At 37.7% G+C, this 71,849-nt stretch overlaps 3 protein-coding genes across 16 annotated transcripts; 2 read left to right on the forward strand and 1 right to left on the reverse strand.

Annotated features, from left to right (window-relative positions):
• The first annotated feature begins 25,236 nt into the window (after nt 1–25,236).
• LOC110625813 (coatomer subunit beta'-2) lies at nt 25,237–37,173 on the forward strand. 12 transcript variants are annotated; one of them, XR_002489616.2, is made up of 26 exons: nt 25,246–25,404; nt 25,982–26,002; nt 26,113–26,174; nt 26,315–26,369; nt 27,220–27,256; nt 27,369–27,694; nt 27,790–27,921; nt 28,027–28,175; nt 28,810–28,878; nt 29,892–30,042; nt 30,160–30,225; nt 30,788–30,976; nt 31,085–31,225; nt 31,323–31,397; nt 31,510–31,686; nt 31,794–31,885; nt 31,961–32,077; nt 32,689–32,803; nt 32,954–33,025; nt 33,451–33,647; nt 33,729–33,822; nt 34,282–34,388; nt 34,644–34,767; nt 34,933–35,169; nt 35,280–35,334; nt 35,974–36,246. XR_002489616.2 is itself a non-coding variant. In XM_021771467.2 (25 exons), exons 1-25 carry the CDS (start codon nt 25,402–25,404, stop codon nt 36,973–36,975), a joined length of 2,730 nt encoding a protein of 909 aa, XP_021627159.1. In that variant the 5' UTR covers nt 25,244–25,401; the 3' UTR covers nt 36,976–37,173. The 12 variants fall into 12 exon arrangements, 6 of the variants coding, with proteins under 6 accessions (XP_043817688.1, XP_021627159.1, XP_021627158.1 ...); XR_002489617.2 differs by having other exon boundaries at nt 35,286–35,334; XR_002489615.2 differs by having other exon boundaries at nt 34,933–35,150.
• A 2,726-nt stretch (nt 37,174–39,899) lies between these two features.
• Nucleotides 39,900–43,707, forward strand: LOC110626740 (nuclear pore complex protein NUP50A). Its single transcript, XM_043961539.1, has 2 exons — nt 39,900–40,187; nt 41,999–43,707. Exon 2 carries the CDS (start codon nt 42,065–42,067, stop codon nt 43,406–43,408), a length of 1,344 nt encoding a protein of 447 aa, XP_043817474.1. The 5' UTR covers nt 39,900–40,187; nt 41,999–42,064; the 3' UTR covers nt 43,409–43,707.
• A 2,671-nt stretch (nt 43,708–46,378) lies between these two features.
• Nucleotides 46,379–56,222, reverse strand: LOC110626759. 3 transcript variants are annotated; one of them, XM_021772831.2, is made up of 17 exons: nt 56,072–56,222; nt 54,933–55,147; nt 54,218–54,354; nt 54,024–54,134; nt 53,814–53,915; nt 53,584–53,695; nt 53,276–53,473; nt 52,498–52,666; nt 52,245–52,326; nt 52,062–52,155; nt 51,498–51,594; nt 51,275–51,368; nt 49,553–49,625; nt 47,752–47,925; nt 47,542–47,664; nt 46,906–47,077; nt 46,379–46,778 (listed from the first exon to the last, which is right to left on the reverse strand). In XM_021772831.2, exons 1-16 carry the CDS (start codon nt 56,082–56,084, stop codon nt 46,907–46,909), a joined length of 1,965 nt encoding a protein of 654 aa, XP_021628523.1. In that variant the 5' UTR covers nt 56,085–56,222; the 3' UTR covers nt 46,379–46,778; nt 46,906. The 3 variants fall into 3 exon arrangements, with proteins under 3 accessions (XP_021628523.1, XP_021628524.1, XP_021628522.1); XM_021772832.2 differs by having other exon boundaries at nt 46,379–47,077; nt 53,584–53,692; XM_021772830.2 differs by having other exon boundaries at nt 46,379–47,077.
• Nucleotides 56,223–71,849: the final 15,627 nt, after the last annotated feature.

Here is a 71,849-nt window from a genome sequence, read left to right on the forward strand (position 1 = left end):
AACACTTTGTATTTTATTAATTAATTTTTATTTGATTTTAAATATTTTTATTAATTAATTTTTTAAATACTCAAAATACTAAAAAAATATAAAAATATATTTTTTTAAAACAATATTTTTCATAAAATAAATGTAACCTTAAAATTTAATAATCCCTCCTTTCTTGATGAAAGATGTGCCAGCGCAGGATGTATAATTGCTTTAGGATGATAAACAAGTTACAATATTTATAAAAATACATAAATTTTTTTCCCCAACCCAAAATCTATTAACTTTGTTTTAATTAATAAAAAAAAGGTAATTATAATAATAATTATTATTAAAAATGCGAATTTGAGTGGAATATCTCATATTCCAATTGAGCTCCCTTCTCGAAAGAAATAGGCATTCAATCGTGGCCGTCCAATTGAAGTTTGCTGGACAACAATTTGATACCTGCACCTTTCTTTTTTTACTTCTCTTTTTCTCCATCTCGACTTTTGTACATACTTATTCCAATTTCCATATGATAAAGTTTCTCTTCTAATTCAAGTTGTCAACTGGTGAATGGTTCTGCAGAGCAGAGGTACCCATTCGGTACTTCCCTATTCTGCTAATTCAACTTCTTTTTTTCTTTTTTTATAACCTCGATTTGGACATAACAATCTCATGAATAATTACCAAGTTTAATCTGCATTGACTAATAATTATAACCTAAATATTCATGCAAAAGAAAAACTTATTGCTATTTTTATATAAATTACTTTAAAAACATAGTATTGAAAGTTTTACGAGTGAAATATAAGTTACCTTTCAAGAGTTGATATTACGTCAAAAGTAACTTCAAGAACTCTATCATAATGAAAATGCAACCTCAAAAAATTAGAAAATAGGAAATAAATTGTGAGAAAAAAGGTTGAAATAAATGCAATAAATAGCAAATATTTATGATTGTGATGTCAGATTTGACTATGGGAAAAAAGTAAACACAAAACTCCATTAAGTTTCATTTCGCAAATAAATATATATACATCATGAAGTTGACACCACATAAGAGTGAAACATAAAGAGTTCCACGTTGCCGGAACTAATGCAGAAATGGGCAGAGGGTGAGAGATATGGGAAAACATTGCCTAGCCATAACAATGGAAGCTCATGCTATTCCTCAAAATATTTATAGCAAAGGCAAAGAAAGTCGATTCTTCAAACTTTAAACTGTACAGTTAAGCCTCATCTTGTAATTGTGATCTTTTTTAAAAAGAATTAACAAAATATTTATAGCTATAATATAGATCAATATCTTTTCTTTATTTTCTCGTTTTAGTATATATAAAATTTAAATTTTTATAGTTTTTCTGTTGAATTTACATTAATGGTGAAAATGGATAATGTGCCGTTTATATGAATTATAAACAATTCTCTCCTTGAATTAGTTTTTGAGTGAATTAGTTTAGAACTACCACTAAAATTCTGTGTGTTGAGAAATTCTGAGCGTAAAGGGTGTGTTAAATCTCATATCGATTATAGAATCAGTTGTGAAAAGAATTAAACTAGTTTTTAGATAAATTAAATTTAGTTTAAATTTAATACTTTTCTCATTTATTTATCGATAATACTATCTAATAATTTTGCACATATAATATGAAAATGTGGTCGGAAAAAGACCCACGAAATGCAATAGTAGTATATTAAAGCACATTTTCTTTTGACTCTTCACTTTTTTTTTTTTTTTTTTTTTGAACTTTAGTTTCCTCCGTCTCTATTTATTCCCTTGCATTCACTTTTACTTTCAATATACTCAGATTCACTTCTCATTTTATTAATTTAAAAAAAAATCAAATTCAGACTGAAAAAAAATTTAAATATAGTAATCTTTTTAATTATAGATCTGATTATTGTTTTCGATTGACCAGAAGTTGTGATCTTATTCTCATGCATGCTCGAAAGCTAATATGCGACAGTGACACTAATTAAAAGAAAGAAAGGTCATCTTCCACAGTTGGTGGCTCTTGAGCTATTGTTAGGTTATTTTAAGATCATATAATGGTTTATAAATAACACCTCTCTCTCTGTTACAGTGTCATTTTTTTCTATCGTTGAGATCCATAAATACGAATGTGTCAGAGTCTCTCTCTATGCCATGTATCCATTTAATTTTCCCGGAGCAAATGCGGACAGGGGTGCGAAGCGACCGAGTTTACCCTCCTTTTTCTAGTCACATCACCAGGCTGGGCTTCCTTTGAAAGAACCCGCATGTGAGGTCTGTCCGGCCTGGTTCCTCGACTGGACTAACTGGACTGGGACACACAATCTGAGCTGGTTTACTTCAATAAGGGTTTTGTGGATTTTGGTCCTACCTTCATCGTTAAAATCCAGCCTTATTGTAGAAAGCTCGACCATAAAAAATTAATTAGATTAAAGTTGAAATATCTTGGCAATGATTAGATTAAACTGAAGGATTCAAGCAATGCAATAATTCTAATAAAAAAACCGGACTGAATTCAATGTTTATAGATTCTCTTAGCCAGCAAAGAATCACAGAGAAGTCAAAAGTTTTCAGCTGTGTGATTTGCCCAATGGCAAGAATCAAGATTATCACGTCATTAACACCAAACACAGACTCTTCATGGAAAGATTTTTCTTTCCCTCAAGCAACTCTTGTAGGTCATGGAACGGCAGAGATATTCTCCCCATATGCGGTGAAAGACCAGCGATCAAAGTTGGCTAATTATGCTCAAATTATCATCATTGGACATTGTCCCTGTATGCGGCGAGAGGTAGCAGTTCTTTTGGCCTTTTCTTCCTAAAATTGGATTCTACTCAGAAATTAAATTAATTCTAAATTAAAACGCTATTATTAAGGCCTTATGGAAAATATTTTTTATTTATTGAAATTAAAGCTATGGAAATTAAACTTTGATTAAAATTTTAAATTAAAAATATTTTGACCTGAAAATGAGACTGATCAGTAGACTTAATTAATTGTACCTAAAAATGGATGGTAAAAAGCAGAATGATCAACTGTTTGCGTAGGGCAATTTTTTTTAGATATATAATTTTAATAAAAATTAATTTGTAAGGAATGAAAGCCACAATTGATGAACCAGATTTAAACTTGTTGGAATAATTTGTCTGATATTAGATTGATGAGAATATATAATGTTTTAGCGGTGTTGGAGAGATCAGTGGATAGGCGTGGCATATCGGTTGGAATATATATAGTGGGTGGGGTGTAGTGCAGTTTTTTATTCTTTCAATAACAAGCAGTTTCTACGGTTCCGATCTTAACACCTCATTTACTCGTAAGATTTTTTTTTTAAGAAAAAAATTTACACTTACACTTGGAATTAAGGCCTTTAGTTTTTGTTTTTTTTCAAAATACTCAAGCGAGCTTATGCCACATATAGCCGTTAATTTTATGGGATTTTTTTTTTTATAATTATTTATGTTTAGACGGTGTAAAGATATTGTTTTATTTTATATATCACAAAAATATGTTTTAGAAAAAAAAAGGAATGATATATGTGGAATTCGAAAATGATAATTTTAACTTTTGAAATTCTTTTTTTCTAAGGAATTTTGTATTTTCACCGACATTCATAAAATCATAAAAAAAAAATTAATAAATTTTTCAAAAACGTATGAATTAACTATTTAATTTTTTTAAATTATAAAGATTAAATAATAATTTTTACATTTATATGACAATAGCGGCAGAGCTGGAAACCAAATTAAGAATTGGATTATGGCATTATCGTGACAAGTTTGATTATGTCACCATATAATTCTCATTAAGCTAGGGTTTGAAAGCGGGTGGTTCAGCCACCGGTCCCTAGTGCAAGCCCATGCAATGGGCATTTGAAAGAGTAAACGAACCTCACACCTACATTTAATTTCTGAAACCGACCAGTCATGACACAGCAGCATTTGACAAAGGTCAATGGCTAGGGCTCGAACCTATAATACGAGCCGATTATCAAGAGATCAAGTAAGTGGAGAAGTTTATTCTTGGAATATACCAGTTCCTTCAAGCTTTATGCAGCACATTTACATTATAAAATTTTCACGTCTTTGATCATAATAAACTTGACTTTTTCTTCTTCTTCTTGAAAGGAGTTCTCTCTATATATATAGGCACTACATGGTCCTCCACCAAAAGTCAACTTTCTGGGGACCTTGAAGTCTTGAACTGCTAAATATCCAATGCTTCTGCACATTTCTACCATTAAATTCATGTAGTGGTGAAGGCACTGATAAGAACTTAAATTTTTTTTTATTCTTAGAACCTATGGGGTCTCATTGATTTCACAGATAAAGCAAATGAAACCTGCAGCATAATAGAACCATGGTGGTGGTAATTATGAAACTTTAGGCAAAATGTATTTTCTGGGTTTTGATAGAATAGTGTAATGTGATGAGTGGATTGCATAAAGCACTTCTTTGAACAGTTTGAATTGTCCAGTGATATGACATTTGTTAATTGGTATAGGTCAAACATGTGCTGTGTGAAATTAAGCAAGTGGATTCACAAGTTTAATTCTTAAAATTGGATTGTTAGGGTTTCAGTATTGAGGAGTGAGAGAGAAATGAGGAGAGAAGTAAAAAAAAAAAAAAGGAAACCGAAAAGAAAGTCAAGAGTGATTGAGAGTTTTTTCTTTTTTTTTTTTTTGTCAAAAGATGAAATTAACACTATGTTTGGATGAGGTGAGAGGAGGATAGTAAAGAGAAAAGTAAAGAAAGATAAAGAGATGACACGATAAGAAGAGTTACAATAAAAAAAATATATATATTCAGAAAGAGGTAAACTAATGGGAGGATAGAAGGGGAATGGAAGACAAATTTTAAAGATTTGTCTCACATTTTCCCTTTTATACTCCAATTTTAAAGATTTGGGCGCAAGAAAATTGGCATTTGAAGGTAATTAGTCTTATCCTCATAATGTAACGAAATAATTATAAAAAATAAAAATATAACTAACTTTTTATTAAACGGTCAGCATTTTAAATAATCAGCAATTAATTAATCAATTATTTTTAATAATTTAATTGATAAATTTTATTGTTATTTTATTATTTTTTATAATAAATCATTCTTTAATAATAATCCGCCTAAATTTCATTTTACATGATAAAAGAAATATTGTATAATCTTATATTTTTGAAAACTTGCTGCCTCACAGAACAATTTATATCGCTGCATCGATAGATGAGCCGCATGAAGTTTTATAAATGAAAAAAATTATTATTAATAGAATTGTACACCATTCTATTTAAATTAAAAAATTAATGGAATTAAATTAATATGAAAATTTAATTTAATTTAATTTTTAATTTTAAAAATTTTAATTATTTCGATTTAATTTTGATGACTGCTGGATTCCTTCATCCCGGACCAGGGGCTTGACCACAGCCCAAGGCCCATGACGTAGAGGCCCACACACCTGATATATATAACAAGCCTGGCTCATCCAACCTTCAAGGCCGGGCTCGACCCATCTTCCTCACTCAAGCCAGCCCGGTCCGCATGGAGCAGGCCCTCTCCACTCAGGCTTAGCATCCGGCCCAACTCTCGGTCCAGCCCAGGATCCAGAAAAATATTCACCAGACAACCTGGCAGATCCGCTCGAACGTACGCACGGGGAGAATCAGAGGCCGTTACGCATGGAGCAGGCGGCTGATACCCCAGTACTTCCGAATCCGCATGGCAGAGACGCGTGGCCCAATCCTGGAGAGACCTTTACACGTCACCAGCAAGCAAGACAATGTATAAAAGAGGAGTCCCCTCCTCAGAAAGTTTAAGCCTTATTCTGTAATAGAAAAACCCTGGTAAAACCCTATTCTATCGGATCTAGATCCTTCAGCAGGCGCCGAGGTTGAGCTCGACCCACCATGGCTAGACGGCCGAGCTGATTTGATGCTGCGAGAGCTCGGCTTGGAAGTTCGAGAAGAAGCTTTGACGGGAGGTCGGCTGACCTTCTTCGAGGAAGCGGCCTGAGCCAGCTCTGCAGCAATCTCAGTTACAGAACACCCATCCCCAAAGGCATCAAAAATTGCATGCATGTTCTCCCGAGACAGGTCAAAATTCTTGGGGAATTTGATGCCATCCATTTTAACCTCAGAAGCTACAAGAAACACGAAGTTATAAAGAGTTAGCATACTTCATGATGTTATGAGCAAAGAAAAAACAAAATAGTCGGACAAAGCACTATACCCGTGTCCCGGATATCCCTAAGGTTGGACGCAAACATACACTTCTCGACATCATACTTCCTCTCAACGGAAGTCAGCCGAAGCAGCCCGACCTGCTCAATAAGACTCAATTCGGGCAGATCGTTGCAGCCCGGATAGATCTCCCCCCACCTTAGGTCAACATCCCACGATCGGCAGGACCCTAGTTTTAACTCGGCCACAAGGAAATTCTCTACCCATCCCTTTATAGAATCCTTGTAGCCCGTAAGAAGAGACAGCCCATTACGAGGGGAAAAGTAATAGAAGTTTTGCTTCGCCCTAACCAGACGGAAAAAAGTGACAAACAGACAGGCCGTAGGTGCAAAACCCCAACCTAGACAGATAGACTCGAAACAGGACATGAATAAAATGAAATTTGAGGATAACATTCGAGGAGTTACCCCAAAGTATTCAAAGACCTCAACAAAGAAAGGGGTAAAAGGTAACGGTAGACCAAATTCTCTCTGCTTCAGGAAAAACACTATGCTACGAACCTCTTGGGGATCCACCAAACCAGGAGGGCGAGGGTAAGGAAGAACTATCCTCTCATTCGGAAGAGGTGCTCGAATAAGATACAACGGAGTATCTAAAAGCCTCCAGGAAATGTGATTAGTTATGTTGGAAGGTGTAATATGCGACTCAAGGTCAAAAACATCAGGAAGCTTTAAACTTGCCATGGAAGAACAAGGAAGCGTACCTGAAAATGCAATAAGGTGAGAAAAGCAGAAGGAGTTGCAGGGAGACAGAGAGCAGAAGAGAGCTAATTTCTTCGAAAGACAGAAAGAATTCGAAATGAAAGGCAATGATGAGACGGAACGTTGATCTGAACAGTTTTGTTTTGGAGCGACGCGACCATTAATTGCTCTCAAAGTTTACCCTCTCAACGGTTAAGTAATAACCGGAGAGAAGGTAAAGGGGCAAAAGGGTGATCGCTGGGCTTGTCTACATCTATCAAGGGCCAGGTCCACAATGATAGCCCATCACTTAAAAGTCCAGGCAAGTCCAACTTGTTCGGACCTGATTTCCAGCCAAGACAACTTAACCCACAAGATTCACCACTTCACCACATCCGTGGTAAGTATCAAGGAAATAGAAGGAAAAACTCAAAGATGCAAGCAGATGAAAGCATGATAAAGGTTAGACCTACTCATCACGTAGAATACATATAAGATTTGACTTGTTGTTAAAACAAGGGTTACGAGATCGGAAAGAGACGACAAGGATACCTCGGATCCATACTGAGCTGAGAGCTTAGAGTTTAGAGTTTAACTCATCAGAAGCCGAGCTCAGAGGTCGGATTAGTCCAGCTCGGACAGCATGACTTGGGAGCTCGGCCAGCTAAAGGAAACTCAGAGCTCATTTCACTAAGCAAAGACAGAACTCTCGGGTCGGTCAGTCCAGCTCGGACAACATGACCTGAGAGCCCGGCCGGACGAAGGAGACTCAAAGCTCAATTCATCGGAGTAAAGACCAATCTCACAGGTCGGTCAGACAGTCCAGTTCGGAAACTTGAAAGCCCAGTTGGCTAAGTGGATCCGGAGTTCAACTCATCAAAGCTCGCAGATAGGATAGATCAGCCCGGGAAAAAGCAGGATAGAGCTCAATTGGTTAAAATTATAAGGCGAGCAATCTAAAGTATTTCACACATGATAAAAGAAGAACAGCTTAAGCATGAGAGCAGAACAAGAACTTCATTAAAAGAAAAGTACATTACAGCACGTTACAAAGGCTTACACTACGGGATGAAAGACTATCCTTAAAGGATTTACATAACCACATACATCATCATCTACGATTACATCGTTATCACCTATCCTACTACTCTGGTCTTCAGCCCGGAGGAATTCTCACAGCTCGGAATGTGAGTTTGGCAGAAAAGGCCAAGATCTGTCCCGCTATTATAGGGGAACTGAACAAGTTGATTCCCATAAACATTTCTCACTGTTCCCCTGGGCAAACTGTAATACCCGGCTAGACTCCGGTATCGGAATTCCTACCGTCCGGTGGAAATCTCGGATGTCGGAAGCCTCTAGTAGGGTAGAAACATGTTTTCATAAAATGTTTTAAAGCATTTCATGATTTTAAGTATGAAAATTAAATGAGTTTTTGCATGAAAAGTCTTTGGAGGAAAACCCAGGTTCGGCCGCCGAAAGTCAAGTTCGGCCGCCGAACATGCATGCGTTTTGGAGGCACGTTAGGCCCCGAAAGCATGAGTGAGGGAAGTTCAGGTTCGGCCGCCGAAAGTCAAGTTCGGCCGCCGAACATGGCATGCGTGCGGAGGCACTTTCGGCCCCCGAACGTGGCCTGGCCAGCCACTATAAAAAGGGGCACTTAGCCGAAATGGGCGAGCTTTCTCCCATTTTCGGCCACAGCTAGCTTCCGACCTCCCTCTTCCCAATCTAGTGTTCTTCCTTCAAATCCCCACCATTTTTCTTGAGTTTTAAGCTTGCATCGAAGGTTTTGAACTTTTTAAACAAGTTTTGGAGCTTTAGGAACCCAGGAGCTCATTTTCGTGGATCTCCAAGTTTAGGTCGTCTCCCTCTCGATCTTCAAGAGGTAAGAGCCGATCTTAAGCTCCTTATATGTTTTAAGTAAGTTTTAAGTTGTTTTATGGGTAGAGATGCATGTTTAGGCTTGTTGATGAGTTTATGGGTTTTGATGTTTTGGTGAGCAATGTATGTTGTTTGTGTGTGTTTGAAGTGTTGTAGTTGGGGTATTTGATAGTTTGAGACCCCTAGGTGTGATGTATGGTGCTTATGCATGTTTTAGAACAAGTTTATGCATGATTGGTTGTGTAGGGGGTTGAAATGGGCATGAAGAACCAAGTTTCTGCCCTTTGGCAGAAACCAGGTTCGGCAGCCGAAGGCACTTTCGGCCGCCGAACCAGCTTGGGAGGCAGCTTTAGGCTGCCGCAGCCTGCCCCCGAAAGTGGGAGTTTCGGCTCTGTCCGAGACTTTCGGCCGCCGAATGTGCCGCCGAACATGCATGAGTTTCGTCTCTGTCTGGGAGTTTCGGCCGCCGAAGGTGCCGCCGAACCTGCCTGACTTTCGGCTCTGGAGGGACTTCCGGCCGCCGAAGGTGCCGCCGAAAGTGCCCTTCCCAGCCTTTTCTTGCATGTTTTCTAGGGATGTTTTGAGGTATTTTTAGGAGGTTTTTGGGGGTATGTTTAGAGTTATGTTCTTGTTGTTTGATGCCTCATTTGAGTCCACCTGTGTAGGTTCGGACCCGAGGAACCGAGACCCCCCGGTTGTGAGATAGTCGTTCAGAGTCCGTTGTTAAAGCTTCAGTCACCAGGTGAGTGGGATAACTCCCTAAGTTTCTAAGTAAAGTAATTGAATAAATGAACAAATGAATGAATCTGAAAGCATACTCATGCATCATTAATGCCATGGAATATTCCAGGATGTTTGCATTAGAAATTCACGAATATGTTGCATTGCATAATTTGATGTTGATGTGGATGGTTGTTGGGTGATCCATAGTCCTCTGATGTTATGTTATGATGATACGTTATGGAAGACCAGCGAGGCCCATTCTACACCCCTGGCACTATGTAAGAGAAAGACCAGCGAGACCCATTCTACGCCCCTGGCACTTTAGAATGTTATGTTATGTTATGTAAGAGAAAGACCAGTGAGGCCCATTCTACGCCCCTGGCATTTGGAGATGTTGAGGACTAATGGTGACAATACCATCCTTTATGTGATTAGCTGTGATGTGTTGCATTTCATGAAAGCATGAATAAGAAAAAGAAAAAGTTTAATAATTTGATGATAAGAAATAAAATAAAATGAATAATAATAATAATAATAATAAATATGAGAAGAATAAAATAAAATAAATAATAACAAACATAAAAATGGTGAAACTAAATCACATGTTTTTATCTTTCTGCTCACTGGGCTTTATAGCTCACCCCTCTCCCCTAACCCCAGTCTTGCAGGTGCAGTGTAGATAGAGAAGTCAGCAAGAATAAGAGAAGTTTATGTAATAGCTTAGCTGTGGACATGGTTTATTTGTAATGTAAAAGTATGTTATGTAATGTAATGAAAGTTTAGAATGTGCTTGACTGGAGTTTGTTTTAATCCCTTGTGTATATGATCCAAAAATGTTTTATGATGTTTATGTTATCTAAGCCTATCATATGTTATGTTACCCATTGGAGTATTTGATGAGGGCTCCAATGAGGGGTTTATGATATGTTATGTATGCCAGGTTAGGCTTGGAAAGAAAAGTTTTAATTTTTATGTATGTTGTTGATCATGTATGGGATTAAACAGGTTCATAGGATGTATGTTTGGCTTGCTACGGGTTCTGGCGGCCTTAAGCCGACCTGAATCCTAGCGCCTGTAGCGGTCCGGTTTCCGGGTCGTTACAGAGTGGTATCAGAGCCTGGTTCATATGGTCGGACCTAGAGTGTCGGGCTCATAGATGTGATAGAAAGGTCAAGCACAATAGGAAATCATGTCCACTAGGATAGGATGTAGAGTCCTGTCTTGCATGAAAGTATGATATGCCATGAGATATGCTATGTATATGATGTGGGTTCATGTGTTTCCACATGAACCATTTGATGCTAATGTTTTGTTATCTGTGCTGTTTTTCAGTAAACAGAATGCGAGGAACTCGTCGATCGGCTAGATTGACTAGAGTACCACCGGAGGATGAGGGCACGAGCGCCCGTCCTCCAGCATTGCCAAGGGCAATGTCAAGCAGGTCCAACAGGGACAGAGCAGTGAGGGACCCTAGAAGGTCTTTGGATCTGGGTAGAAGCAGATCAGTAAGGGGTACAGTTCAGGAAAGAATGTCAGTTGATGGAGAAGAAGAGATGGATGTAGAGCAGAGAAGGGACGGTAGCCTTGGTGTAAGCATGCCAGAAGAGGGCATGGGAGAGTCTCAGGGAGGCACTCAGGCCTCGAGGTTTGTTCCACCACCCCAGTACCCACCATTTTCACCATACCCCGGGCATTCGATGGGAGGTACATCGGATTACCCCAGTTTTAATCCTTACCCTTCTCACATGCCATACCCACCTTTCTACCCACAGTATCCACAGTACCCTATGTACCCACCTCCATCCTTCCATCCAGGCACAGCAAACCCTATCCCAGGGGATGCCGCACCTCCACCACCAGCAGAAACCGCAGTTACAGAAACCCAAAGACCTCAACCTACCTCATCTGGAGGGAGCAAGGCCAAGATGACCGACTATATGAAGTTGGGTGCTCTCCAGTTTGATACCGGTGATGATCCGTTTGTGTACCTGGAGAAGGTCAAAATAATTACAGATGAGATAGGGGCTGTGACAGCAGAGCCATTCAGATGGCTGGTTTCACCCTGAAATGCAAAAAGGCCCGTGAGTGGTTCAAGGGCTACGTGAAACCGAGGGTGGACAGTCTTTCATGGGAGGAGTTTGCGAATGAGTTCACAGGATGGGCTTTCCCTGACAGTTCCAGGGAGCTGAAGATGATTGAGTTTGAACAGCTGAGGCAGACAGATGGAATGGGTGTCGATGAGTACACCGACAAGTTCTTAGAGTTGTTGCCGTTTGCTGGGCAACATCTGGACACAGATCCGAAGAAGTCAAGGAGGTATATCATGAGGCTCCATTCCAGGTATTCCTCCTTGATTCAGTCAGCTGATAGAGAAAGTTTCCATGCCATTGTAGACATGGCCAGGAGAATGGAGGCTAGTGCAATCATCGAGGGGACAGTTAAACAGTCAGTGACACAGCCTTCAGGTTCTAAGACCCCAAGTGGGGGAAGGATAGACCCTTCATCCTTGAGTTCAGCTAGTAAGAAGTGGGGCAGTACCACTAAGAAACCAAAGAAGAGTAAGTTCTGGAGCAAGATCAAGTCAGGTCTGGGATTAGGAAGTGGCTCAAGCTCTGGTGCTGATAATGCAGTGTGTGCAAGGTGTGGTAAGCTACATAGAGGGGTATGCCGGTTTGGGACGACAGCCTGCTACAGGTGTGGGCAAGAGGGACACATGTCTTGGGAGTGTCCGAGAGCAGTTCCTACGGCACAGCCCCAGCAGACAACTTCAGGTAGTGTGGCACAGCCAGCAGCTTCAGCCGCAACACAGGCTAGTGGCAGAGGCCGAGGGAGAGGGTCAGCCTCTTCTTCATCAGTTTACAGAGGGGAAGGTCCGTCAGCTCCAGCACGGATCTTCACAATGACACAGCAGGAGGCAAACGCATCCAACACCGTGGTGTCAGGTAATATCATCCTTGGTTGTTCAGATGCTTATGCCTTAATGGACCCGGGTGCATCCCATTCTTTTGTTTCTCCGAGAGCGGTCGAGAGGTTGGGTTTGATGGTCTCTGGGTTAGAGTGTCCCCTATGGGTCAGTGGACCCAAGTGTGACCCGTCAGTGGCAGAGTCAGTCTGCCAGTACAGTCCAGTTTTCATAGAGGGAAGATGCCTATCCGCCGACCTAGTGGTTCTAGACTTGACAGATTTTGACGTCATTCTAGGGATGGATTGGCTATCTACCCATGGTGCTACCTTGGATTGCAGAGACAAGGTAGTTAAGTTCAGATGTCAGGATGGGTCAGAGGTTGTCTTTAGAGGAGACAGGGGGAGTACACCTAGAGGTTTGATATCAGCCCTACAGGCTCGTAGGCTGCTCAGGAGGGGTTGTCAGGGTTATCTAGCTCATGTGAGAGAGCTAGACAGAGATGTCAGAGAGCCCGCCTCGGTGCCTGTGGTTAGAGAGTTCTTAGATGTTTTCCCAGACGAACTGCCAGGTTTACCGCCTCCGAGGGAGATAGAGTTCGAGAAAGAATTGATGCCAGGAACCAGACCGATCTCTATCCCTCCCTACAGGATGGCGCCAGCAGAGCTGAAAGAGCTTAAAGAACAGTTGCAAGAGCTGGTAGACAAGGGTTTCATCCGACCGAGTACCTCACCTTGGGGTGCTCCAGTGTTGTTCGTGAAAAAGAAGGATGGATCCCTCAGACTTTGTATTGACTACAGACAGTTGAACAAGGTCACTACCAAGAACAAGTACCCGTTGCCTAGGATCGATGATCTATTCGACCAGCTAGCAGGAGCAGGTTGTTTCTCCAAGATAGATCTGAGATCTGGGTATCATCAGCTGAGGATCAGAGATGAAGACGTGCCAAAGACAGCTTTCAGGACCAGATATGGGCACTATGAGTTCCTAGTGATGCCGTTCGGGTTAACAAACGCCCCTGCAGCATTCATGGATCTCATGAACAGAGTATTTAGCCAATACCTGGATCACTTCGTTATTGTCTTCATAGATGATATCTTAGTGTATTCCAGGAATGCAGAAGAGCATGCCCATCATCTGCGGTTGGTCTTGTAGACTTTGAGGGAACATGGCTTGTATGCCAAGTTCTCTAAATGTGAGTTCTGGCTAAGGAGCATTTCGTTCTTGGGGCATGTAGTGTCAGAGAATGGTATTGAGGTGGACCCCAAGAAGACAGAAACTGTGGCTAACTGGCCTAGACCCATTTCAGTGACAGAGATTAGAAGTTTCTTGGGTTTGGCTGGTTACTACAGGAGGTTCGTTCAGGACTTCTCAAAGATAGCAGCTCCTCTGACCAGGTTAACCAGGAAGAATCAGAAGTTTCTGTGGACCGACCAGTGCGAAGAGAGTTTTGAAGAGCTTAAGAAGAGGTTGACTTCAGCACCAGTTTTAGCTCTGCCATCTAGTGATGAGGACTTTACAGTCTTTTGTGATGCGTCCCGTGTGGGACTGGGTTGTGTACTGATGCAGAATGAGAGGGTGATTGCTTATGCTTCTAGGCAGCTGAAGAAGCATGAGTTGAATTACCCCACACACGACCTGGAGATGGCAGCAGTAATCTTTGCACTCAAGATGTGGAGGCACTACCTCTATGGGGTAAAATGTGAGATCTTTACAGATCATAAGAGCCTGCAGTACATCCTGAGTCAGAGAGATTTGAATTTGAGACAGAGGAGATGGGTAGAACTGCTCAGTGACTATGATTGCAAAATCCAGTATCATCCGGGTAAGGCTAATGTTGTAGCTGATGCCTTAAGCCGGAAATCACTCGGCAGTCTATCCCACATCACAGCAGAACGAAGACCAGTAGTAAAGGAGTTCTATAAGCTCATCGAAGAAGGGCTACAGTTAGAGTTGTCGGGTACAGGTGCCTTGTTGGCTCAGATGAAAGTGACACCCGTGTTCCTTGAGCAAGTTGCTCAGAAACAGCATGAGGACCCCGAGTTAGTGAAGATTGCCAGGACTGTTTAGTCAGGCAGTGGTAGTGAGTTCAGATTCGACAGTAAGGGGATCCTCCGCTATGGGAGTCGATTATGTGTACCAGATGACATAGGGCTAAAAGGAGACATTATGAGAGAGGCTCATAATGCAAGATACAACATTCACCCCGGAGCCACCAAGATGTATCAAGATTTGAAGAAAGTTTATTGGTGGCCAGCAATGAAGAAAGAAGTGGCACAGTTCGTGTCAGCCTGCGAAGTGTGTCAGAGGGTGAAGCTGGAACATCAGAAGCCGGCTGGAATGCTTAACCCGCTACCGATTCCAGAATGGAAATGGGAAAATATAGCTATGGACTTCGTAGTAGGGTTACCGGCGACGTCCAACAGATTGGACTCCATATGGGTGATTGTGGACAGACTCACCAAATCTGCTCACTTCATCCCTGTCAGGAGTGGCTACTCTGTGGACAAGTTGGCGCAGGTATATGTGGATGAGATCGTCAGGCTGCATGGGGTTCCTGTTTCGATAGTGTCTGATAGAGGGCCCCAGTTCACCTCCAGGTTTTGGCGGAGTCTGCAGAATGCCATGGGTACTAGGTTGGATTTCAGTACTGCCTTCCACCCCCAGACTGATGGACAGTCAGAAAGGACCATCCAGACTATAGAGGATATGCTCAGGATGTGTGTGCTGGACTTTGGCGGTTCTTGGAGGCAGCATCTACCTTTGGTGGAGTTTGCCTACAACAACAGCCATCATGCTAGCATCGGGATGGCTCCATATGAAGCTTTGTACGGAAGGAAGTGCAGATCACCTGTTTGCTGGGAGGAAGTTGGAGAGAAGGCCTTGGCAGGGCCTGAGCTAGTAGAGATTACCAGCAGGGTGGTACCCATAATCAGAGAGAGAATCAAGACTGCTGCAAGCAGACAGAAGAGTTATGCAGACATCCGCAGAAGGCAGTTAGAGTTTCAGGAGGGGGACCTGGTATTGCTCAAGGTGTCTCCAATGAAGGGAGTGGTTCGCTTCGGGAAGAAAGGTAAACTAGCCCCACGATACATCGGACCCTTTGAAATCTTGCAAAAGATTGGGAATGTGTCGTACAAGCTGGATTTACCTGTTTCAATGGCAAGAATCCATCCGGTTTTCCATGTTTCGATGTTGAGGAAGTTTGTGTCAGATCCGAGCAAGGTTCTTAGTGAGCCTGATATGGAGGTCCAAGAGGATCTCACCTATGTTGAACAGCCAGTACGGATCATAGACACCCAGATCAGAAAGTTAAGAAACAAGGAAATCCCGATGGTGAAAGTCCTGTGGAACCACCACAACTTGGAAGAGTGCACTTGGGAGACACGGGAGTCTATGCTCCAGCAGTACCCTCATCTCTTTTAAGGTTAGATCCCTATGTGTTGATGTGCTATATATGTATGTTATATGTTTGCCATGTTATGTGTTGTTTGGTGAACATTCGGGGACGAATGTTCTTAAGGGGGGAAGAATGTAATACCCGGCTAGACTCCGGTATCGGAATTCCTACCGTCCGGTGGAATCTCGGATGTCGGAAGCCTCTAGTAGGGTAGAAACATGTTTTCATAAAATGTTTTAAAGCATTTCATGATTTTAAGTATGAAAATTAAATGAGTTTTTGCATGAAAAGTCTTTGGAGGAAAACCCAGGTTCGGCCGCCGAAAGTCAAGTTCGGCCGCCGAACATGCATGCATTTTGGAGGCACGTTAGGCCCCGAAAGCATGAGTGAGGGAAGTTCAGGTTCGGCCGCCGAAAGTCAAGTTCGGCCGCCGAACATGGCATGCGTGCGGAGGCACTTTCGGCCCCCGAACGTGGCCTGGCCAGCCACTATAAAAAGGGGCACTTAGCCGAAATGGGCGAGCTTTCTCCCATTTTCGGCCACAGCTAGCTTCCGACCTCCCTCTTCCCAATCTAGTGTTCTTCCTTCAAATCCCCACCATTTTTCTTGAGTTTTAAGCTTGCATCGAAGGTTTTGAACTTTTTAAACAAGTTTTGGAGCTTTGGGAACCCAGGAGCTCATTTTCGTGGATCTCCAAGTTTAGGTCGTCTCCCTCTCGATCTTCAAGAGGTAAGAGCCGATCTTAAGCTCCTTATATGTTTTAAGTAAGTTTTAAGTTGTTTTATGGGTAGAGATGCATGTTTAGGCTTGTTGATGAGTTTATGGGTTTTGATGTTTTGGTGAGCAATGTATGTTGTTTGTGTGTGTTTGAAGTGTTGTAGTTGGGGTATTTGATAGTTTGAGACCCCTAGGTGTGATGTATGGTGCTTATGCATGTTTTAGAACAAGTTTATGCATGATTGGTTGTGTAGGGGGTTGAAATGGGCATGAAGAACCAAGTTTCTGCCCTTTGGCAGAAACCAGGTTCGGCAGCCGAAGGCACTTTCGGCCGCCGAACCAGCTTGGGAGGCAGCTTTAGGCTGCCGCAGCCTGCCCCTGAAAGTGGGAGTTTCGGCTCTGTCCGAGACTTTCGGCCGCCGAAGGTGCCGCCGAACATGCATGAGTTTCGTCTCTGTCTGGGAGTTTCGGCCGCCGAAGGTGCCGCCGAACCTGCCTGACTTTCGGCTCTGGAGGGACTTCCGGCCGCCGAAAGTGCCCTTCCCAGCCTTTTCTTGCATGTTTTCTAGGGATGTTTTGAGGTGTTTTTAGGAGGTTTTTGGGGTATGTTTAGAGTTATGTTCTTGTTGTTTGGTGCCTCATTTGAGTCCACCTGTGTAGGTTCGGACCTGAGGAACCGAGACCCCCCGTTTGTGAGATAGTCGTTCAGAGTCCGTTGTTAAAGCTTCAGTCACCAGGTGAGTGGGATAACTCCCTAAGTTTCTAAGTAAAGTAATTGAATAAATGAACAAATGAATGAATCTGAAAGCATACTCATGCATCATTAATGCCATGGAATATTCCAGGATGTTTGCATTAGAAATTCACGAATATGTTGCATTGCATAATTTGATGTTGATGTGGATGGTTGTTGGGTGATCCATAGTCCTCTGATGTTATGTTATGATGATACGTTATGGAAGACCAGCGAGGCCCATTCTACGCCCCTGGCACTATGTAAGAGAAAGACCAGCGAGGCCCATTCTACGCCCCTGGCACTTTAGAATGTTATGTTATGTTATGTAAGAGAAAGACCAGTGAGGCCCATTCTACGCCCCTGGCATTTGGAGATGTTGAGGACTAATGGTGACAATACCATCCTTTATGTGATTAGCTGTGATGTGTTGCATTTCATGAAAGCATGAATAAGAAAAAGAAAAAGTTTAATAATTTGATGATAAGAAATAAAATAAAATGAATAATAATAATAATAATAATAAATATGAGAAGAATAAAATAAAATAAATAATAACAAACATAAAAATGGTGAAACTAAATCACATGTTTTTATCTTTCTGCTCACTGGGCTTTATAGCTCACCCCTCTCCCCTAACCCCAGTCTTGCAGGTGCAGTGTAGATAGAGAAGTCAGCAAGAATAAGAGAAGTTTATGTAATAGCTTAGCTGTGGACATGGTTTATTTGTAATGTAAAAGTATGTTATGTAATGTAATGAAAGTTTAGAATGTGCTTGACTGGAGTTTGTTTTAATCCCTTGTGTATATGATCCAAAAATGTTTTATGATGTTTATGTTATCTAAGCCTATCATATGTTATGTTACCCATTGGAGTATTTGATGAGGGCTCCAATGAGGGGTTTATGATATGTTATGTATGCCAGGTTAGGCTTGGAAAGAAAAGTTTTAATTTTTATGTATGTTGTTGATCATGTATGGGATTAAACAGGTTCACAGGATGTATGTTTGGCTTGCTACGGGTTCTGGCGGCCTTAAGCCGACCTGAATCCTAGCGCCGGTAGCGGTCCGGTTTCCGGGTCGTTACACAAACGTTCGGTTACCCGAGTGTGATGCACGGTACATTCGAACAAGCTCAGATATTGTATGCCGACCGTGCACCACACATGAAAAACATAAGTCTTCGAGGCTCCGGCCCCGAAGAGGTCGCGAAGTACACATTCGAAGAAATCGCTGGAGACCTGACTGAGTGCAGCAGATCCCAGTCTCACGTAATACTGGTACTTCACACCAAAGGGAATAATAATACTGGTACTTCACATCAAAAAGAACAACAAGCTGAGCGCCGGCGCCACTCCCATTTATATCAAAAGAGGACAACATGGGCATCGAGGAAATTCCCTGTTTCTCTGCGGAAAAAGGCAAAGTTAGAGCGAACCCCTCAACAGCCCAGAACTTCTCTGGATCCCGGACAACAAGCAGAGGAGGAGGCCGGCCAGACGACCTGGGTAAAACAGTTTCAGCAGCTTGCCGAATGGTCCCACCCTTCGACTGCCATACCCGAAGGATCTTCAATGCACCATCCAAACGCCTTAGAGGTAACATCAAATTTTCAAGGATTGTGAACTGACCCATTTTTATTTCAGGAACTGCAAAAAGTTTCAAAACAGGGACAAGTCAGAAACAGTTCTCCCTTAAGATGATAAGAGCACAATTACGGCAAACCTCTGGGGCACAAGGCAATCTGTTTGAAGAAGGCATCGGATAGACCTGTCACAGATAAAACAAGAATTTCTCGCTTCAACAGAAGGCTCACGAATGAAGAAAAGCTGGCACCGATATATACTCGGAGCCTGAGGACTTAGCACGGGGCAGAGCTACACTAGACTTTAAGCTAATGGTGTCAGATTTCTAAAAGATATTCACAGAAAAGGAAAGAAAGGAGATGTCCAGATAATGATGACAAGAAAGTAAAGGCGGCAGAGGACAAGAAGAATAGAGAAAAGACAGAAAGAGGAAAGAGCAGATAGAATTCAGAAACTGCGCAACGACTGAAAGATGAAAGGATGTTATTAAGGCACCTGAACCCGAACAGACGCGATCATAATAGTTCTTGGTATTCACCCCCTCGGCAGTTGGAGCAATAACTGCCGAGAAGGTGAAGGGGCAATTGATGACTGCTGGATTCCTTCACCCCGGACCAGGGGCTTGACCACAGCCCAAGGCCCATGACGTAGAGGCCCACACACCTGATATACATAACAAGCCTGGCTCATCCAACCTTCAAGGCCGGGCTCGACCCATCTTCCTCACTCAAGCCAGCCCGGTCCGCATGGAGCAGGCCCTCTCCACTCAGGCTTAGCATCCGGCCCAACTCTCGGTCCAGTCCAGGATCCAGAAAAATATTCACCAGACAACCTGGCAGATCCGCTCAAACGTACGCACGGGGAGAATCAGAGGCCGTTACGCATGGAGCAGGCGGCTGATACCCCAGTACTTCCGAATCCGCATGGCAGAGACGCGTGGCCCAATCCTGGAGAGACCTTTACACGTCACCAGCAAGCAAGACAATGTATAAAAGAGGAGTCCCCTCCTCAGAAAGTTTAAGCCTTATTCTGTAATAGAAAAACCCTGGTAAAACCCTATTCTATTGGATCTCAGATCATCAAATTTAATTTTAATTAAAATAAATTTAAAAAAATTAAATTGAATTATTTAATAATAATAGTATATTGTTTTTAATAATATAAAAAAATTAAAGCATAATTAAAGTTGATATATTTTAATTAAATTAAAAAAAATTATTAAAAAATTATATTAATAAAATCGAATCCAACTAGTTAATTTAATTTATTTTAATTTTTATTTAAAATTAATTTGATTTATTTTTATAAATATTAAATTTTTAATTTTTAATTTATTTAATTTGATTCAATTTTAAATTGAATGGAAGAGTGATCATGTATTAAGGCACTGGAAAGATTTAAGAAAACTCTATTAAGGCAGGAAACAATATCATGCGAAGGGAAAAAAGTAATTCAAAAATAAAAAAGTAAAATCTAAATATTTATGAGAGAAACCCTATATGCTCCTAATAAACATATTTATTTGAGGAAAATACATAAGAAAACTGTTAGAAAAAAAAAAAGAGAAAGTAGGGGAACCACGTGTAAGTTCTGATGATAAACTCACAGAATTTATTATATTTTACTTTATTAAAGATATATAAATCTACATTTATTTAATACAATCAAAACTAAATTTTAAAAAATTAATATTATTCTTTTATCAAATTAAATACAAATTAATAAAAAAATCATGTTATTTTTATCAACTACACTAAATTTATCAATTAAATTATATTTATTCACCTAAAAAGTAAGAGCAAAAGTTAAGTTGGTAGTGGTTAAGATGATTCTATGGAATATTCTTCTATCTTTTTGGGTGGCCTAATGCTTACTACTAAGCAAAAGAGACCTATGATTACAAATTTGGAATTTGGGTTACTGTAAAATCCAATTGAGATTTATCAATTCAATTTGTCCTTTTTTTTTTTCCTCTTCAAAATTTTCATCTTTATCTTTTTAAGAACAAGTAGTGAGATATCTCAACTTGTGAATTAATTGGCAAACAGTAAAGGGCATTTTAATTCTATAGTGAAAGAAAATGTCTTCCATATAATGCCACTATCGTTATATTGTCACAATTATCTACTCTGCTTAGGCTGCTGAATCTTCTAGAATAATTTGCATAAAAAATAATTCTTAAGAAGTTATTTTCAAATAAAATAATTTTTTTTATTATATAATTATTTTTTTATAGGAAATCGGGAATAGTGAGTAGGGGTGCGCATTCGGTCGGTTCGGTTCAAAATTGAACTGAATCGAATAAATCAAAAACCGAAATTTTAGTGTTTATGAAAATCAAACCGAACTGATTTTGGTCAGAAACCGAATCGAATCGGTCTGATTCGGTTCGATTCGGTTTGATCGGTTTCGATTTTTAATAATTTTTTAATTTTTTACACTTTATTTTTAATATTTTAAAATTTAATTAAAATATTTTAATTTTTATATAATTTAATTTCTCTATATTATTAAAAAATATATTATTATCACTAATCGGTTCGGTTCGATTTTTTCAGTTTTTTTCTGATCAAAATTGAACCGAACCGAAATAACCGAAATTTTTAAAATTAAAAATCGAATCGAACCGAAATGTATAAAAAACCAAACTAAATTTTTAAATCACTTCGATTCGATCGATTTTTTCGGTTTGAACCGAATACTGCTCACCCATATTGAATTTAGATTTGGAGAGCAAGTAAATATGATTTTAACTATTGGATTAAGTTATATGATTATAATTTTTAAAAATAAATAATATTTTCTTTTATTTTATAATTTTTGTTTGCTTTTTTCTAATTATATCTTTATTAAATATATTAAATTTTATTAAATATTAAAAAAGATTTTAAAAATAAAAATTATAGAATGAAAAAAGATTTGGTGTCCATTATTCTAATCTCTTAACTAATATTCTTCTATTCTATTAGATTTTTTTTTCTCCTGTTATTTAAGAATGACACCCGTCTCAAGAAATTTTAAAATTTAATTGTGATGTAGTAAAAAGAAATAATGTTCTGGATTCAACGGTAACTGTGTGGCAAGGAATAATAAGGGGAGAGTCTAATGAGCAGAGCAAAGAGGAGCTTGAACAATACAGTTCCCGTTCTTGAAGCTGTTATTTTGATCAAGCAGATGGGAATTTCAAATACCATTATTGAATGTGATTCCCTTACTCTAGTCCAGATTTTGAAAAACAAAAATATGGATTGTCAATGGGATGTCAAAACATTTGTTCATACTATTCTGCAAATTAGTCTGAAGATTCCTTCCATAATTTTTCGATACGTAAATAGAAGAATCAATTTTGTTGCTCATTTTATTGCTAAAAACCTTTATGGTGAAAGTTGAAAAGCAATGGTTATAATGTCGTTTTCACAATGAGGACCCTTAGCTTTATAAGCAAGCAATTGACATTGAAGTTATTTGAGGAGAAAAATTGTGAATAGTTGATATAGTAGAATAATTCTAGATGAGCTTTTAAAGTCCATCTCTTTTGAGGTAGCTTCTTGAATCTTAAGAAACAAGCAACCTTTGGCATCTCTACCTTGTTTATATTCCTAGATTTTCATAAATATAGTTTCCACATCTCTAGTGAACCTTTTCGAATAGAAATCACTTTCTAATGTTCTTGTTGGACTACGACCATCTCCTTTTACAATAACGATGAAGCAAGTCTCATTTATAAAATCATAATAATAGTAATATTGACTCAGTAGTTATATAACTGAGTGTGGGTAAAAAATTTTCAGAGTGATTTTTCTATCATTGAATAATAAAGATTTAGTGATATGCAAAATCCACAAATATTGTCCAATAAAATTTTAATAATTTTTTATTTAGAAAAAATATACTATAAACCATTATCAATACTACATTAAATTTTATTTTAGCATTGAAAATGATTTTTTATGCAACACAAAGATTCATTGAGATTTTGGCGTGACACTATAGCAGAGCTAATTAATTTTTTTTTGTTAATTTATAATATAATTTAAAATTTTATGATTTTTTTCATAAAAATCATTTTTTATTATTTGAATATTTAAGACTTTTCAATTAGGTCTTTAGTTTTTTGATTCCCATAATATATTATATTTTTATAATTATAAAAATATAATTTAAATTAATATATTTTTAATTATAAATAATATTTATAATAAATTAATTTATTTATAATATATTATATAGAAAGAGTGGAGTGATATATATATATATATATATATATATATATATATATATATATTATAATTAAATAATATATATTAATTGAAAATATAATGTATAATAATATATTAAATATTTAATATTTTGATAGGTCAAATTTGAATCTAGTAATATGATTGAGATATTCACTATATATATTAGAGACAGATATATAAAATTATATGAAATTTTTTAGTGAAATAAATAAATAAAATTAAAGTAAAATAAATAATATAATATTGAGAGAAGCAAAGAATATAAATAGAATATATTTTTTTAATATTAAAAATAATATAAAAAATTAAAAATGATAATATTTTGTACTAAAATAGTACGAAAATAATGTATAGGATTGAAAATCGCCTTACCATTGTCAAATTTGGTGCCCCTGCCAAGTTTTTTCTTGAATAAAGTCCCTTTCATCTCTGGTTTTTACTTCATCTGGTCATCGATTCCGGTGTGGACGGGTTTTTGTCCAGTTCTCCGCCGGGCAAAGCAACCGTGGAACCAGGATTCTTGGTGTTTGGGCTTAAGCTCAAGCTGGGTTTAATGAATGGATTGGGTATTTGTTGTTGTCCAAGCTCTGGACCGCTTGCCGGTTTGGGAATGAACGCAGTCATGCAATTAAATTTTTTTTTTTTCAAGTCTTAGAATGAAACCTGATCCAAATCAAATTCATGATTTCATTCTAATTAATTAAGTTGTGCGATAATAGGTTATGAGCTATGTTTAAAAATTCAACTCAATTCATTTATTTATATATTAATAATTACAATTAATTAAAGGATAAAGTAAATAGTTATTTGGTTAAGACAACATATTTAACAATACATCTCATTTTATTTTAAGTAGCAAAAATTTAAAAAACAAGTAGTCAATTAAAAAAAGGAAAATTTTATTTTACAGTTTATAAAATGTCAAAATAATAAAAAATGCAAACACATATGTGGTTTTAACAATAATATTAAAATTTAATCTTTAAACTGTACAAAATTTTTTTATTACTATTTAATTCTGTTAAGCACTAAGTGCAAATCATTAAATAATTTAAATAATTATGATAGATATATATTTTTTTTAGGGAGATTTATAATTTAGTCTCTGGATATTGTCATTATTAACAAGTCAGTCCCTATATTTTTAGAAACCTATTAAAACGTCTTTATATTTTCTTTCTGTCAACGAAATAGTCTTTCTGTCCTCTTTTCCGTTAAAATTAGATAAAAGAGGTGGGAAAAACTTTTAAAATCCAATTTTATTTTCAAATAAAACCATTTATTTAGTCGTTAGATATTGCTATTATTAACAAATTAGTCCTTACATTTTCAAAAATCTATTAAAACGTTTTTATCTTTTTTCATATCTATTAAAACGTATTTATCATTTTTTTCCGATCAATAAAATAGTCCATATCTTTTCTCATATCTATTAAAACGTCCTTATCGTTTCTTTCCGTCAACAAAATAGTCTCTCCTCATCATTTCTTTGTGTCAACGAAATCGTCCATCCCTATATTTTTAGAAATATATTAAAACGTTTTTGTTATTTCTTTTTGTCAACGAAATAGTTCCTATCTTTTTTCAGATCTATTAAAACGTCCTTATTATTTTTTTTGTCAACGAAATAGTTCTTGTCTTTTCTTTCCTCCTCCTCCTCCTCAAACGAAGAAGAGGAGGAAGAATTGATGAAAAAGAAAAGGATGGAGGAAGGAGGAGGAGAAGGAAAATAATGGGGTAATTTAGTCTTTTACTATATTTTAACGGCAAAAATAGATAGAAGGACTATTTCGTTGACGGAAAGAAAATATAAGAATATTTTAATAGATTTCTAAAAATATAGAGACTGATTATTAATAATGGTAATATTCAGGGATTAAATTATAAATCTCCATTTTCTTTAATTCCCTTGCCATAAAAAAACTAATTAATATTATAATTAGTCTACTAGGTAATTTAAATGGCCCCAAAATGCCAGCGTGGCAGACAGGTAACTGGCTCACCGCCACAGCCACTCCTAATTCCATGCTGACGATGTTCACCAGACCTCCCTCTCAAAATCTCGGCCGCTCAGTTACCACATCTCCTACCATTAATCAGCAGGCACCGATCTTATTGTACGACATGATCCACTACATTCCCACCCAGGCAGTGGCACTTTCGTAAAACCGCATTCCAATTACGAAGCATTTCTCTTCCTTTCTCTCGCATTTTAACAGAAGGTCTTGCTAATACTAAAACCAAAGACCCTCTGCCTGATCTTCCTTCCCCCGCTCTTTTTTCTCAATATCTCTCTATCAGAGTTTTAATACCTGGATCTCTAGCTCTTACGATCTGCAAAAATGGTGAGTTCATGATCCACTGTCTTTTCGTTATGCACTTTCAGTATGAGTTAGATCTGGTAGCAATCTGCATTGATTTGATACTATTGCATAATTGTGCATATAACTGTGAGGATTTCTAGGACCTAATCACGTAATTGAGCACCTCTTTTGGTTTATTGAATTCAATGCGTGAATGCGGAATTAGTTACTCTCTGTTTGGTTGAGAAGAATCAGGGGCTCGCTAAGTGCTCTTTCGTTTCTCGCAACCAAGCAGAGTGTGCAGTATTTGGATACACCTGAGATCTGGTGTTTGTTCCGCGCCAATTTAAATTTGACTGTTCGTTAAGCAAACTTTGGTAAATGTCGATAGTTTGAGTGAATTTTGGAGGTACCTTTGTTTGCTGAGAATGTAACGAATATTTGGAATCTGGTTATGGTTTTGGTTTTGACTAGCTCTTTGAGATTCCAAATTTTGTTACGCTTTCATTAGTTCATTCAGTGGCCAAATGGTGATTTTATTTTTGGACTAATTAGAGATCTGGTTTTTGATTTGGAACTGATGGGCTTTCGTCTTGTTTTTTTTTTTTTGTGTTGACAGCCTCTCAGACTTGAAATAAAGGTATTCATTATACATTTTCGTTGATTTGGTTTCACTTTGTGGTAGTTATCATTGCTAGTCATGGTTGTTCCTAACTCTTGTGTGATATTCTTGTTTGACATTTCCATCAGAGGAAACTTGCTCAAAGATCAGAACGAGTAAAATCTGTGGATTTACATCCAACTGAACCATGGTAAACTTTAATTTTCTTTATAGGGTTATCTTTACATAAAATTTTATGTTACTTGGGAGCATATGATACAAACATTAAGAAAAGAGAGTTGGTGAAGATGTTTAGTATTAAAATCCTATTTGTTATGATTGTTACTGCAGGATTTTAGTGAGCTTGTATTCGGGGACTGTTTGTATCTGGAACTACCAGTCACAGGTAGGCACATATAACAATATTACTTCCAAAGTGAGAGGGGGGAACTTCTGTATTCTTTTGTATTTTCTGCATTGCAATGATTTAAAAACATTGTACATAAGTTTAAAAACCAGGATTGATATTTTTAAGTTTCATGAGGTGTATCATTAATTCATTATGGACAGATATTGCTTGTGCAATGATGAGTTCATTTAGCTTTGAGCTTTATTGTTCTCCCAAGAGCGCCTGTGCTAGAGTGTTAATAATTTATCACTGTCTGCTTTGCGTTTTACAAAGAAAAGAAGCTCAATGAGTGTTGCAGCATGTTGCTGTGTAATTAGGTTCATAAACCATGTTGTCACATTTTAATTTTTTTGCTATTGGAAGTAGTTTTCCTAGTATGAAGTTTGAACACTGGTGATGAATTCAGTTGTAGGAAATTGAGATGCAGCATGGGAGAAATGATAATTTTGTAACATCTGGCAAATAAGTTGCAATTCTACTATAGGGCATATAATATCTTTAGCTAAAGATAATTTGGTTATTATTTGAATTGACCCTCTTCTTCCACCCTATCTTTAGTCCCCCTTGGCAATTTTTTGATGGATGACGAAGTGAGAGAGCTAAGATCATGTAGTGGCATATCTTTATTTGCTATAGACCTAAAAATTGTTAAACAAAGTGCTTTTCTGCCTATATACCAAGAAAAGAAGATTGTCATTGTCAGATTGAATAAGAAATTTAAATAATTGTTTGTGATTTTCAGAGAGTTATCTTTATTAAAATCTATTGGAGCTATTTTTCCTTCTTTCTTTGAAAAGATTCAAGATTTTGCATTTTCCTAACTTGCATCTCCTTGATCCTCCTCCAGACCATGGCAAAATCTTTTGAAGTTACTGAGTTACCAGGTATAGACATTCTAATCTATTCGAGACCACTGTACACCCTTTTTTGTTAGTAGAAATTTCTTCCTGTTAAAGTGTTTTCCATGATCGAAAGTGCATGTTGTCTGTTTTGCAGTTAGGTCCGCAAAGTTTATCGCAAGAAAGCAGTGGGTTGTTGCTGGAGCTGATGACATGTTTATTCGTGTATACAACTACAATACTATGGATAAGATTAAAGTATTCGAGGCACATACAGATTACATTAGATGTGTGGCTGTACATCCTACCCTTCCATATGTGCTGTCATCATCTGATGATATGCTCATAAAGCTTTGGGATTGGGAGAAAGGTTGGGTCTGCACTCAGATATTTGAGGGACATTCCCATTATGTAATGCAAGTGACGTTTAATCCAAAAGACACAAATACTTTTGCAAGTGCATCCCTTGATCGCACCATAAAGGTATAAAAGTTGTTTTCTGCTGGTAACAGTCTGGGATGCATTTTCTGCATCAATTGGAATGCTTATTATCTTTTATTCCTTGTGTCCGCTGGTAGATTTGGAACCTTGGTTCACCAGACCCAAATTTTACACTGGATGCCCATCAGAAAGGAGTAAATTGTGTCGATTACTTTACTGGTGGTGATAAGCCTTATCTAATCACTGGTTCTGATGATCACACTGCTAAGGTGGGCCTTCAACTTTTTATTGCTTAATTTTATGATTATTTTTTTTTGCATTTTATATTATTACCTTGAATTTTGAATTTCAAAAAATAATTCCTATATGAACAGGTGTGGGATTATCAAACCAAAAGTTGTGTCCAGACACTAGAAGGCCACACTCACAATGTCTCTGCAGTATGTTTTCATCCTGAACTTCCTATTATACTTACAGGTTCTGAGGATGGTACAGTTCGCATTTGGCACTCAACAACTTATAGGTAACCATAGTTCTGCAAACATATTAATTTTTATAGTTTATGTGTTCATGGACTGTGCTTGACCCCTTTTCTTTGTCATAAAATGGAACTAGAATTTCAACTTCTACATCAATTACAGTATCAAATATCTTTTAGGAGTTTCTTTTGGCATTTCGAGAAGATTTTTCTAACAGTTTATATAGAAATTACTGCAGTAATTATGCTTTTCAGAATCCTTTATATCCTTTTATCTGAATTTCTGGTTCATATGCTAGTCAACTACCTCCAGGATTTGATTCTAGTTATATTGGCTATGTGCACATGCAAACAATTTCATGTTTTATTCTGCCATAATTTTGAATTTCAGTTGAAGTTTTAGTTTTGCTACCAGGGAATTAAAGCTAGTAAAGGGCCAAATCAGGTGCTTGTTTGATGAATAATCATTAATGCATCTAGGATCTAGATATTTCTTCTTTTTTTTCCCCTTTTTTTGGAAGAACCCCAAAGTCTTCTATTCTGTTTATAGTTTTTACTATACCTTCTTTGTCTTTTGTGTAAACCTGCCTTTTAATCTTTGTAATATGTCTAATTGAGTAATGATTTTTTTTTATACACTCCATTTTCAAACTTTGAGATGTATTTCAATGTCTTGCAGGCTTGAGAACACACTGAACTATGGTCTTGAACGAGTTTGGGCCATTGGATACATGAGAAGTTCACGCCGGTAAGCATTCTGCAGATGGCTGTTGTTAAATTTGGGTCAGGTCTAACTCATCCCAAAAGCTAGCTCAAGGGGGAGGAGTGCCTATGGCCCATATAAGGGGCACGTTACCCCTTTCCACAACCGATGTGGGATTCAACACACCTCCTCACGCTCAGAATTTTTACTGGTGCGTGGCACATTTATGGGGCGCCCAAACATCGGATGGGGAGGCTCTGATACCATCTTAAATTTGGGCCAGGCCTAACTCACCCCAAAAGCTAGCTCAAGGGGGGAGGAGTGCCTATGGCCCATATAAGGGGCACGTTACCCCTTTCCACAACCGATGTGGGATTCAATAGCTGTCACTATAATTACTGCATTAGGTTGTGGTGTTGTTCCTTTGACCATTTTCTGTTTCTAAATCTTTTAGTTATAGTTGCTTCAATGGTGATAAATGCCCTGATTACATTCCATATTCTTTCTTGGGTTTTCCAATGGCCAAAATCTTATCTATGGCTGAAACTGCATGGATTGACAACACTGTGGAATTTCCACTTTCAAATTTTTGTTGCAAGCATACTTCTAAAGTGTAGTTTGGAAACAAAATACTGCATTGAGCCATAGCTGGTTTAGACTAAGTAAATTTGCTTTCAAATAATATGCTTTGTGTGTGCATTTTCTTTAGGTGATGGTATTATTATCTTAAGTTGGTAATTCTAGGATAACTTTCAATATTAGAGACATGCTACAGTTGTTTATATAGATCGAGTTGGTCCATTTTGAAAAATTTTAAAGCTATCACATTTTTGTTAAAAATATGCAAAAAATGGTAGTATCTTAAATCACCCCTCCTTCTTTCCCCTTTATTAAATAAAAATCCATCTAGTTGAGGCAACTTTGTAGATTATCAAATCTGACAATTGTGCTGAAGTGCTTGGATATAATTTCTATTATTTATATGTGTGTGTGTATATCCCCCTCATTTATTGTTTACTATGGCTAAAAGAAGGATGGTTATAAATCTTGCTATGCAGTATTGTGATTGGTTATGATGAAGGAACCATTATGGTCAAAATTGGCCGAGAAGAACCTGTTGCTAGTATGGATAACAGTGGGAAGATTATATGGGCCAAGCATAATGAAATTCAAACTGTTAACATTAAGAGCGTCGGAGCAGATTTTGAGGTCTGGACTTTACAAAAACCGTTATCTGCTTTGCTACTTGGCAACAAACCTTGAAATGAAGTGTTCTATTATATATGCTAACTTTAAACTTTTGACTTTTTGGTTTTTGTGCTTTAGGTCACTGATGGAGAAAGATTACCTTTGGCTGTCAAAGAGTTGGGAACATGTGATCTTTATCCACAAGTAAACATTTTTTTTTGTCTCGTTTCATGAAAAATTTTGTGTTCACATATGCGTTCTTCACCTAGCAAGCCTTCATGGTATTTGGAGCTACATCTTTTGAGGCCAAACTTAATGTTTTGCGTCTCAATGAGTTTCATGGTAATCTAGGCCTTTGAAAATTTTGCTAAGTTTAAGCCAGTTCTGCTTTTGTGGATGTTTGGATTAGATACTCGTATTCATTTTCCTCTTAGGGAAAACATCAGTGAAAGAACTATAGCTTATTCTGGAATCTGGATGAATGATGATGGAATACAAGCATGTTCCTTGCATGCTTAGCTTGTTTTCCATTTATTAATCTGACTATTCTGTTCAAGTTTTAAGTTTACATTTTTAGATAATATTTAATTTTAGGAACCCATCCATGTTATTCTTAACCAATTCATGACCACTGTTTGGTTTATTCTAATTGAGTTGAGTTGGGACCACATGGTGGATTTGGCAATTAAGTTTCTTTCTTTTAAAGATTATTGAGAACTTCAGATAATGTATAAGTAACTTGTGTTTGTTATCATTTTGTCCCTAGAGTTTAAAGCACAATCCCAACGGGAGATTTGTAGTTGTCTGTGGGGATGGTGAGTACATCATATATACAGCTTTAGCCTGGAGAAACAGATCATTTGGTTCAGCACTGGAATTTGTTTGGTCGTCGGATGGAGAATATGCTGTTAGGGAGAGTACTTCAAAGGTCAAAATTTTCAGCAAAAATTTCCAGGTCTGTACACACTACTGGATTCCTTGAAATCATGATTCTAATTGTTCAGATTAATCCATTCTATCCCATGTGGAAATCATGGAGTTAAATGAATGTGATTTATTCCAGGAAAAGAGGAGTGTCCGACCAGCATTTTCTGCTGAGCGCATTTATGGAGGGACTTTGTTGGCAATGTGTGCAAATGACTTCATTTGTTTTTATGATTGGGCTGAATGCAGGTTGATTAGGCGCATTGATGTTACTGTAAAAGTAGGCACAAAATATTCTTTAACATCTTCAATTTATCATTTTTGTTAAAATGATCATTGATATGATAGATATTGTTACTTGTTTCCAAATATGTCAGAATCTTTATTGGGCTGATAGTGGCGATTTGGTGGCAATTGCTAGTGATACATCATTCTACATCCTCAAATACAATGTGAGTTCCATACCATCTTTTAAAATTTTTTTTCGTATATTGTTCTAGCTCTTATTTACAGTCTTCACTGTATGCATACTTATATAACCAAAATCGATGTTTCATGTTACAGCGCGACCTAGTGTCATCCTATTTAGATAATGGAAGACCTATTGATGAAGAAGGTGTTGAGGACGCCTTTGAGCCACTCCATGAAACCAATGAACGTGTTAGGACTGGCTTATGGGTTGGGGATTGCTTTATATACAACAACTCCTCATGGAGACTTAACTATTGTGTTGGAGGAGAGGTATTCTTTTGCTTCATCCTTGTTTTAAATGTTTTTATCTACCTAGATATTAGCTCATTTATTGGATTTAGCAGTTCTGTCTTGCTAACTGATGCTAATGAATTCAGGTAACCACCATGTATCATTTGGACCGCCCAATGTACTTGTTGGGGTATCTTGCTAATCAGAGTCGGGTGTATCTAATAGACAAAGAATTCAAGTAGGTGATTGTTGGGTATCAGTTTTTGGAAGTTTAATGAGCTGCATTTAATTATTAAACTTTTCTGTTATGCAGTGTTATGGGGTACACTCTACTTCTTAGCTTAATTGAGTACAAGACTCTAGTGATGCGTGGGGACCTTGATAGAGCCAATGAAATTTTACCTTCAATTCCTAAAGAGCACCATAACAGGTACCCTTTTCCCATTGTAAAATAATGGCTAATGGATGTTTACCTTTGTTTTTTAAGAAATTGAGTGTGATTGTAATGGATGGTTTTTGGAAATCTCTCCTATATATTTGGCTGGTTGATTTCTGGCATTAATACAGCATGCTAGGTTAATATCCTATAGAAAATTAGTTGATTTACTTTATTTTTTTTCATTTTTGCTGTATTACTTGAGCTCCTTCTTAAGCGACCTCTGTTGTTTTTAGTGCTAAACTTCAGTTTTTCTACTGTTTTGAGTAAAGTATGGCACCTTTCACATATCACTTGAAAATTTTTTCCTTTGCAAGCTGCAATTTGCTTCCTGACAATATTTTTTCTGACAGAATGAAATTTATTATGGTTTGCTGTCTCAACAGTTTTACAAATAATTTGGCAGTGTCCACATTTTGCTTTTTGTTTTGTGTATGCTTGGAATTTGATTATGGTGAGAGATTAATGTCTGCCTAATTGTGATATTCGGACTCTAGAATATTACAGTATGCCTTGTATACTGTCACTTAAATGTGGTGTAGTGAAGTTTGGGCATTGCTTTTTATTTATTTATTGTATTATTTCCTCTCAACTTTGATTTCTAGTGTGGCTCGTTTCTTGGAGTCTCGTGGTATGATAGAGAATGCTCTGGAGGTAGCTACCGATCCTGATTACAAATTTGAGCTAGCTATACAGCTTGGAAGATTGGAGGTTGCAAAGGTAATTTTACATATTGCTATTGTTGGCCTGGTATTGTACATGTAATCATTAAAGCTTTTATTTAGTTTAGCTTCCAAGTCCTTTTATTTTTCTTTTGATAAATTACCAACTATTCTTTTGCTCTAAATATTCACATCTTTTCTTTTTCAGGAAATTGCCACTGAAGTGCAGAGTGAGTCAAAGTGGAAGCAGTTAGGAGAATTAGCTTTGTCTGCTGGAAAGGTATTATGTTACCCTATTGATGTTTTAATTATATGATTGGACTATAGCCTTTGCTACAATAAATCATATTCTCATTCCTTCTCTTAGTTATACTGGGGTGGCAACATGAATTTGTGAAATGTGCTCTTCCCACTCTTCCTAAGGGTTTGAATTATAAAGTTCATTGAAATAATTGATTAACTTTTATTACGGGATGGAGTAGACACGGTATTGTTGATTTAAGCATGTTAAAAATGGATTGCTAATGATTTCTTTTGGTGCTATAGTTCTAATATTTGATTTTAGATTCTGGTTATCTTTATTTTGTATTTTTCCCATTTGTTGCAAATTTTATTCACTAGATCTTTTTTCTAGAAGCATTCTTGTTTACTTATTGTAGTTATATTTAATTTTATAGCATCTTATTCTGAGTTGTGTAATGACAGTTAGAAATGGCTGAGGAATGTATGAAGCATGCAACAGACTTGAGCGGTTTGTTGCTTTTATATTCTTCTTTAGGAGATGCTGAAGGGATTTCAAAACTTGCTTCTCTTGCAAAAGAGCAAGGGAAGAACAATGTTGCATTCCTTTGTTTGTTTATGTTGGGGAAATTGGAAGACTGTCTCCAGCTTTTGGTGGAAAGGTTTGTCCCTTTAGTTACTTTCACATGAGAACACAGAGATTGATGTGATTGTAAGTGTGGAACTAAATCATCTTCCTGCAGCAATCGGATACCTGAGGCTGCTCTGATGGCACGATCCTATCTTCCGAGCAAGGTTTCAGAGATTGTAGCAATATGGAGAAAAGATCTCAACAAGGTATCTTCTCATTCAAGTTCGGTTTAGTTATGACACCTTCAGGTTACTGGATCTTGAGATGCAATCATATATTCCTCTTTTGTTTTATAAGCCAATTCAATCTCCTAGTGCTTGTTGAATGGTATTACTGCATGTTTAGTTACCTTGAATGTTTGAAACAAAATGGCAAAACTTTCAGTAAAATGAAAATTTTTTACGTCTTTGAACTATTTTCATTCTATAACTCTAGTTATGGAATAACTCTTACATGTTCAGCTAATTTATTTCCCTTTTGGGTAATGCTTCCCCACCATTCTGAACTGCAATAGAAGTTTAGTTAAGAATGTGACATGCATTCCGGAAGCTGTAATAAGCACTCTACCGATATACAAACTGATGGCATTAATAAAACTGACAATGGTTTATTTTTTATGCTGATATTGCTTAGAGTTTCTCACCACAATTATTGTTGTTTTACAGGTTAATCCAAAAGCTGCAGAATCTTTGGCTGATCCTGATGAGTATCCAAATATGTTTGATGATTGGCAAGTGGCTTTATCTGTTGAATCTAAAGTCATCGAGACAAGGTATTGATGTGGGCTCAATGTTTTTATGTCCATCTGTTATGCATACAAATTGACTTAATGGATATAATAAATGACCAAATGACTTCAGCTGAACAAAAACTTCTCTGCTTCTTTCCATGTTCAAATTTTCTTCCTTCAGATCACTGGTTAATAATAACCATAGAACTTGCGAGCTTAATACATAATTTGATTTAAGATGTTATCTTTGTGTGGTGTGTTGATTTACTTGTTAACTTCTCTGATAATTACTTGTAGGGGTGTATATCCTCCTGCATACGAGTACTTGAACCATGCTGATAAATCTCAAATGACCCTTGTTGAGGCTTTCAGAAACATGCAAATAGAGGAACCTCTTGAAAATGGAGACTACGATCATGAGGTATAGTTGCTGGAAGTGTGTTTAGTTACTGTATGGATGAATGCATGATGTGTGCAATGAGACATGCATTTACTTGTTGCCCTCAGATGATCAATATATGAAATCTAGTCTACTTTAGAGTGACTAAAGTTCTTGAGGAATTCAAGGCTGTCTTTCTCTTCACAGGCTGCAGAACAAAATGGAGATGAACATATAACAGAGGAACACAATGGAGAAGAAGGGAGCCAAGAGGAGGCTGTTGTGGTGGATGCTGATTCTACAGATGGTGCAGTGCTTGTCAACGGAAATGAGGCTGAGGAAGAGTGGGGTACGAATAATGAAGGAACCCCGTCAGCCTAAAAGCATTTGGTTGGGGCAGTATGAAAATCCAAAATTTGTCTCCGGTGATTAATTGATTCTAAAGTGCCATCTCTAACTCACGTTTTCACAAGTTATTTTTACTACCAGCACTAACACTGCTATTACTAACTATAGTTAACATATGTTCTTTTCCCCTGTGGTATTGATGGTAGCAACAGGCGCATATGCTGTCAAAACAAATTAAAAATCTTACTCAGTTGTCTTAAGGTATTAATTTCAATTAATGACAAATTCTTATGGTTCCTGGTCACCATTAACGCCTGTCTGGACTTGGTTAACGTTAGGTTTTTATTTGTGCATCAGTTTGAAGTAGTAAATAATCAAACTTGCATCCAAGGACCTTAGCGTTTTAGGTTTGAGTGAAGGGTCATAGTAACTAACTATTGTTCCATTGGATTGAACATCTCATACTTAAGACTATTGGTGTTAGATCAGGTAAATGGATCTGTTAAGATTGACTATTGAAGTCAAAGGAGTTGTCAACTTCTAACATTCTCGAAATTCTAGTACTTCTGTTCACAGCCAAAGAAGTATGATCTTTAGCAGCTTTTGTGTGTCATTGCAGAAAGTTTCATTTGTTTATTGCATCAAACGTGAAACTTATTTTTTTACTCATCCTAAATAAAATTTAAATAAGTAAATAAAAGCAGAAACAAAAATGAAATCTCTGTCGCTGGACATCCTTGAGATTTTAATTATTTTGGATTAGTATATTTTGAGGCTGGAGGGATTACTTTCTTTACCTTTTGTTATTTTTGCAATTACATATATTTTGTTATTTTTGCAATTACATATGTTTTGTGATGTCTTGGCTCTTACTTTATTTACCTCACTTTTCGTTGGCAGTGCTTACACCACATCACTAGGTCCTCTTCAAGACAATTGGTCCAAGCTATATTAGTCCCTTAAAGTAAGAAAAGCTTCCTTAGATAGGATAGCTAGGTTGAGTAGTGACGAGCACAATTTGAATTGAGCATCAGTGAATGCAACTGCTATGTATTTGTTGGAAAATACTGGAGAAATTCAACAGGAAGTGAGACATTCCAGGACGTTGGACATTGTGACCATCGTATAATTGAAATTTTGTATACCATTAGGTGCGACTTTTGGTGATTGTCATGTGTGGAGCACTTCAGCCCAATTTGTACCTGAGGTTTCTTTTTTTTTCTTTTTTTTTTTCGTTTGTCTTTTTAATTGTACAATTAGCCATAAGCCTCCACACGGACTTGGGTGCACACAAAAAATAGGGTTGGCATTTTTTTTGTAGAGCATTTTTAAACATGGATGGAATTTATTACTTTACTTTTTGTTGATGTTCATTATATAGTGAAATATTGTAGAACTTACTTGAAAAGCTGCGGTTAAATGATTTTCCCGTCTTTTCCTCCCCTTTTCGTTTTGTGCACATAACCCAGGTTTCCTGCTGGAGGCTAGAAAGAGTTTTATGTAGGGAACCATCGTCTCTTTCCCGGTTGTTTGGATTTTTAGTGCCTTGAATTTTCGTCACCGAGCATATATTAGAAAAGGATTCATAATTCAGCTACCTTTTATTGTTGTTTTAGCATGTTCTTTGGGGCCTTTGTATCAGCAAAATTTCTTGTGCCATTATGAATGTAAAAATTCGACAGCATTTTGAATCAGTAACATGTTTTGGGAATTTTATTATGTGTCTCGTCATTTGAACACAATTCCATTAATCTGATTGTTGCTCTGCTATTTGAGGTTTGGTAATGAATGCTCCAATTCTGGTACACCGCATAATATATACAAGTGTTAGAAGTTAGCCATGGATGTTTCTGACAAGGTTTATACTTGTGAACTTTGGATGTAGGCAATGCGCTGTTATAATAGCTTTAATCGTGAATGTGGAAAGATGCATTTTCTTAGTATATGCATGACATGCTTTATTTGTGACGAAGAGTTGGCAAGCATGGTCAGTGTGTTGATGGAGCCAGTCTGAGAAATATATTCTGTTCCTCCACTTCAATGAGCAGGTTTAACTGTTGAATTTTGCTAGATATTTGATTATTTATATTCTCTGATTCGCTTGGATTTAAAGTGGAAACGCTCTTTCATCTGATTAAAAAAAAGTATTCGAGGTATAAACTGATTGGTGAGAATTGTCCGACAAAACAAGAGAGAATTTTATTCTTGTGTGTGATTCTGTGCATAATATATAATTGACTTAATATTTTAATAATTGATTAATTTTATAATAAATTTTTAAGTTTAAAGTTATTAAACTCAAATATATACTTTTATATGAAATAAAAAGTTTCATAAAAATTCAATGTAATTGATTGTTTTTCTATTATTTTTTATGACTTGAAGCTAAAGGTTTAAAATATTATTTTAAAAAATAGAATTATATATAATTTTATAATATTTATTTGAATTTTTTTAAAAGATAAGTCATTGTAAAACAAATATAATATTTGCATTGAGATTTCAAATAAATGAAGTGATCCGGTATATTTTTACTATAAGGGTGGTTGACGTTCAAAATTTTCTTCCTTTTCATTTATTTTGATAATTTTTTCCTTTTCTTTTTTCTTTTAATTTTTATTTTTTGTCCTCAACGGCTTTAATGCAAGCAACCCTAAGAACAATGTGCTGTCTTGTCAATAATTAGGGCCTTTTTTAATATCGTAAATGGCCTTTTTCTGGGTACGCGCGCATTTTTGGTGTTTTTTTTTGTTTTTTGTAATAGAAAGTGGATGTGCTATTAAGCTGGATAACGCTCTTATAAAATAAACTTTATAACTTTTAACTTAATTAGATTGTTTATTTTTTTTATAAGTTTTAATATAAATATTTAATTAAATAATTATAAAACTCAATTTCATAGAATCTAATCTATATTAATCTTTTGTTATATGTATATAAAAAAAAACTTAATTTTGTAGAACCTAATTTATATTAACCTTTTATTATGTAAAAAATTTAATTGAAAACGCACAGTTGTATTTCTCACTTCACTATTCCAGATAAGAATTTGTCCTGTTGTTACTCTCTCCGTTACATAAAATAGATTATTTTATTTTCATATGGTTTTTAAAAGATATAATTACTATTATTAAATTAATTAATTATTTATATTACTTTATTAAAATTAAACAATTTTTATTATATTTAAATTAATAAATATAATGTTTTTAATATAAATTAAATAAATTATCATTTAAAAGATAAGTTATAATTTAATACAATGAAAATTTATATTCATAGAGCAACAATAAAGGCGTAGTTAGAGTAATTTTTTTTAAGATTAGGCTTAATGACCAACACAATATTTATATTCAAAGATGGTCAAAGTTTTATACTAACAACTAAATTAATCCTTTAAAGTTATTAAAAATTTATGGTAGCTAAATGTGGATGTGATGTGTGTGTATATATACAAGAGAAACTATAAAAAAAATAATTTTTTACTTTAAAGTTTAGAATTTAATTTATATCATTTTACAATATTACACCATCAATAAATAATGGTAATTTTTAAAAACTATTAAAAATATTAATATAAAAATAATATAACATATTACTAAATTTTACACAAAATAGATAACAAAATTTGAGTGAAAATATATAACACTTTTTTGCTTTTAATTAATAATTATATTTTATTTATCATGTTAATATTTTTAAAAAAAATTAAAATATTATCACTATTTATTAATAATATAATATTTTAAATTATTATTTTAATATAAATTAAACTATATAATTTAAAATAAAAATAATAAAATTATAATTTATTTTTTTATATAAAAAGTATAACTTTTTTTACCATGCAATGTATTTTGTGTTGAAAGGTTAAAAAATGAACTCAAATTAATATAACATGAATCTAATTGCAGACAATTCAAGAAAGAAAATCCGTATCTCATAAATAAAAACTTAACAATCGAATAAAATTCAATCCATTTACAGTATCGAACAGACGATTTTAAAAGAAAATATCACGGTAAGCTACACCAATATACTATCAATGCAACAAATTCAAAATCTATAAACCTTACAATGTAACAAATTCAAAATCTACAAACCTTACACAAGTTCGAAAAAGTTAATATAGTCGTTTAATCATTGCATGTAAAAAGTTAAAATAATAATTCTAAACACATAAATACATATAACAAAATCGCGTAACTAAAAATATTAGTCCAGTATTAGACTAAATCACAATAATCCCATTTAATTATAGGACAGTTTTAACATAATCAATTCAAATTTCAATGCTCAATGATCGATGATCTTATCCCATTTCCACCAACAAATAGCGTGATCAATGATTTTATCCCATTTCCACCAACAAATAGCATCCATAATCACCAAAGCAACTAACACAAAATCAAAATAATAAGAAAACTCGATCAAAGACATGAAAAGAAAGAAAGAAACAAACAAAAACTAATCTGTAACACTCGAGCCCGCTCTCCCATAAATTTTACACCAACCTATTATAATTTTTATGCTGTAGACAAGTTTGGACAAAGATTTTCGAATATTTATTTCCTATTAGTTGTTAGATAGAAACAAATCAAAGGACATCGCCAAGTTGATTTAAACTTTAAGATCTAGACAAGTTTCGGATTCAATTTTCTCCGTCTACTTATTTTGAATATTTATCCTTTTTATTGTTATATAACCCAACAATTTTATTAGGTATTGTCCTACAAATATAACTCAAGAAGCCCAATCATTAGGCCCAACCATACACGTGTCGAGAGACAACTATAATTTCACACAAATTCCATTACACTGGGTGAGGTCACTATCAATTCGCAAGTGAAGCGCCCTCTACAGGTGCCCACCTTGAGCTGAAACAGGAAAGCGCGAAACCCTCAGCAGGAGAGTCTGTGCTCTTTAAATCCATTTACCCCAATCCATCCTTCCTCTCAATTCAAATCCCCAAAATTAAATCATAAAATTAATTAGTACTGATAATAACATAATCCCTTTTTTTCTATTTGGATCTCTCTCTCTCTCTCTCTCTCTCTCCCCCTTCTCCCTTCTCTCTTTCTCTAGGGTTTTGCTTCAGGTCGTCTTTGCTTCCTGTAAGTCCTGATTTCACTTTGAATCTATGCTTTATCATTTTGTTCAATTCCACTTCTATTTTTGTCTTCATTTTCCTACTTAGGGATTTTCTTCTATTCGTTTTTTTTTTTTTTTTTTTTTTTTTTTTTTTTTATGTTTTGTGTTAATGGGTTGTGCGTGTTAAGGTATGTTTTTGTGGATTTGTTCGTTTATGTTGTATATGCTTAATTTCGTACTTCCTGAAACTATACGTTTAGCTTAGATAATTAGGATTTATTTGCTTTTGCCTTCTCTGGTTTCTGGGAAAATGTTGGACGAATTGAAGGCAACTGAGAAGGTTTTGAAATTTAAGGATTCTTTTTTAGCTGGTTCTAGATACCCAAGAAATGAAGCACGTTGTTCTAATAATTTTATTTTAAACCCGCTATATATGTTGAACTATGATATTTTTAACAAGTATTTTCATTTTTAGGGTTTTCAAAGTATTTCCTGGAAATCCCAGTTTTATTAGTCTTTTGTTTTTCTTTTGCTTTTGGAATTTCTTGGAGTTCCTGCTAGTCCCACTCTCTACCCACCCACCCCCCCCCCCCCGAAAAAAAAGAATTAGTAGCCTATGTGAGCATTTGAGGGCTTCTCCTTCCTCATTTCTTTTTCCACCACCGTCTTGTTTTGCATTGATGCTGACCTCACTTTTGGTGACTATTTTACCATCTCCCCCTGTTATGCAAGTTGGCTACCTCTTCTTTTTAAATATGATTTTCTTGTGTAATGTTGAGCTTTCATCTTTTGTTTGCAATTTCTGATATTTCGTGGGTTCTTCATCATCATTTGGAATCCCCCTCCTTTCTTTTTTAATAAAAAAAGTTCCTATTATCAGTGTTGGGGAAACCAATGTCAAAATAAAGAAGAAGAGGATAAGGCATGAGGATTTAGTGGCGTTTATATTTGGAAGAATACTGTGGAAGGTGTAGCACAACATAGCTTGGAAAGTATTTCATAGGTGTTCGATGGCCTAATTAATGGTATTGATCTTCGGGTCAATCTTGTTTTTTCAGTTCATTACCAGCTAGATTTGAACTGGAAAAGAGAGTTCTGACAGTGCTAGATGAGTGTCAAACTGACAATGGATTGAAGGCCAAAATTTCACCAACTTTTATCTGGTTTTATTTCTTTTGAGAGGGAAAATCAATAAGAAATTGCAAGGCATAAGTTCTTCAGAAGCCATCTTATTTTTCCTGTTGCTTAATGGGTTGCAAGTGATGTTTTCATGATTAGAATTTTAGAGCATTGGTTACATCGTGTAACAAGGAGAAGCAAGAATATTGGGTTAAATTCAGAAGTTCAATATGGTATTTACTTGCTATGATCTTTGTTGCAAGTTGCATCTTCAAAATGAAACAGAAGTGGTTTTATGCTTGATTGGTGTAAAGTTCAACAATTGACCAATAAATGGGCATCTGACAACAGTTGCAGTTTGTAGCTTTTTATTTTTTCTAGTATATAATCCAGTGTTGCTCTCTAAGAATATGATTGGGCAAGACCTTGGAAGATTTTGTTGATTCCATTTTATTTTAATTACTTTGCATGTACAAGCTTAGTTTTTCATATATACATTTTAATATCACTTGCTTCAGAGATTGCTTTAGGACTTCCTTCAGAGGGACCGTGTTGAATACCTTTGTGTGATGGAACATTGTAGGGGACAACTCCATACATATTTAGATTACAATTTTGTTGGCATTTTAGCACTGTTCACCATTGTTTCCTTTTCCTTTATTTGTTTTTATATTGTTGATAATGCATTTGAGAATGTAAGTTCTATGGTATGCAGACATCACACTTACTCCATCTTGTTGGGACAAGTTGTCAAGTTGTAGGCTTTTGGGTTTACTTATCAATGGGTGACGCAGAACATGCACTCCCACCTTCAAAGAAGAGAGCTGCAGGACGGGAAATCTCACGAGACAACCCTGGCCTTGATGATGACGAAGATTCTGCAGAGCAAGAGACAGGAACTTTCAAGAGGGCCAGTGATGAGGTGCTGGCTAGCAGACGGATTTTAAAAGTTCGTCGCAATCAGCCCTCATCAACCCCTTCATCTAATCCATTTGCTGGGATTCAGCTTGTCCCTCCTACCAAGCCAACTACAGCCCCTGCTGTGACAACAACTGAAATAGTCACTGCTAGTGAGAAAGTTTCAGATGGGAAAACTGATGCTTGTGAAGAAACTGAAAAGGGTAAAGATGAAACTGGTAACAAGTCAGAAAGCAAGGTTGAAGAGCCAGTAGCTGAAACTGCTGCAAAGGAGGAGATTGTGGAGGATAAGGAGAACAATAATGTAGTCAATGAAGCAACTGTACCAAAGGTTGATAGCGAAAAGCCAGCGGAAGGTGATAAGAGTGAGAATGAAAAGGCTGCGGTTGGAGAAGAAATCGAGAATAAAAAATCAGCGGAAAGTGATAAGACTGAAAAAGAGAAAGACAATGGTAAGAGTGAAAATGAAGAGAAGGAGAATGGTAGTGAAAAAGTAGATCCAAGCTCTGAAAGCACACACTTGAGTTCATTCCAACAGCTTTCTAGCAGCCAAAATGCTTTCACAGGGCTTGCTGGAACTGGGTTTTCCACTTCTACATTCACCTTTGGTTCAGTTCCTAAGGATGGGTCTGCATTGGGCACTAGTACTGGTTCTCTGTTTGGGCAGAAAAATGACCAGCCTTCATTTGGTTTTGGTCTTTCTAATAATGGTAGTTCTTCAATCTTCAACACAACAGGGCCTCCTATTGTCTCAAAGAATGAGGGAACTGGTTTTCCATCCATGCAAGAGGTTCCAGTTGAGACGGGAGAAGAGAATGAGAAAGTAGTTTTCTCTGCTGATTCAGTTTTATTTGAGTATTTCAATGGCGCCTGGAAGGAGCGTGGTAAAGGGGAACTCAAGGTGAATGTCTCTACTGCTGGGACAGAAAGAGCCAGACTCCTTATGAGAGCTAGGGGTAATTATAGGTTAATTCTAAATGCAAGTCTTTACCCTGACATGAAGCTTACAAATATGGACAAGCGAGGTGTCACTTTTGCCTGCATGAATAGTACTGGTGAAAATAAGGAAGGTCTTTCAACATTTGCACTGAAGTTCAAGGATGGTTCTATTGTAGAAGAATTCCGGGCAGCTGTTGCAGCAAATAAAGGTAAATCGGCTATGAATCTAAAGACTCCAGAGAATTCCCCCAAGGCTTCGGATGAATGAATGATCGTTGCATTAATTCACAGAATTCTTGTACTTGGGCTGCTGTTCGTTTTCTTTGTGGCAAAAAGGAAGAGCCTCCTTTTAGAGTCATTGTTGAGACCTATGTAGCAGAGTCATAACAGAGTCCAGTTCCTTTTCTCGTTATTTAGCTTCAGTCTAGTCCTCAGGAGAACGTTATTAGTTTGGTTTTGGGTTGGGACTGCATAATTTGTAGCTCAAGAGACGTGAAATGTTTGACAAATTTATAGTAAGCTTCCTCTAATGGGGGAGAAATGGCACCATGTTGCATATTGATATTATTCTTACCTTATTATGTATCTTTGTATGCTAAGTTGTTTGACATGGAGTCATATACTCTGCTTGAAAGTAATTTCAATAAACATCTGAACGCTTTCCTTTTTGATGTGATTTGTCTTTGGTTGTATGTTTCCTGAATTCACATATTTCAGTTGTAAACGTGCCATTATAGATAGGGGTGAGCAATTTTTTTTAGTTCAAATCGAAAATGGATATTCGATTTGATAAATCAAATTTTTTTAGTTTAATTTGATTTTATTTTTAAAAATTTTAATTATTTTAGTTTGAATTTTATTAAAAGAAATTAATAAAATTAAATTAAATTGATTAGTGAGTAATAATATTTTTTTTATAATATAGTGAAATTAAATTAATTAAATTTAAATATTTTAATTAAATTTTAGAATATTAAAAATAAAATATAAAAAATAAAAAGTTTAATGGGTTAAATTAAATTTTTATAAATATTAAAATTTTAATTTTTTATTTATTTAATTCGATTTGATTTTAAATTAAATAAATATTAAAATTTGACTTAAAAAATAAATTCGATTTGATTTTAAATTAAATAAATATTAAAATTTTATTTTATTTATTTATTTAATTTGATTTGTTTTAAATTGAATGAAAATTTTTTTGTTCACTCCTAATTGTAGAGATCTTTTGTATTGAATAGGTAGTGGTTTCTTGAGTTGAAATGACGCCGTATTGATGATTATAACCTAAGATGATTAGGTTAAATGCCTTGGACTCGGCCGAGAACAATCATCCCTTTAATTCTGCAGCTTAGCAAGGAGAATATGTTGCCAGGTTGGTCTAGGGTTATGTGCTAGTACAGGTCACTTGATATTCATAATGTGACGGATTCAAATTCTAAGGCTTTCAGTATTAATATTATTCTTCCATTTTCTTTTAACGTATTAAAAATATGTAATATAAAGAATTAATTAATTTGGAATAAATAATGTATTAGACAAACAACATTACAAAATAATTCTGAAAACTTGCTGTAATGGTGATCATTGGACAGATTTCCTGATTTTGATTTAAAGTTCGGAAGAATTAAAATATAAGAATTTTTTTTTCATTTTTAATTTATTTTTTTTAAAAAATTAATTTATTTTAACTTGGACCAAAATAAGGCATAGATACGTTCCACCTCCCTCCCCCCAAAAAAGCCAATAAAAAAAACATAATAAAAAGGATAATTCTCCCTTGAAAAAGTAACAAACGAAAATAGGGCCACATTCCATAGAACCTTTCAGGGTTGAGCTATCCTGATAATAAATTAAAGTATATCCTTAAGGCTACCAACTCCAAACTCTTACCTATAAAATATATTATCTTCTGCTTGTGGAACAAATCCAAGAGTGAAATAAGAAAAACAGATTGTAGAAAATGTGAAATTTAGGAATTTTTCATGTGCTGTATTGGTATTTATGTGTAGAAAATGCATATATTCGGTTGATAGCATTACGAATCGGCGGCCGAATGTTGTTGGTGCAGTTGTTATTAAACTTTGGCAAACGCCCATATACCCAAGGCCCCAAGTGGAATTCCAGGGCTTGCCTCCTTAGGCTGCCCGTTCCAGGTTTTTACTGTTAGTTCCTTATCTGCCGGTGGCTTTCCACTAGTTTCTTTTTGAGGCTTTTGAAAATATATTTTCATATCCATGGATTCAGTGATTTAGAAAATAGGAAATTTTGAAAAAGTTCTTTTAAAAAATATTTAATATCCTATCCTATTGGATATTTACTGAAATTACTTTCAAGCTACTGGATCCCATTCTTTTGACAAATGGTGGATCTCCTTATGGGGAAATCTCAAGCAAGAACCTCATATGCATGTTCTGACGAATTCAATTTGGAAGGAAAGGAACAAGTTCATCATTGTAGGCCTGAACATAAATCAACTGCAAATGAAACCAATGGGATTTCATTGATATTAAAGTCGTTAACAAAACCCTAAATTCTCGAATTATAGTTCTAGTGACTTGCTGCCAGACCTCAAATACTGTAAAATTTTGTACCTTCTGATACTGTTCAATTTTATTTATTGGGACTCACGAAAATTATATATTTATTTTGTTGTTTACCTAAATTTTACATACAGCAATATGTCACCAGCCATATATATGTTAATTTCCTTTTGCTTTTTGTGTTGAAAGTTTTCACTCATACAAGTTGCATTCAGCAAACTGTTGGACTTCATATACCCAACTAGTTATTTTGTATAATTCTTTTGACTTACAGCCAAGTTGGACAGCTGCTTCATAAATGCTTCAGTATGATAGCTTACCCCTAAATTGAGCATTCACCATGTTTAATCCCTTAATTTAGTCATGAAGAACCATTGCATGATAATTATTAAATAAAAGGAAATAATGCATTTCCCACTTAAATAAAATTTTGGTATTAAAAATTTTCATCATCTGTCAAATATAATTGAAACTCTTAATAATTCAAAGGAAAAAAGCTTTAGAAAATCTTACATCCCTTATGAGATATAAACCTGGAGTATCAAGGGAGCCTTGATCGAATTACCAATTGATCGACAAAGAGAAGATGAAGAAAGGATTCACTGAGCCGAGTCACTAACTAAATATCCTTAAATCCCAATCCCAAACATCCCCAACATACATCAAAGACCATAAATAAAAAGGCACATGAAACCTCTACCTGAAATAAAATTTAATTAATAAAAATTTCTATCTATGATGAGAAATTTAAGCATATAATACTCTTTTCAAATGTACTTTGATGTTCACCTAGATGTATTCTTTTCAAGCGTCTGCCTCAACCTTATCATGTGATACTAATTAATTAATATATTAAACTTATATGGCATAATACTATGTGCAAATTCAACAGTCTAAGCAGTGGTACAAAAACACTACAAGGGGCAAATCCATAAGACAATGTCTCCTCACCACTTTAAAAGGAATTGCAGGAGCTGATGACGCAGGCTACTTGCTGGGATCAATCTCCAGGGCAGTGACTTGCAAGGATTCTCGATTTCTCAGTTTATCAATTCAACCCTTCCTCATTCTTCGCCTCGGCACTTCATTAAAGCCCTGCCGGAACATAAGCCCGATTGGAGAGTAATTTTGTCAACTGTTTGTGCAACTACTTCAAATTTTGGAATACAAAAAAGATTATATGAACAAAGATTTCCAGTGAACTTGCTGGGAAGGTAATGACTCTATTCATGCATTGGTCGGCACGTGTTAAAAATCTCGCCCCTCATCACATCTATTGGCATGTGCTCAAGTGTATAACGTTCAGGACCTAGATACACGCCTGTCTTCTCCAATAGAGCAATCCCTTCATCTCTTCCATATCTTGAAGCATAGAGCTTCAGGTATTCAATGTCCTAATAGAGAAGGTTGCGACAAGGGCGTCAATCAACACATGAAACATGGATCACAGAGGCAGGCTTAATTTTTTAATAAGAATAATGACAAAAAGAAATGTTTGCATCAACAGTTTTTGTTTTTAATGTTTGCTAATTGTCTAAAAGACAAAACATAAATGAAAATACACACACGCCTGAGTTACAGATTTTGTAACAACTCGTTGAAAACTGAAAAACTGCCAATGAAAATTGAGTCAAAAGAGATGGATATATATATAGAGAGAGAGAGACCTATACTATTTTTAATGTACGCTAAGAAAAATGGACACCAAGAACATGCATCAGTAATGTTAAAAATAAAGTGTGAATTAAGCATTTCAGTGAGGATTTGACATCTATGAGATCTGGTCATATATTCATGGTACAAGCAAAGCATGTGCTACTTATAAACAAAATAAATAAATAAATATAATTTGCCTCACCTGCAAACCACTAAGAATGCGCTCTAGTCGAAGTGAAGCAACTGGTTGACTGGAAGATGAGAACGCCTCACCAGGATAGAACAAGACCCCATCACCAGGAGGTAGACCACGCCTAAATCTTATCTGCTCAAGACAAAACTTCAGTTTTAAAATAAACAAATAAATACAAGCACCATTCAAATTTGTAGAAGAATCAGAGGCCGCAAGTACCTCTGCACTAGGAACTGTAGCCTTTTCATAGCAGTTGGCACCCCAATAAAGAAACCCTGTTCCACCTTCTTTCCATACACGCCACATCACAGCTCGGTGCTGTGTACCACGCATCCCTAGATGCCAATTAGGATGAGGATCAGAGGGGCCCATACACACGTATGTCCACCATTCCTGCAGGATTAGTAGGCTCACTCACTTGACTATCCATAACATGTGTTTATAATCAATAAATAATCCAAATTGTAACTAACTTTATCCAAGAGAGTAAGAATCAGGTTGAATTACAGATTAATCTGTCAGAATAAATACGAATCAAGACCACAGGAAATGAAACTCTCAAGCCAGGGACTAATATTTCTTTTTCCTTTTTTTCCTACAAGGGATTACTATTTCCAAATAAAGCAGCAAACCAGTATATATATTATCATGCAGTCCATATTAACATCAAATTTATTATTAGAATCCATATTGTGCAGTCCTTGTTGACATCAGAATTAGTTATTAAGATCCAAATCAGATTCAATATAAATTCAGAGTGAAGCCATCATTGGCCAAAAGGCAGTATTAGAAAGCTCATCCATGAAGTGGTCAATTCTCAAAATTTTAGACCAACCATATCACTTTCCTCAAATGCCAAGCTCTACAGATACAACTCTACAGTTCAGCTTTTCAGGCTAATATGTTTGTTTCGGTTTTAAAGATTTTCAGCTCGGCCAATTAATTCTGTAGAAGATTGAACCCCTATCTCATGCTACATCATTTCCCAGGTGGTACAAAAATATAGCTGCTCTCTGTCAACTGACTCTCCCAAGTTACAAGTCTTGCCCCCCTCTCAAACTCTCTCAACCCAGAGCATCCAACCTGCTGTCTCACTCAACTCACCCTTCTCTCTTCTTCTTCTTCTATTATTCTTTTTCAAATGGTAGAATCTGCTAGACTTCTTCTCCCTCCCTTTCGATTCATTGTCATCTTTGCCCTGCAGCATGAAGCAAAATCATAGGTAATGTGCAAAGACAGCCTCTTCCACCAATCTGCCCACAGATAAACAAGTCATGTACCTGTGGCCATATCTTCCACTTGACAAGATGGTGCTCAACGGTGTATTTGGTCAGATGATCTCCATTCTGTTCTCAAAGGGTGGGTATTTGGGTTTTTTGGTATTTGGCCTCTTGTTCTGTCCTTGCAGGGTCAGTATTTAGGTTTTTGTACTTGGTATTTAGGTAATCAATATCTTCTGTATGCAGATTTGGGTAATTATATATTTGTATCACTTGTTTTAGTGTTGAGAATGTTGCTTTTGAGTTGAAAATTTATACCACCTGCATGCATCTGGGAATATGAGGGTTGCTTCCAGCATATTTGAGAAACAGGATTGTGAATTGAGAAATGACACTGCATAGCAAAAAACCAACTGTACCAAACTGAACTAATTTGGTTTTGTACAATTCAGTTCTTCCCTTGATTCAGTACAGTTTCTGTTGGCATTTTAAACAAAAATGGTTTTCGGTTCTGTTTCAAACAGAACAGACAGAATACTCCCCCCTGCATGCTAGCAAATCTAATGGTTCGACTGGCCGAAGTGCAACGAAGGAAATGAAATATTCCAGGCCTTTTATCCTAGGAGCAAATGATAGAACAAAGATCTAGCAGTCTATAATTCATCAAAAGCTGAAATTCAGACAAAATTAGATTCAAAATAAATAATTCAATGGATCACTTTAGATAAGAACATATTTTGTGGTTTGAATTTTTAAGAAAATTCTTTGAAGAAGGGGCAAAAGCCTTAAGAAAACATTACCTCGCCACTCTCTGGCTGCAATTCAGAGACAATATCCTTGACTAGATCTTCCCTATTACCAAGCACCCACTCGCTGGAAAAAAAAAAAAAAAAAGCAAATTAAATTTCTTTCTAGAGAATGACTACCGGCCAAGTAAACAAGCCCCACAAGAGTTCAATTTATGCACTACAACCATGGATTAAAATCGCGGTCACCTTTGCATTTGCTCTTGTGGAAAACGGATACACAATGATAATGCCCTATACCTATGCAATTTTTTTGAATAAATAGCAAGTTGATGAAATGTATAGATATTCAATGACATAACTAAACCTAACATACAAACTACATTATCAGCATCAAGAAACTAAATAGAGACATTAAATCCATCATTCCTAGACATTATTAAAGCTAATCAATTTAGAACTAATCCATCATTCCTAGACATTATTAAAGCTAATCAATTTAGAACTCAAATAACTAAGTAGATAGCAAAGAATTATCCTTATTACCTGCAAAATGAGCGTGCAGGAGAGTTTTTTTATTATTATGACTTTGATTTTGAAAGCTTGATCATCAAATATTAATGAAGCCTAAAATTTGAAGTTATTTTCCCATTACTTGTGAGCTGTACTAATTCATAACAGCTAAAGTTGAGGGGTGGGGGGGGGGCGGGGGAGGCATGAGGCAAAACCCCAACAACAAAAACAAACAACTCACCGTTTGCAAAATGTCAATCTAGAAGTGCAATTAATTGCTCTTCTTCACTTTAAATACCCTAACTAATTGATGATCTTAGCTCAAGAAATGAAAACATGCAAAAGATTGAAATTTGATGAGAAAAAGAAGGTTAAGTGCAAAAACCAGAAAGAAAACAAGCTATCTGCCTCTCTGCTACAAAATAAGGACAACTCTATGCCCCCATAAGTAGCCGCCTTTACCCAGTATTTGCAGCCAATAAAGGCCGTTATCATCAACTAACATAAATAATACTCGTTACAAGTACTATTTTTTTACCATTACTTAACATAATACAATCGCCCCGTGAAAAATCTGGTATTTAATTAAAGTTGCGTTACAAAATGACTATTATCTAAAATATGGCAACCACCATATTTCTGAAACTAGTTAAAAGAAACTCAAATGGAAGGTGTTCATAAGCTAACTATAACATAAAATCTAGGGTAAATTATAATAAACCTTTAGCGTATGGTTACGATTATACATTAGGAGAGTTTTTTAAGAATTACATTCCTATCTATCAGTCAGCAAAATGCTTGCAATAACTAAAAATTATTTATCATGCTACACCATCAATTGTCACTTTCTTGTACTTCTTTAATATAATTGGATTCAAATAGCGGATGGAGATTAAATAAAAGAGAACAGCATCCTTATTTATACTCAAGAGGAAAACCTCAAGGAATTGGGTGTAATTTGCACTAAAGCAGGCTTGATACCAGCACAACTAGAAACATGACAATAAGATGATATCTGCTTGCTTAGATTATGTAAACTGTAATGCAGATAATTGATGCTCTCCAGGTCAGTAAAAAAGCAGCATGATTCATTTAGAGTATCACAAGCACAATGCAGATAATTGATGCTCTCCTGGTCAGTAAAAAAGCAGGCACGATTCATTTAGAGTATCACAAGCACCACATGAACGCACCAAAAAAGAAGAATAGAAGAAGAAGAGAAAATGGCCCTGGGAGGGGGGAGGTACGACAAAGCCATCAAACCTTGTACAATAAATTTGAGTGTGAGGGCGTAGGAACTTTGGAACTTTTACAAATGCTTCGAAAGGTGTAGGGGCAAGTGGTGCATCACTTGGTCCTATTAAAGAGAAACATGTGAAAACATCACCATAATAAGCTAATGGCTGAACAAATCCGTGAAAGGATAGAATAGAACAGCTGTAGAAGACAAAGCCAGTAAATGAATCAGGGAGTTAATGAAACATACCACAATAATAAGTAGTTAAAACACGAGCATCAGGAGCATAAGCATGGATCTCACTGGCCATGTTGCGGACTGAATCATATTGTTCCAAATTCAGTGGCTGCCATTAGTGAATTGGGTATTAGAATAAATCGGATATGAAGAATAACACAATGGAATGCAATGCAACAGTAAGGAGTTAAAACATCTAAAATTGTGTAAACATGTTTCATAGACTGAAAGATTGATTACTGTACTTCCCACTACAGCTGCAAGGATATAAAAAAATAAAAATAAAACTAAAAAGAGGGAAATCTCTGGATGAGACCATTTTGGCAATGGTGGTCCTAAAGGTGCCATAGACCAAAAAAGACAAGACTAAAATATTATATTATCTTGTCTTGTCAACAAGTATAATAATCGTGAAATATTGGAGACAATTTTCCTGCCAATTTGGAACAATTCTCTTTTTCATTTTTTTTCCTCAAAAAGGTGTTTATTAGAAACAAAAAGCACAAATGCCATCAAAGATGAAAATAAGTACAAAAAAAAAATTCACCCCAATTGGACTAGAAAGAATTTGTCTACCTCGTCCCACAAATAAAAATAGGCTTTCTTCCAATGAGATTTTGTCCTCAAGATCTCAACTTCTTTCTGCAAGTAATCCTTCGCTGCATCATTACTGTTGCACAACAAAAAACCAGTTGAAAATCATCAGCACTAAATGATAATATACCTGACAGAAGCGAGCATGGACAACTGATTGTATACCCAGAGACTGCTTGATTGTATGGTACAGCATATGCTGCCAATCTTGGGTCAGACAAATATTCATCTGATTTTGGATGACCAGCTGCAGCGGCAAAAAGAAACAAGGATATAGATTCAGCAATTATGCATTTGGCATTCACTTGGCACTTGGCAGTTGAAGACCGCAAGTTACCACTGCCAACACGAGGAATATAGGCATTTCCAAAAGCTTCAAAGTATATACTGTCAATGCTAGCTTTCCTCATTAAGTTACCTGGCCATGGGCAGGTGTATGTCAAAACACGCATGCTATCTCCCCATCTGCAGAAGTACGGGCTTATTTTATACTGAAGAAGCCACTTGAAATGTTGTTCCAAGGCTTCATACCATTCATCGCTTCCATGTTCAACACCAAAACGATCCTCAATTACAGTATCTGATATCTAAGAATATGGTTAAAGCAGCAGACAATTTAAGTCTTCTGGCCTTCTCGCAGACTGGCAGTAACCTTTAATATGGACACTGGCATCATGTTTAGAAAAAATTTTCTAGGGACATATTAAAGTTTGCTATACATGAAGCCAATGTCTGAAGTGAAGTTTACTATCGCTTTACAAAATGTGTTTAATGTCATCAATTGAGGTTGTAATATATATATATATATATATATAATAGAGTGCCACTTGTCACTTTTAGGCGGAAATTATTTTAAAAACCAACTTTATTATATTCATATAGATATGAAATATGGTAGAATATGCAAGAGGGAATATCCTCCATCTATGGTGAAACAAACTTAGATTTGACTTTAGAACTATCCGGCGTATTCTGCTTGGGTTAGTTAGTCAAGCATAACAGTTTGATGCATTTAAGGTCTTTTTTCAGTTCATTAAAGTGCCCAACTTGTTTTTTGACACCCTTCTTCCATTTCTCCTGGAAATGTGTCAAATTACAGATTGGTATCTGTTCAATTCTTATATTTGCAGTAAACATTCAGTGAACATCTCCAATTTCACTTTCATAAATATTTAAGTCCATCAAAATAAGGATACACCAAAAACAGCAGGAAGTGAAGGAGTTGCTGGAAGTATGAAATCCCATACAGTTAAATTTAGCTTTACACGAACTGAGAGATTTGAAATGGCATCTTCATCCATCATATCAACTGGCCCATTATCTGAAAAGAATTCAGAAAATGTAGACAGAAGAACTTTTCTCAAAGATGTAGTTGCCGATTTCACTCTTTCTACCTGAAAGAAAATTCCTTGTATGAATAGCTTGTAAAAAAATATATTAAATCTTTATATTATTAGGTGGAGAACGATGAAAAAGAAGATGAATGACCAGTTCAGATATATACCACTTCATCCAATGGTTTTCCTTCAATAGGCTCCACAGTGTCAAGACAGTTCCTAAGTTCTGTATATAGACGATGCTTCTCACCTCTGTTCAAGCACTGTGATCGAGATCTGCTATGGATCAATGAATTGTGATAGTCAACTCCATGTACAATGAGATAATAACTAGTTAACATGCAAGCCAAAACGAGTTAAGTACTAATAATTTAAGAAAGAGAGAAACAGGTATTACTCTGACTCAGCTTTCACAGCAGAAATTATGAACTCCCCTTCATATTGACCCGGTGGCTGTGCACTTGGAACATCTATGGAGACCCAAACAGCAGTTGTTTCTCTGCGGCAAGGATAACAACATATTTTTTCTGAACATTTTTTTTTCAGAACACATTTTTTTCTGAACACATCAAAGCAAGTGTTCTGAAATAAATGAAAGAGTCAATACCCAGGAATTAGGCTTATCTGACTAACTGGATGATCCAAGGGCACAAGAGCATCTGGGACACCTAATATGGAAACCACTCTTCGAAACATTATTGATTGTCCAACAAGCAACCTGTCGATAACCCATACAATAAAACAATGGAACAAGAAAACTAAACCACTAAGCTACAAAAGAACATATCCAAAGGAGCTCACCGATCACCAGATGTGGAGGATAAATCAGTACATTGAATCTGCACAATACCTGCATTACCAGAACTGCTCCAAGAAACTTTTGGCCGTATAGCAATTTGAACACTTTCTCTTTCATTCCTAGCCGCCAGAAGATTTACCTTCAAATCAAACTGATATTAGAAGCCAAGCCACTGCAGCATCACCAATAACAGCTAACCCACTTTTTAATTGAACCATGAAAATATATGAGCAGATGATTGCAGAAATCACTGTACAGATTCTTAACTCTTTAACCATGTGATATGGTTGTGAAGCCAAAATCTAAGTCAATGATCCTCGTGGCCTTTCCATTTATGTAGTAAACACTTAACCAGAGAACACAATATGTTAAATTATGGACTGTCTACAATCATGAGTACAACAATTACATATCTACAAGTATTCAGGACAACTAATTATTGTGATCTATAACAACTATTAGCTTACATGCATGAGCCATTAGACAGTGGAATATGCAAGCATCTGAATAAAAATCCCTAGTAGAGGGACAACCACAATTAAATGTGTAGATATTATAAAATAAATTCATAGTGAAGCATTTTTATTGTTTATTCAAATTAGAATGATAGCTGAATTACATGTTTATATGCACACCAATGCTATCAAGGTCGAATTTGCATCCTTATATCAATTTGTAAACATAAGACAAAAGGAAATTTATATAAATAACACTTACAGGCTCCAAATGTCTAGGTATCTCTTGTGGTCCAACATTTGCTGTGCTTGGCATGCACCACACATGCACCAAATCTGCAGTTGGAACCTCTAAGGGGTCAATTGATCCCTTTAGTGGATTTGTACCATGTAAGCCTCCATCGCTCCATCCATATGCTGTCCCTCCACCAGCAACACCTTCAACTGGTGGCACAACAACATCTTGAGGAGTCCCTCCTAAGTAATTCGTCATTTGATAGATCAAATAAGTAGAAGGACGCACACATTAAGGTAATACAAAAGTTCCTAAGCTGAAGGACGCTGGAAGAAAACTGAATACTAACAAAGAAAAAACAATAATAACATATGGATACAGCCAAATTGTTCCAAATTCAAAACTGAAATCAATTATATGAAAAAAGTAAAAAATATGAATATACACGAATACAAAACATACAAGGAAAATAAAAGAAACATGATTATAATCTACCATAACAATGGCTTGCGAAAAACTACAAGACTAAATTTGAAATGATTCGTGTCTTCAAGCTTTCACGACGTCTACATCTTACATGGAAAACTAAAAACCACCAAAACTCAACCTAATTAACACATCAAAAGTGAAAGTCCTCGAACTTAGGACTCAAAAGAAGAATAATTTTTGTTAGAAAAATGGGTATTGTCCAATAGTTTATGCAAAATGGAAAATCTCAACCTCCGAAATTAATTGATAAATCTATAACGACTAAATTCAAAAAGCTCTTCTACAACCTTAATAAAATTCGAACTTGCAGACACTAATTATAAAGAGAGAAAGAAACAAAAAGCAAAAAAAAAAAAAAAAAAAAAACAAGCTAACACCAGCTAAATTAAAAGTGGAAAAGAATCTCACAAACGAGTATATATAATTCTATATCAGAAGTTAACGCATCAAAGAAAAATACAAAACTTCTGTTTGTCAAAAAAAACTGACGAAGAAAAAAAGAATACAAATCTCACAACAACACAGAAGCCCGAAACATCTGCTATATAAGCTACTCCTATTATTTATGCTGCTAATAAGAGCAGCATAAATCAGAAGACATGTACAACCGCCATAAAGGCAGAAGTTCTCAAATGGCTTCAAAAGCTATGAAATGAGAATAGAGCTCAGGGGCTAACCGGCGTTATCCATTTCTGAGTGATGCTCGCAATTACGAAGATCTCGATGTGTCCTTCGCGTCGCGTCCGGTTTAAGGCTGAGGTAACAGAGCAAGAGTCACCCGAGAGAGAGATGATCGCTTTTTGAGAGAGAGTTGTTAAACAGCAAAAAGTGCGTGTCAATATATATGCTGTGGAAATTGATGCTGCCACACCCAACTTTCCTGCTCGCATTTGCAAGCATAGAAACGCCCTTCCCTGTCCATAGTCTTTGTTTATTTCCACGGGCACGTCAGTCCATCACCGTTTCACAAGGAAAAGCCAATCTTCTCCTGCGCCTACTTATGGCTGCAGCCTCTAAAATGAAATTGAACTAATTGGGATTTGAGGAAAAAATAATAATAATATCAATAATTAGGATTAAATTGAAGATATAATTACCATCTAATTTCATGAATTTTGAGAAAATTGATTAATCTAGCTTTATTTTTGAAAGTAATTAATTAAAATATTTGTATATTTTATACCATTGACAACGAATTGATTAATTAAATTGATTTATATTTAATTAAAGTAATTAAATAGTATAAATTATATGAACTAAATAATATAAAAATTTAAAATGATTATATTTTTTATAAAAAAAATTAAAAATTTGATTTTATAAAATATATAGAATGTTTAATTGAATAAATTTAAAATAAATACAATTTAATAATTTTATTAAAATTTAGAAATTTAATAACAATTCTCACCTAATTAAATTAGAAATTATCCAAAATGATTTTATGAACAAATAAAAATTTAAGAATAACGGTTAAATTAAAATTAAATAGGAATGGTTTTTTTTTACCAATATAAAAAACCTTTTGCATTTGAAATTTCCATCGGGCTACAAATCCAAAGATGATCGAGAAAATAAAACCAAGCCCAGATAATGGTATATAAAGGCCACCAATAAAACCCGATCCAGCAAAATACAAGAGCCAAACAGATCATCCCTTTGCATATCCTTTTATTTCTTTTATTTTTTATCTTCCAGTGACTTGTAATCCACGTTCTATGTTCATATTTTTCTATCATAGTCATACTGGCCATACATACGGATATATTACGTCTTCTTCTATCGTCAGACGACCATTTAATTCTATCTGACACCACTTGAACACGATCCCAAACATCACGGGATTTGTTGCCCCACAAAACTAACGAATATTCGTAGCTAAGTCCCCCACATGTAGGTTCACGCCCAACCTAGTTCGTTGGACAAGTCCTGAGTTAATACAAGGAGTAGGCCTGTGCATTGGGTCCTAATAGGATTAAGACCTAGTTTTTTTAGAGCGGACTTGGCCAAGGCCTGGGTGCCTAGAGTCCGACCGTCGTCAAGTATCTCTTTACCCACTCATTAATTATTTCATGATTTATAGGTGAATAAATCTTGAGATTCTAATTATTACCGTACGACTCTAGGAGAGTTTTGTCAAAATGTCCCTTCTTTGACTTTACCTATTTCAAACTTGCACTCTTGCTTTCACTCGTTGCTCTGTCTCTTACGCTGCTTATGCTATCTCGCTCTTTCTCTTCTCTGCAATCCCTAGTTTTTCAATCCGAGATACGTCTTACTCCTCTCTGGCCTCTATTAGGATTCTCAATATAGTGGGCATGGTGTCCTCTATTACTCCTTTCTCATTCTCCCACTATTTTTCCAGCAATTATTCTAACACCATCATCTTTAAGATTAGGGCTCCTTTGCCTAATGAACGAATTGTTCTCCCATACCCACCACCGAGGGGCCTGATAGACTCTCAGTAGGGGCGTAACTTGGTTTTCTTTGACAAACAGCGCGACTTCAGGCTAACCTTCCTTTTTACCCCTTTCTTTATCGTGGTTTTCTGTCATTTTAGGGTGACTCCTTAAATATTGTTCCCTAACTCTATTTTGTTCATGTGCTGTTTTGAGTCCGTCTGTATTGGGGTTTTGCCCCTTATATTGAGTTGTTTGTAGTTTTTTTCCATCTTGTTAGGTCTACCCATGGATTTTATTACTTCGGTCCCCGAACTGGATTATCTATATTCACGATAAACAATGACTCGATTAAAGGTTGGGCAAAGAATTTTGTGGTTGTCGAGCTAAAGGAAAGCTCAGGGATTAACTGGGATATCGACCTCTCCTACGGAGAAATTTCTCAAGGCTGTAATTACTTCCTTAGGTTACGCTTAGTGGACCAAATTGCCTTCTCCGACTGACCTTTGTAAAGAATAAATACGATGTCGATAAGTGCATATTTATGTCTAACCTATGGGACTGCCGAGAAGTTGGTATTTTTTTTGTTTTCTTTCTTTTTATGTTCTTCTTTTGTTGTTTTGAGCTCTGACTAGACTGATATTTCCTTTTCAGCTTTCATCGTGCCAATGGGTTCTATTAAGCTTCCCAAGAACTTCACTCTATCTAGGGAAAGCATGAAGGAGACTCTGGCTGCCTTCAAGGCCAACAAGTCTATGGCTGATGTGACCAGGGAGGTTTTTCAAGTTGTGACTCCCGCATCTTCAGCTCATCACTCTACTCCTACTCCCGCACCTTCTTTGGCTCTAGTGCCCGTGTTAAGGGGCTCTTGTTCAGCAACATCTAGGATGTCAGTCCCTCTTAAAGTGTCGACTTCTTTCAAAGCTCCTCCTGCTCCAAAGGAAGTTTCTAAGGAGCCTATTGCGATTAGCGAATCGGCTGAAAGTAGATTGGAAAAGGGCACCAGGATTGTTCCCTTGGATGACTCACCCATTCAAGCTATAGGTGCTATCACAATCGAAGGAAGGGCTGCCAAACGTGCCCAAACTTCAGAACCTGCAGGGGCATCCCTTTCCCCTTCCGTTGATAAGGGGGAAAGGCGGTAGAGCACTTGTCGTCTACCCTGGACAACGAGCTATTGAATGCCGCCGAGGTAACTGTTAAGTCTATACCAACCTCTGTGGCCGAGGTGCTGTGTGAGAGGATGTTTGTGGGTTCCCCAAATAAGCTAACTTGTGGAGACAAAATGGAATCCTATCTAATTCTAATATAAGTGAGAATGGCGAGTCCCGAAGGTCTACATGAGGCTGAGCTAAGAAGCTGCTTCTTACCCCCGCTTTATGGCCCTTGTCAGCCATCTGGCCTGTGCCACCAAATAGTAGGCAGTCTTTAGCTCACGCTCCCTAGAGGATCTTGGGGACATTCTGAGGTAGATATTCCTCATAGTAAGTTATATGTCCTTCTTGAAAGTGTTTTTGATCTTCTAGCTTTCTTAACTTTACTTTTTCTTTCTTGTGGTAGTCCTTTGGCGTGTTTATGGAGATCGATGCCCGGAACCGATCTCTCTAAAGCTCAATGGAGCAGCGCATTGCTGAGGCATGCCGAGAGAAGAATCTGGTTGCCAGTGGTGAGGCTCGTGGGCACATTATCAAGTTCCCAGGATAAATCAAAGACCTCAACAAGCAGTTAGGGGAGATGAGGGAGGAGGTCACCAAGGCTTCCCAATGGACTTCTGCAGTGGAGTCTCAGCGAGATGAAGCCCTCGCGCAGCTATCTACTTTGAAGGAGATCTACTGTCAACATGATGAGGCCTAGGCTCAGCGTGACGAGGCCTTGGCTCGTGTCCTTTAGTAGGAGCTTAACAAGCACATCGAGGACCTGAAGGGCATGACTTTGACAACGAAGGAGTCTCGACTTCAGCAGCAGCAACTCTGCCAAAAGGTTTCTGCCATAGAGGAGAGGTGTGCCTCCTTATGGAGGGATGCCCGGGCTGTAGAGGATAGAGTTCATCAGGCCTGTGAAGCGCCATTGCAAGAGTACAAGGACTCTGCAGAGTTAAAGGAGAAAATTCAACAGGCCTGCGAAGCACCGTTGGAGGTATATAAGGGCTCGGCAGAGCTAAAGGAAAAAATATATTAGGAGGCCTTTCGCATGTTTGTTTCAGGCTTCAACTAGGACCTCAAAGCTGCTCGTGATGCCCCCTCCACTCTATTGGTTGACCTACGAGCCCTCGAACTCGATTCTGATGGTGAGGAGGTCTACTACGGAGAGGACGATAATCCCCTTCCTTGCCCCCTGGACTGCAGGAGGACAATCTTGTAAATGACCTAGTTAATTTTGCTCCCCCTTTCCCTGCTGCTTCTGTAATTCATTTGAATGGTGTAGGGAAAGAGTGATTAAGTTAATAAAATTTTGAACCTTTTTGTTAGTTGTTTGCTTTTATTTTTCCTGTCTATTCGAAGTTCATTTGTATTCCCATACTTTATTTTTTGCATATATTGCTTGTGAGTAATGCTGAGCTAGCTACTCGTTTGATATTTTGCTCATAAAAGTATCTAACTTATTGCGTTTTGGGTTCTATTTATTGAATGCCTTAGCTTTTTATGCCTTCTGCTTGTTTGGAGCCCGAGTTGTGAGCTTTTTGTCCTGGCTAATTTAGCGTTAGAGGCTAGTTTTTTAGGTCGTCATTTCCTGTGATTGCCCCTAGTTTTCATACAGCTCTCTATCTTAGTTGGCATGATCTCAAAGTTGTACTTTTTTCTTATTTGCAATTCAATATTCACAGGACCGTAGTCCATTTCTAAAGTCAATACTTGGCCTTAGTTTCATTTCGGTTTTACCTTGGGGGTGTCGAGGTCCACTTTCGAGGTCGGCACCCTGCTTGGGCTTTATTTTTAGTTAGGCTATGGGGGTACTGAGGTACTTTTTAAGGTCGGCTCATGCCTTAGCTTTATTTTCAATTGGACCTTAGTGCCGAGGTCCTTTTATGAGGTCGGCACCATGCCTTTATTTCTTTTGGCTTATATTTTTGCTAGTATAGGCTTTTAGCATGGCCTTCATCTCCTCAACTGGTTTTGTGCTGCTGGTGAGACCGGTCACCCACCTTATTAAGGTCTTCATCTGCTCAACCGATTTTGTGGTGCCAACGATTTTATTTCCAAGATCAGTCAACCACCTAATTAAGGTCTTCATTTTCTCAACTAGTTTTGTGGTGTCGGTGGTCTTATTTTTACGACCGGTCACTCACCTTATTGAGGTCTTTATCTCCTCAATCGATTTTATGGTGCCGGTGATCTTATTTCTGTGACCGGTCACCTACCTCATTGAGGCCTTCATCTCCTCAACCGGTTTTGTGGTGCCGATAATCTTATTTTCAATATTGATCACCCACCTCATTGAGATCTTTATCTCCTCAATCGATTTTGTGGTGCCGGTGGTCTTATTTTTGAGACTGGTCACCCACCTCATTGAGGTCTTCATCTCCTTAATCAGATTTGTGGTGCCGGCGGTCTTATTTTCGAGACTAGTCACCCACCTCATTAGGATCTTCATTATTTGTTCAGAAGTGTTTTGAGAGTAGAAAAAATAATTTTTACTCATATTCTCACTATAATAATTACATTGTACATCTGATGGAAAATACTTCTTTAAGTGCTGAATGTTCCAAGCGTGAGCTACTGGATTTCCTTGCAAATTTTCGATTCTGTATACTCTCGATATGATGACTTTGGTGACTCTAAATGGTCCTTCCCAGGTTGGTACTAGTTTTCCCACAGTAGCTCTTTTTCCTGTGTCTTCTAGTCTTCTCAGGGCTAAGTCCCCAACTTTCAAGTTTCTCTCTCGGAATTTTTGGTTGTAGTATCAAGTTGCTTTCTATTGATAAGCGGCTGTTCACACTTGTGCTTTATCTCTGATTTCCTCTAGGGCATCCAAGTTGCTCCTCAATTTCTCACCATTAGTGTTTTCATCATTGAATTGAATTCGGTGAGTGGGGCTCTGCAGCTCTATGAAAACTACAACTTCTGTCCCAAATGCTAGTGCAAACAAGGTTTCCCCTATCGGTGTTTGAGATGTTGTCTAAAATGCCCACAAAATGCTATGCAGCTCAGCTGTCCAATTCCTTTTAGCACCGTCTAACCGTTTTTTTAGCCTTTGAAGGATAGCTCGATTCGTCATCTTAGTTTTACCATTTGTTGCGGATGAGCTACTGAGGAAAATTTGTGCATATACCTATATTCCTTGTGAAATCCCGAAAATAGTTGCAGTCAAATTGCTTTCTGTTACTTGATATGAGTGTTCTGGGTATCCTAAACCGGCAGATGATGTTACCCCATATAAAGTCTATTACTTTCTGAGTTGTGATGGTGGGTACAATCTCTGCCTCGGGCCACTTGGTGAAGTATTCCACAACAACAATCACAAACCTCTTTTGCCCCACAATTTTAGCAAATGATCCCAAAATGTCTATCTCCTATTGCGAGAATGGCCATGGGCTGGAGATACTTTCTCTGGTTTCTTTCTTCACTATAGGCCAGTAATACTCATGCTGGAAAATCTTGTTTGCAGATATGGTCGCTCCTTCATGAACTCTGCAGACCTCCTGGTGTATTTCTTGGACTATCATGGATGCCTCTTCTAGTACTACACACCTTAACTATAGGCTGGACTTTCCTCTCTTCTATAGAGTCCCTCTTATTGCCTGGTGGTTAGCGGCTTTAGTCGCGATTTTTCGAGATTTTGCTTTGTCTTCTAGCAATTTTTCGGCCTCTAGGTATTCAAGGTACGGGGTCATCCAACACCATTCTTCATCGACTTGCATAATGGAGGTTGGCTTTTCAAAAGTAGGGACGTCAATTTGCTAAACATACACTTCATCCGGGAGTTGCTCTAACTCTTCTACATACAGTTTGCTGAGCAAGTATGCTTCTTCATTTTCCTCTCAAGGTATTCTTCTGTATTCAACTATAATTCCTTGCTCACCGAGCTCGGCTTCTAGGACTCGTACTTCAGATAAGTACCTTTGCATGACTGAGTCCTTTGTCTGGTATACCCCTGTTATTTGGTTCACTATCAGTTATGAATCGATATTTATTCTAAGGTCAGTTGCCCCCACTTCCGAGGCTATTTTCATTCCATTCAGAAGAGTTTCATACTCGGCCATGTTATTAGACGCCGAAAACCCAAAGCACAAGGCATAATATACTTTAAACTCATCAGGCCCTTTTAGAAGGATTCCCATCCTACTACCTATAGAACTCGATGCCCTATCTACAAATAGATTCCAAACGAATTCATGCCGGTTTTGGCTCCCTTCCCCTTCTTCCACTGAGTCCGGCAATGCATTACTCTATTCTTTCTCAACCATGCTGAAGGAGCATTCATTTATGAAGTTGGCCAAGGCTTGTGCTTTGATTGTTGTCCGAGGTCGGTAAGTGAGATAGTACGAGCTGATTTCTACTGACCACGCCTAGCATCTGCCTTAACTTTTATATATTCATTTATCTGACCTCGGTGTCTTTAAGTACTTTGCTAACATAGAAGACAGGTTTCTAGATCTCTGCCTCTTCCATTACCAACACGGCACTTACTGCCTGTTCTGATGCAACTAAGTAGATCAATAGCTCTTCTCCTGCCAAGGGACTATTGAGCACATGCGAGGAGTTAATATACTCCTTAAGGCTTTTGAATGCCTCTTGGCAATCCTCTGACCATTCAAAATTCGGGACTTTCCTTAACTTCTTAAAGAAGGGTAGGCTTCTCTCTGCAGATTTGTATATGAACCTATTAAGTGCTACTACTCTTCCTGTGAGCCTCTGTACATCCAAGCGTGTTCAATATGGCTTCTACCTTTTCTAGGTTTGGCTTTATGCCTCTCCGCTGACCATGTAGCCCAAGAATTTCTCTCCTCTAATGAAGAAAGCACATTTTGCAGGATTCAATCTCATTCTATATCGTTGCAGTACCTAGAAGACCTCTTCTAGGTCAGTTAGATGTTGTTGGAAGGTTTGGCTTTTAATTACCATGTCATCGACATACACCTCTATGTTCCTCCCTATCTCATCCTTGAAGATTTTATTCATCAGTTGCTGGTATTTAGCCCCGACGTTTTTCAACCTAAAAGGCATAGTCTTATAGCAATATGTCCCATCTTCAGTTATAAATGAGGTGTTCTCTTCATCTGATTTGTCCATGGAAATTTAGTGGTACCCTTACATAGTATCCAAAGACGATAAGTAGTCAAAACCGATCGTAAAATCGACTATCTTATTAATATCAAGGAAGGGATAACAATCTTTTGGACAGGCCTGGTTTAGATAATTGAAGTCTATACATATTCTATACTTCCAATTGGCCTTTTCTGCTAATACAAGGTTAGTTAACCACTGTGGGTACATTATTTCCCTAATAAACCCAGCCTCTTCTAATTTCTCCACCTCCTCCCTCGTGGCTTGTTGCTTTTCTTTCCTAAAGACTCCTTTTATTTCATTGGCTTGGCATCAGGGAAGACGTTCAACTTATGAGTCATCACCTTAGGATCAATCCCCGGCATATCCGAGGGTTTCTAGGCAAAGCTCGAGGCATGCCCCCTGATCAAGGCCTTTACAGCTTCTTTCTAGCCTTCCTTCAAGCTCGAGTTGATGCTAAAGACCTTGTCACTTTCTTCTACAGATAGTGAGAAGGTCTCCAGCTTGTCAATTGAGTTAGTCCTGGCCTCCTTCCATTCATCTCTGACCTCCATAACTTCAGGGTTTATCTCCTTTGACTGGGCACATTATTCCTCTACTATGGCCAGGTATATAGCTCTGGCCTTCTCCTGCCTTCCCCGGATGATTCCGACCCTTGCCTCTGCTGGAAACTTCAAGGTCAGATATCGAATACTAGTCACTGCTTCAAACTCATACAGCATCGGTCTTCCTAGGATGGCGTTGTAACTTAGAGGTAACTTCACCATTAGGAAAACTGCGTAGTGAGTACATCACCTAGTGGCTCCCCTAGAGGGCTACCTTTACTTTTCCTTCCACCGCTACCGGGATTCTCCCTATCCCTTTGATCGGGGCTTAATCCCTGATGAGCTATTCCTCAAATATTTTCATCTGCTAGAAGACTCAGTAGGGTAATAGATTCACCTTACTGTCATCGTCCACTAACACCTTATGAGCCCTAAAGTTATGAATGATTGCTTCAATGACCAAGGCATCATCATGGGGCATCTACACCCTTCGTGCATCCTCTAGGGAGAAGGAGATGGTTATTGGGGAATGCTCAGTGACTTGCATCACCTCGGTGCTACTTTCATTTTCGTTTCTGCCTCTCTTCTTTCCACTTCTACTCATACGGCTTCCGGTCCCTCCTACAATCATGTTGATTTTTCCACTGGAACCATTATTTATCGGTGCTCTGATTTGCCTCTTGGGCCTTTCTCCAGCCGCCCCTTGTTGTTGCCTCTGGCCCTCTGGCTTCTTCATAAAATTCCAAAGATGGCCTTTCTTAATCAGGTTTTCTATCTCATTTATTAGTTGATAGCAGTCATTTGTGTCATGACCATGTGTCCTGTGGTATTGGCAGTATTTATCCAGGTCCCTTCTGCTTGCCTCTGCTTTCATGGGCTTAGGCCATTGCATGAAATCTTTATTTGGGACTACTACGAGCACTTCGGCTCTGAACACATTCAAGAGAGTGACTTCGGTGGGAAGCCCGAGTTGATAAAGTCTTTGTTCCTTTCTTTCCCATCGGTGTTTATTCAATGCCTCCGATCCTCAATCTTGTCTCCCCTCTGACCTGTCCTGTCACTTATCCTCCCTAACCCTGCCTCTTTCTCTATCATCCCTAGGCTTGTCGTCAACGCATCATCCTGCCTTATATATTTCTCTGCCCTTTTAATTAGCTTCCACAGGGTAGTAGGAGGTTTTTGCACAGCTACCCGAAGAACTCTGAGGAGGTTGTGTGCATGGCTTCTACTGCCCTTTCCTCATCCAGCTCAGGTATCTGCAAAGCCTCAGAGTTGAATTGTAATATCCGGCTCGAGTCCGGCCTCGGAATTCCTGTAGTTCGGTGGAATCTCGAGTGTCGGAACCCTCGAGAAGGGTAAGACATATGTTTTCATGTGTGTTTTAAGAGTTTTGAATGTTTTCAAGTGTGAAAGGAAATGAGTTTTGAAAGAAAAGCAACAAGGGAGAAATGCAAAGGTTCGGCCGCCGAAGGTCACTTTCGGCCGCCGAACATTGTATGGTTTCGGATTCACGTTCGGCTGCCGAAGGTGGTCTGGCCAGCCACCTATAAAAGGGCCAAAGGTCGGTGGAAGGAGGCTATTTCTCCTCCACTTGCAGCCAGAGGTGAGTTCCAGCCTCTCTCACGTTGACTTTCATGGTTTTTATGATTTCCTTCAAATCTTTCCAAGGTTTTAAGAGTTTTGATGATTTTTGAAGGTTTTAAGCAAAAAGAACAAAGTTTGAAGCTTGGAGATTTTGAGAACGGATTTCTCTATATCTCCACGTTAGGATCGTGTAATCTCTTGTTTAGAAGAGGTAAGTACAGATCCTGAACCTTCTTTGTTGATTTTTGAAGGTTTTATGAAGTTTGTATGGGTAGTATGCATGTTTAGGTTTAGGTGAGGTTTTTGGTGATCTTTCATGTTTAAGTGTTATGTGCTATGTTTGTTTGGGGTTTAGGATAGTTTAAGACCCCTTTGTGCATATATATGTGTATGTGCTAGTTGGGAGTAGTTGATATGCATGTTGTAGGTTTTTGGGCAAAGTTTGCATGAAACAGAGCAAGGTTCTGTCCCCTGGACAAAACCAGGTTCGGCCGCCGAACATGCTTGGAGGCAGTTTCGGCTGCCAAAGCTTGCCCCCGAAAGCTAAGCTTTCGGTTTAGAAAGGGACTTTCGGCCGCCGAAAGAGGGAGTTCGGCCGCCGAAAGTATGTGTGTAATACCCGGCTCGTTCAGGCATCGGAATTCCTACCGTCCAGTAGAATCTCGGATGTCGGATTCGTTTTGAGGGGTTTTGCAAGGGTAAACTGAAGTTTTCTACAAGGTTTTCTAAAGGTTTTCTAACATGTTTTGAAGTGTGTTATGGGTTTGAAAGGAAAGGAAATGAATTTTGAAGACAAAAGGTCAAGGAGGGAAAAGCAGAGGTTCGGCCGCCGAAGGTATGTTCGGCCGCCGAAGGTGGTAGAGTTTGTGCCCCCGAAAGCTAGGTTCGGCCGCCGAAGTTGGCTGAGTTGCGGGTGCAAGTTTGGCTGCCGAAAATGGTTGACCAAGCCACCTATAAAAGCCCTTAGGTCGGTTCAAGAGGTAAGTTTTCTTCCTCTTCCCACCCAAGGTGAGCTCAGTTCCTCCTTGAGATGATTTCATGGTTTTTGCAAGTTCTTACATGGTTTTTAATGAGTTTTCTCCTTGTTTTGAAGAGTTGTGCGCTTTGAGCAAGGTTTTGGAGTTTGAAGCTCTTGAAGCTTGGTTTCTCCTTGTTTTGACGTTAGGATCACACCAACTCTAGTTCTTCAAGAGGTACGTGTTGATCCTTATATTTGCTAGTGTTTTAAACAAGTTTTATGGGGAGAAAGGGTAGAATTGCATGGTTTGCATGAGTTGTGCATGAAGGGGGTTTATGCACCCTTTATGCCTATGTGTGCTCTATGTGGCTTTGTGATGTTGTGTGTTGTAGTTTAAGGTTGTTTATGCATGTTTAGGGGTTTATGCATGGTTTTAAGAGGTTGTGTGCATGTAAAGAAAGGTAGGAAGGTGTAGGGAGGCGTGTTGGTGCATGCATCTGGGTTCTGGAGGAACTCAGGTTCGGCCGCCGAAAGGAGTTTCGGCCGCCGAACGTGTTGAGGAGGTGGTTTCGGCTGCCTAACCTTGCCTCCAAAAGCTGGACTTTCGGATCTGTCATGCACATTCGGCCGCTGAAGGTGCCGCCGAACCTACCCGAGTTTCGTCTCTAGAGGAGACTTTCGGCAGCCGAAAGTGCCGCCGAAGGTGCCCTGTTTTGCCTTCCTTTGCATGTTTTTCCATGCATGTTTATGATGTTTTAGAGGGTCTTTGGGGAGATGTTTTAGAGTTATGTTAGAGTTGTTTGGCACCTCCTGTGAGTCCACCTGTGTAGGATCGGACCTGAGGCGAGGTGTTTAGTTCCAATGTGAGAGTTGGCCCAGAGATAGCTGCGCAGAGGCTTCAGGTGAGTAGAACTACCTATGCATGTTTTAAAGTTAAGGTTTAAAGCTAATGACAGTATGAGCATGAGACACGCATCATGAATGCCATGTGGTCCTAGGTTGTATCGCATTAGAGATCACGAATGTGCTGCATTGCATTGCATTATTTATTATTGATGGGATGGACCAAGGCGATCTCAGTAGCCCGTTACCTGTTATGTCTAGATAAGACCTTTGGGTGCTCCGTAGTTAGGGGCCGGGCTCTAGTGCATGTAGTGACCTGGGAGCTCCTTAGGGGCCGGGCACCGACAGAGGGAGTTCTGGGATCATGTCTAATCTGAGATGTGCTATGTTTGTGCTGTGACACATTTCATGAGAGCATGTAATGCGTGAATGAACTGTTTATATGGTTTCTACTCACTGGGCTCTCGTAGCTCATCCCTTTCCCTTTCCCCAGTTTTGCAGGGCCAGTCTTAGCTATGGGTGACCAGAGTCCATCAGAGTTAGCTATGGGAAGTCTGAGATGGCAGAGTCATGTTGTGGCTAGTGTTTTGTATGTAATCGTATAGCTTAGAGTTGTTTGAGTGGCATGTATATATTATGCAAGATTGGTGTAAAGTTTAAGTGATGTTAGGCTATGCTTATCTGCTTGTATAGTATAGTTGTGGACATGATAGAAGGACATGATGTGTATAAAGGTTATGAATGGAAAGAATGTGTAGTAAAGTGATAGAGTAAAGTTAAGAAAAGGATAGAAGATACGTTGTAGAGTTGTGCTTTGCCTAGTGTTGGTTAGTCCCTTGTTGTTGCACATGATCAAAAGGTTGTAAGCTAAATGTTTTCCTTTTGTATGAAATGTTTTCAAGATTTTTTCATGGGAACCAAGCTTAATGAATGAGATGTTACTCCATTGGAGCAGCCCTTGTGGACTCCAGAGTGGGGTTAAGTTACGAGTAAGTGCATGCATGAGGTAAGCTTGGTTAAGAGAAAAGAAAAGTTTTCAGTTACAGATCTTGCTCCGGTTAAGCCTGAACAGTAACAGGGTGATCATGTATGGGATTCTACCAGATGTTTAGAGAGTTCAGTTAGGCTTGCTACGGGTCCCGGCGGCCTTAAGCCGATCTGGATCCTAGCGCCGAGCAGTTTGGAGCCGTTATAGAGGGGTATCGGTATCCGGGCTGTTACAATGTGAGTTTCGTCTCTGGACGAGACCTTCGGCCGCCGAAGGTGCCGCCGAACATGTATGAGTTTCGTCTCTGGAGAGGGGTTTCGGCCGCCGAACCTGCCGCCGAAAGTGCCCTGTCCAGCCTTCTTTTGCATGTTTTCTGTGAATGTTCTAGGATGGTTTAGAAGGGTTTTGGGGAGTTTCTTAGAAATGTTCTTGAGTGAGTTTGGTCCCTCATTTGAGTCCACCTGTGTAGGTACGGACCAGAGGAATCAGGGAGGTCAGCAGTGAGTCCAGTTTCAGAACCTGCAGAGTCAGTTCAGAGTCAACCCGAGGTGAGTGGAACTGAACTTAGTATTTTAATATGAAAAACGAGTATTTTATCATGCTTCATGCATCATGAATATGCTATAGGGTGAGTGCATTAGTGTACACGAATATGATGCATTGCATTTATTCTTGATTCTATGACTGTATGGACATAGTAAGGATTCAATAGCCCTCAGAGGAAAGACCTGGAACAGCCCTACGGGGACCAGGCATAAAGACCTGGAACAGCCCTACGGGGACCAGGCATAAAGACCTGGAACAGCCCTACGGGGACCAGGCATCTGGTATAGAGGGAGTGTTGATCCGTCCATGCTGAGATGTGATTACTTGTGATGTGATACCTTGCATGAAAGCATGTTTTATCACCTGTTCTTTATTACTGTTCTACTCACTGGGCTATAGTAGCTCATCCCTCTCCCCTAACTCCAGTTTTGCAGGTTCAGAATTCAGAGGGAAGTCAGCAGGGTACAGGAAGAGTATATAGTTTGTAATAGTTAGTTAGTGTGGACATGTAACTGTAAATGTAAAGAGATAATGTATGTGTACAGTGTATAGAATGGTGCTTGATTACAAGAGATGTAATCCCTTTTTGTGTTTTCACATGATCATTTTATGTTTCTATATTGTTGTATGTTTATGAGAAAACCAGGCTTAACATTATGAGTTTTATCCGCCTAGAGCAATGAGGAGCTCTAGTAGGGATTGGTAGAGAACAGAAATAGTGCATGCACAGGTTAAGCCTTGGAATGAAGAAAAGTTTTATGTTTGTACAGCAAATATATGATCATGTATGGGATGTCACAGGTTCAGGATAGCAGGCTTACTACGGGTCCCGGCGACCTTAAGTCGATCTGGATCCTAGTGCCGGTGGCAGTTCGGTTTTCGGGCTGTTACAGATTGGTATCAGAGCATTAGGTTCACATGGTCGGACCTATATAGAAAGAGTTGGGCCTATAGAGGTTTGAGCAGGTCAGGCACCATAGGGAAACATGTCCACTAGGATAGGATGTCAGTCCTGTCGCTATATGCTGCTGTGCAATGCCATGATTCATGTAATACCCGGCTAGACTCCGGTATCGGAATTCCTACCGTCCGGTGGAATCTCGAATGTCGAAAACCTCTAGAAGGGTAAAACCACGTTTTATGAAATGTTTTTAATGTATTTTATATTTTTAAGTGAAAAGAAAATTGAGTTTTGAATGAAAAAAAAGACCAAGGAGGCTTTGCCAGGTTCGGCCGCCGAAAGTTAAGTTCGGCCGCCGAACATGGTAAGGTTTTGGGAGCGCCTTAGGCCTCCGAAAGCCTTGTTTGAGTGAGCCAAGGTTCGGCCGCCGAACCTCATGTTCGGCCACCGAACATGCATGAGATGTGGGGGCATGTTAGGCCGCCGAAAGGTGGCAGAACCAGCCCTATAAGAGGCCCCGTGACCGAAATGGGCGAGGTTTTCTCTCCCATTCCGGCCGACGGTGAGTTCTAGCCTCCTATAGTGATTTTTAAGTGTTTTCCCTCAGATCTTTCAGATTTTAACGAGTTATGTTGGTTTTTGAAGAGTTTTAAAGAAAAGAGCAAGTTTTGAGCTTGGAGACCCAAAGAGGTGAAATCTCTCCCATCTCCAAGTCTAGGTCGTCTCTCTCTCGATCTTCAAGAGGTAAGAGCCGATCTTAAACTTTTAGCATGTTTTAAGTGAGTTTTAAGTAGATCTAAGGGGTAGAAATGCATGAGTAGGCTTGTTGGGTTTTTATGAAAATCCATGAGTTTGATGTGCATGTTCTCGAGCAATGTAGCTTGCTTATGTGTTGTAGTTGGGGTTTAAGTTAGTTTGAGGCCCATAGGAGCTTGTATGCTTGAGTATGCATGTTGTAGAATAGGGTTATGCATGATTGGTTGTGTAGGGGGTTGAAATGGGCATGAAGAACCAAGTTTCTGCCCTTTGGCAGAAACCAGGTTCGGCAGCCGAAGGCACTTTCGGCCGCCGAACCAGCTTGGGAGGCAGCTTTAGGCTGCCGAAGCCTGCCCCCGAAAGTGGGAGTTTCGTCTCTGTTTGAGACTTTCGGCCGCCGAAGGTGCCGCCGAACATGCATGAGTTTCGTCTCTGTCTGGGAGTTTCGGCCGCCGAAGGTGCCGCCGAACCTGCCTGACTTTCGGCTCTGGAGGGACTTCCGGCCGCCGAAGGTGCCGCCGAAAGTGCCCTTCCCAGCCTTTTCTTGCATGTTTTCTAGGGATGTTTTGAGGTGTTTTTAGGAGGTTTTTGGGGGTATGTTTAGAGTTATGTTCTTGTTGTTTGGTGCCTCATTTGAGTCCACCTGTGTAGGTTCGGACCCGAGGAACCGAGACCCCCGGTTGTGAGATAGTCGTTCAGAGTCCGTTGTTA

This window comes from Manihot esculenta, chromosome 11 (assembly GCF_001659605.2).
Source record: "Manihot esculenta cultivar AM560-2 chromosome 11, M.esculenta_v8, whole genome shotgun sequence".
NCBI classification, from domain to species: domain Eukaryota; kingdom Viridiplantae; phylum Streptophyta; class Magnoliopsida; order Malpighiales; family Euphorbiaceae; genus Manihot; species Manihot esculenta.

What these genes read in the sequence shown, in the direction of transcription:
- LOC110625813 (XM_043961752.1), top strand. An exon ending in TGAAGTTACTGAGTTACCAG is followed by an intron (nt 27,257 to 27,368) that starts GTATAGACATTC and finishes TCTGTTTTGCAG; the next exon opens with TTAGGTCCGCAAAGTTTATC. An exon ending in CCTAAAGAGCACCATAACAG is followed by an intron (nt 32,078 to 32,688) that starts GTACCCTTTTCC and finishes TTTGATTTCTAG; the next exon opens with TGTGGCTCGTTTCTTGGAGT.
- LOC110626740 (XM_043961539.1), top strand. Translation starts at nt 42,065, where the DNA reads ATGGGTGACGCAGAACATGCACTCCCACCTTCAAAGAAGAGAGCTGCA.
- LOC110626759 (XM_021772831.2), bottom strand. An exon ending in GCTGTGAAAGCTGAGTCAGA is followed by an intron (nt 53,696 to 53,813) that starts GTAATACCTGTT and finishes ATTGATCCATAG; the next exon opens with CAGATCTCGATCACAGTGCT. An exon ending in TTTAACTACTTATTATTGTG is followed by an intron (nt 51,369 to 51,497) that starts GTATGTTTCATT and finishes TCTCTTTAATAG; the next exon opens with GACCAAGTGATGCACCACTT.